The sequence below is a fragment of the Aythya ferina genome (assembly GCF_964211825.1).
Source record: "Aythya ferina genome assembly, chromosome: 1".
In the NCBI taxonomy this organism is placed as follows: domain Eukaryota; kingdom Metazoa; phylum Chordata; class Aves; order Anseriformes; family Anatidae; genus Aythya; species Aythya ferina.
In genome coordinates, this window is record NC_140296.1 from 126,248,601 (window position 1) to 126,305,093 (window position 56,493).

General features: G+C 41.4%; 3 protein-coding genes and 1 long non-coding RNA gene across 9 annotated transcripts; 1 reads left to right on the forward strand and 3 right to left on the reverse strand.

Moving 5' to 3' along the window:
- Positions 1-586: 586 nt before the first annotated feature.
- On the reverse strand, positions 587-36,616 carry TULP3 (TUB like protein 3). Of its 3 annotated transcripts, none has more exons than XM_084502713.1 (11): positions 36,536-36,616; positions 20,954-21,005; positions 14,643-14,805; positions 11,653-11,829; positions 10,423-10,556; positions 8,679-8,876; positions 8,087-8,199; positions 7,557-7,671; positions 5,046-5,144; positions 2,710-2,881; positions 587-2,216 (listed from the first exon to the last, which is right to left on the reverse strand). In XM_084502713.1, exons 1-11 carry the CDS (start codon positions 36,592-36,594, stop codon positions 2,083-2,085), a joined length of 1,416 nt encoding a protein of 471 aa, XP_084358839.1. In that variant the 5' UTR covers positions 36,595-36,616; the 3' UTR covers positions 587-2,082. The 3 variants fall into 3 exon arrangements, with proteins under 3 accessions (XP_084358839.1, XP_084358840.1, XP_084358841.1); XM_084502714.1 differs by lacking the exon at positions 36,536-36,616 and adding an exon at positions 21,180-21,326; XM_084502715.1 differs by lacking the exon at positions 36,536-36,616 and adding an exon at positions 21,274-21,293.
- Positions 30,175-36,487, reverse strand: LOC311426459. Its single transcript, XR_014686777.1, has 3 exons — positions 35,815-36,487; positions 30,833-30,906; positions 30,175-30,404 (listed from the first exon to the last, which is right to left on the reverse strand). It is a non-coding gene; the product is annotated as an uncharacterized lncRNA (long non-coding RNA).
- Positions 36,613-40,864, reverse strand: RHNO1 (RAD9-HUS1-RAD1 interacting nuclear orphan 1). Of its 3 annotated transcripts, none has more exons than XM_084502831.1 (3): positions 40,731-40,864; positions 39,982-40,201; positions 36,613-37,396 (listed from the first exon to the last, which is right to left on the reverse strand). In XM_084502831.1, the coding sequence occupies exons 2-3, from the start codon at positions 40,147-40,149 to the stop codon at positions 36,776-36,778; spliced, it is 789 nt and encodes a 262-aa protein (XP_084358957.1). In that variant the 5' UTR covers positions 40,150-40,201; positions 40,731-40,864; the 3' UTR covers positions 36,613-36,775. The 3 variants fall into 3 exon arrangements, with proteins under 3 accessions (XP_084358957.1, XP_084358958.1, XP_084358956.1); XM_084502832.1 differs by having other exon boundaries at positions 40,673-40,835; XM_084502830.1 differs by having other exon boundaries at positions 40,661-40,835.
- Positions 40,865-40,978: 114 nt separating this feature from the next.
- Positions 40,979-50,333, forward strand: FOXM1 (forkhead box M1). 2 transcript variants are annotated; one of them, XM_084507300.1, is made up of 9 exons: positions 40,979-41,085; positions 42,060-42,653; positions 43,761-43,909; positions 44,113-44,334; positions 44,758-44,886; positions 45,471-45,515; positions 46,457-46,532; positions 46,984-47,165; positions 48,233-50,333. In XM_084507300.1, the coding sequence occupies exons 2-9, from the start codon at positions 42,107-42,109 to the stop codon at positions 49,283-49,285; spliced, it is 2,403 nt and encodes an 800-aa protein (XP_084363426.1). In that variant the 5' UTR covers positions 40,979-41,085; positions 42,060-42,106; the 3' UTR covers positions 49,286-50,333. The 2 variants fall into 2 exon arrangements, with proteins under 2 accessions (XP_084363426.1, XP_084363427.1); XM_084507301.1 differs by having other exon boundaries at positions 46,460-46,532.
- The last annotated feature ends 6,160 nt before the right edge of the window (positions 50,334-56,493 follow it).

Sequence of the window (56,493 nt, forward strand, 5' to 3'; positions counted from 1 at the left end):
AGCTTGAAAAGAGAACCAAACAGGAACCATGAACTGTAACGGAAGTCTTACTGGAAGTTCCTGATGGAAAAAAAAGGCATTAGAGAGACTAAGCTTACATTCACTCCCAGCCTTCTTAGTGTGTAAGGAAAACAACACAAAGGAATAGAACTGAGAATTACAAAGGAAAAGAGGACAGGGAGAGGAGGGATGAGATATGAAAAGACAGGAAGAAATTGAGGTAGCATCTAGTACAGGAGGAACAAAGAACACCCGTAAATGACAATAAAATCCTAGAAAAAAAAAGGTTAGAATTAAGGAGTTTTTCAATATATAAATTAGTTTATTTTCATTTAGATATAAAAGTTATAAATACAATTAATGTAAAACAGTATTTGATAAAAGAGCTCTGAAGCGGTTCATATATCTACATAAATGTGACCAAGACACGGAGGCTCTGACCCAGTGAAGATGATTTGTCATCAACAGATAGCTTGAAGAGCCACTGCTGTCCAGCTTAGCTGAAACGGTGAGTAAAGCAATGCTACTGTGGCCTTCTGAGAACAGAGAAAAATCAACTTAAATTGGAAATTATCATAGTAGCTTCAGGACACCCCAAGTTAACATAGTTTCTTTACACAGTCCTAGACAGAAAAATAATAATAATCAGATTATGAACTAAGGGGTTTTTTTTTAGTATTTCTGGATGGGTGGAGGGAATGCAGAGCCTTCAGCCAAGAACTCAGTGGAGAACAACTGGAAAACTCTGTCTTAACTCCAGCATAATGAGCAGGAAGTACATGAAGGCACAAAATAGATCCATGATTCAAGTTCTCTTCACTGACTGCTGTGCTGATGAGATCACTCTCAAGACAATGGCTCTCAAGCTAATACAGAATGGGCATCTGGGACTCGGCTTCCAGCATTTTCTAGAGCTGGTGCCCTCAGCAACAGTTCAAAATTTACAATTAAAAACAAAGTTTACACATGATTACCATCATTTTTTTTCCTGGCCATGAAACTCTGTGAAGATATTTTCTGATATTATTTTGAAAGAGCAAGTGATATTTACCACTGCAAAGACTCTGGAGAACAAAAGCAGTAAGTCTGTTTTTCAGGAGCATGAAACAGAACTTGTCTGCTGACAGTATGCAAAACTGCTAAACGCTGATTCTTGTCTTATTGGAAGGATACAGTTTTCCAGTTTCATCATGGATATGCACAATGGCCGTGAAACTGGCAAGATAATAGCTGTTCTCTACTTCAGCACACACCAGATGTGTGCACTATGAGGCTTACGTGTCAGTGTGCAGCAATTGACTCTGATGAATCAAGGCCATATGAATCAAGAAGTGTCCCATGCTGTGACCTACTGTCTCCATACTGTAGAACCCAGCATTGAAAATTAGAATAATGAAAAGGAGCTGGACTATCCGACTTAGCAGAGAATCATTCCACAGAGAAGGAGGTGTTTTTACTACAGACAATGTCTCATTCCAGCTTGTACTTGTTGAACACTATCTACAGTTGCACAGAGGCTTAACCTCAACCCTTCTCTCTTTCAGTGTTTTTACAGACAGCAAAATGCTACACAGGGCAAGGAGAGAACACATACTATAATCACCCTTCTATTTTTTTTTTCTGAATTAATCTGATCAGGAACTCAAATGAATATCGGTAGCATCATCTTCAGGGGCACTGCTTAAGATCCAAGGTATATGGACACTAAACTATTATTTTTCTAGTCCAAGCTGCAATGTGTTTCAATTAGTGGGTTAACTTCCTTAGCCTGTTTAGGCAGCAGCATGTGTTACAAGGATTCTGAAAGCAGAATCAATTCTGACAATAAAAACCATCACCAATATTCCTTGTTCTTCCACAATGAGTACAGAGACTGCTCAGTCTTGGGACAGTCTCCTAAGAAGATCTACTGTAAACCACCATAATGCTCTCCGGCCTGCTATTCGCTTTCAAATAAGCCTGCAGAAGTTTGTCCTCCAGTTCCTTTCCATCCCTGATGTGCTTTTCATTGCTCCACCTAAACTCTTGTAACAACAAGATGCAGGGATGGGAGTCAGTTCCACGTCTCAAGTCTGTAGTCTCTCATTCACAGGCCAATTTGCTATCAAAGCTGGAGAGTCCAATAGCAAAGGCCTGAAGAGCACAGAGAGGATAATTATAGTCCAGAGTGAACACATCTTCTGCTACACGACCGAACTGCATCACAATGTAGTCAGCTGGGGAGGAAAAAAAAGATTCAGAGACCAGCAATTTCACAGGGAAGCAAAGAAAACAAACAAATGAACAAAAGTTCAGAAGTATCTGGCAGTCCCGAATATAAGTGGTCACCGTATCCATCCTTTGTCACCAAATTGGACTTAAAATCTTTTCTCTGGGGTGACTGTGGTATTCCAGAGATTACCAAGAACCAAGGCCCACACCACTCTTTTGCTGGGTTGAAGGTGTCACATTAACTTTTCTTCCCCTGCAGGAGGCTTGCATTTGTTCCCTCTTTTGCTGGAGAACAGCCTCTGCACCCATCCCAGAAAAAGTTAGGTCTTTTATAATTTTCTTGACAGCTGAGACGTCCTCAGTCATCTTGAGCTGTCTTCTTTCATCCAGTCTCCCTTCTCCAGGAAGAGTGTCCTACTCCTCCAAAACCTCTTGAAATATATTGTGCTTTCCCTGTTTGAATGACACCCCACCCCCAATTCTCCACCAGACTCTTACGGTCATTGTCATGGACAATCTGGAAGTTCTTCACTGAAGCCTGAGTGACCCTTCCATGGAAGTTCAAAACGTAGGACTGAGTATCATCATTCCAGACTGGAGCCTTGTTGTGCAACTCAATGAGGTTCTCTAAATTTTTGTTTTGCCATTTTGACAGAAGACTCTCATTTTCCTGTTTAGAATAAAAAAATATATTTATCAGATTCAGAATGGCTCTGTTTTTGAGTACTGCCTCTCTCCCATGTGCACACTGTGATTCAGTGTCATTCCCCGTTAAATAACACACAATGACAGCATTTAAACTCAGTCCTACTGAAAATATCCTGCAGGTATCAGGAAAATACTTTAATGGTTTCCTAATCCAACCATTCCTTTCCACTCAAGAAGCTATTGCCATATCTCCACCCAAACACGAAAAAAAAGAGTGAGAGAAAAAGTGTGTGCATGCACAGGAAAGACAGCAATTTACAGATGACCATCAAAGTGCTGTTAGAAATCTCCTTTGTGAGACTTACAAGCTTTCTCTGATCCTGTTGGATCCAACTTCCATTTCCAAAATTCTAAACTTTGAAATGAACAAAAAACATCTACAATTAACTACATAGTGTAAACTGCATATGCCCTGGGGTATTTCAGTATAAAGTCAAAAGGCTGCAGCAGGTGGCAAGTATGCCATAAGTAGATTAAATGTCATCCTAACGGATCAAATAAGAGGTGCACAATATGACAAATACACAGACAAATAAAAGAAATATACAAAAAGGAGAAGCAAAACAGCACATTAAATTTGAGAAAGAATTAATTACAAGGAACTGGAAATAGTGCGTGGAACACATGGCATACAATTTAATTTTAAAAGTTATGTGATAAATAAAACCCCAAATTACATAATATAAGCTAAAGCTTACAAGAAAGAGAGTCCCATATTTAATGGGAGTTCAGTTAGAATGGAAGCAAACAGAAAACCACTTTTTGTGGAGGTCTGGCTAATACGACTAAGTATTTTAGTATTGTATATGGATAGAAAAATAGGTTATTCTCAAAAATTCTCTGTTTTCCTTACACTAAAATTTGTTGTTTGGTTTAAGTTGTATCTTGACTTGTACCTTTATAAAAGTAAATAAAGATAAAAATATACTTTAAAAAATGGCACTAACAAGCTGCATTTTGATGCAATTTTTGTTCCTGTAAAGTGGGGGCAGTATTGCTTAATCAGAGGCATCACACTACAGAGAGGAAGATAAAAGCAGAGTCAATAGCCCGAGGGATTTGACAACTTTTTTGAATTGCTTTGTCTTTCAGACTTGGCTGTCATTATGCTTGCCTGCTAGCAAAAGGGTATGGAAAATGTTAGAAAAATGCAAGAAGAACCATTAAACAGTTACTGAAGAATATGGGAACACTGAAACATGAAGAATCAATGACCAACTCCAGATATAATTTTCCTGCCCGCATAATTAAATGTTTTTCAGGTTCTCATGAGTCTAAATTTCCACTCTTGAAGGTCACTCTTCTCTGTCATCAAAAATATTCTCTTGTTCAACTTATATCCACACACAACATAGCTGCAGATGCCATTTTCTAGCTTATAACACTGATCGGGTGAATTAGTTGGCATCTGTCCTTTCTGCCACTGGTTTCCTATCACACCAAGCATAACACCCACATTTAGGGATGCCAGAAGGCATCTTCATCATACTCCTCACTATATCCTCACTTCATATACACATCTGCAAGTTGCTTGCCAGGAACAAATGCATCTGAGAAATCCTCATATGAGAAATCCTCATTAAATACTCACAACTACATCCTTCTCATCCCACTTTCTCCCTAAAGAATCCTCACTTTCCTGGGATTCCTATAAAGATGCTGTCACCATTCTGATAAAAATGTGCTTTCTCTCTTGCTACTACACCAAAACACTGCCTTATCCATTTATTATCCATCTGTTGTAATTCCCCTACTCACTTAAAATGATGGCTTATGGGAGAGGAGAGTTTGTTCTGTGTTCATGTAACTCTCAGTGTAACAGAGTCCTATCAATGAGGAGTTATAGGTGTAACAAGATACAGTAGTCACTGCAACAGTAAATAGCATTTAGGCTAACTACAAGACAAGTAAGAATACAAACAGTATTCAAAAGGCTACAAATGAGGTGAAAGTCAAGAATAAATTAGTTAACACCATTAGACTACACTGTTACTATCTAAGAGACTCATTAACAGCCATGGACAACCCTGCTCTAATGACCACTATTGTCACCAACACCCACACCTCTAAGAGAAAGTTTTAACCTCTTCCTCCAATCTGAACCATGACCCAACTTCGTAACTCACATTTTGTGGCTGGATTGGAATTCGCTTATGATTCATGTTCATTCCTGGAATGATCACAGACATTTTTCTGGGACCCTTGAATCCTAATACATTGGTTTCCTGAAATACAAGTAAAAGACATTATTTTCAGGAATGGATATACTCTGTCTCACAGAAAGACAGACAGAAAAGCTGAACTTGAATCCACATTTGTGTTGGTTTTTGGAGATTTGCTAGCTGTAACTGTGCTAGCAGTCATCTAACTCCAAATGTGTTTAATCACTGAAATAGCTCTCTTCTTCCATTTAGAGAACTGTCTCAAGACATACAGAGCACTACCTAATTTGTAGTATATCTGCATTGTCTTAATGAAACATCAACATTGAAATTAGACAAGTGCAATTTCCAGGCATAAATTTCTACATCCAAGCCAAAAGCACACTAAAATCTTGCTAGTGAGCAAGAGTTAAATATAATAAAGTATACAGATCTTTGATCTGAGACAATGATATATAGATATCACCATTTAGGCTAGATTGTTCCTAAAGAATGAATGGCATTTTTCTTGTGTTTAAGAGCATACCTACTATTTGCTGTCAAATTGTACTCTTTTATAAATGATTAAGAACAGACCCAGAAGGCAAAGTAGTCAGCATCACAGAATATTAAGGAATGGAAGGGACCTTGAAAGGTCATCTAGTCCAATCCCCCTGCCAGAGCAGGAACACCTAAATCACATCACACAGGAATGCGTCCTGGCGGGTTTTGAAAGTCTCCAGAGAAGGAGACTCCACAACTTCCCTGGTCAGCCTGTTTCAGTGTTCTGTCACTCTCACCATAAAAAAGTTTTGTCTCATATTTAAGCGGAACCTCCAATGTTCCAGCTTGCACCCATTGCCCCTTGTCCTAAAGGGGCAGTTCATCCAAGCTTCAGTCTTTAGACAAGCAGACTTTTCCAGAGTACTGCAAGAGACTGCTCCAAGTAGATTGAGTATAAAAAGCAAAGGAAAAAGGTCTTTCCTGGTATTCTCAAACCATTCATTTAGTAGTGTCAACCAAAATCCAATGCTCAATTTAAAGTGTTTTATTTAAAGTGTTTTGTAACAATGTCAATGATACCTTTAAAGCTTCCAAATGCCAATTAAAAAGCCAGAATCTTTTAGAATCACTGAGCTAACAGAAGTGATACAACTTCTAATGTGCTAGAGCATTTTCACAGACACAGAATGAAGGTCTTCAGAGCTGCAATCTCTATTATTTCATTTCAGAAAACCTGTGAGCACATATGAGAACAACAGTACTGATTTTATTCATGTATAAATCTCACTAATTTCACCTATATGAAACAGTACAAAATCTGAGAAATTGACTTTATATCTTCTGCTGTACTCATTTTAACACCCTGCTCTGTTGAGTTAAATAGGGTAACAGTTTGGAGAGAAACTTTTTACAAGGGCAGGTGACAATGACAAGGGGGAACAGTTTTAAACTAAAAGAGGAGAGATTTAGGTTAGATGTTAGAAGAGAATTCTTTACTCAGAAGCTGGTAAGGCACTGGAACATGTTGTCCAGAGAAGGTGTTTGCCCCATCTCTGGAGGTGTTCAAGGTCAGGTTGGATGGGCAATCTGATCTAGTGGGTGGCATCCCTGCCTATGGTCCCTTTAAGGTCCAGCCCAACCCAAGATGTTCTATGAAATGAATAATACTGTATACAAAGATCCACTGATGATTCTGTAAGCAGGCTAGTACTGGAATTATCAAGTCATTTTTTTTCCCCTATGTGGCATTAAGATTAACAGGGAGAAAAAAATCAAGTTCCAGTAGGCTTATGCACTGTTAAATTTCTACTACTCTACCTGTGATAAAAGAAGAATTTCTCCACTTGACTGGCTTTTATTTTGTAAAGTATCTTCAATTTTCCTCAAACCTCAAGACTGGAATATGAAACAACATGTTTTGAAAAATTTCACAGAATTCTACAGTGATGTAGCTACAAGTACATTGTTTCTATGCCTTAGACTGAGATGACCCACAAGACCAAGATCCTCTGTCTCTAAGAGGAGAGACAGTGACACAGCTTCCCCTGGAAATGTGCCCTTACTAACAACATGCTACTACTGAAATAATACCAGCTCACTTCTATTTACCAAAATGCTTTTAGTTCTGCTAAAAATAGCTCTACTTCACGAGACATTTCCAGTTCCTTTGTAGTGTCTACTGGCTGGGCAGTTCATAATATGGCTGGCTCTGAATCAAGGATATGCTGACTGGGAACATGCCTAATGTTGGGTCAGGTGACAAGTTCATCAGAACATTAGCTTGGATCTCTCTCCTCTGACTTCTTTCCCATTAAACTTGTAAAAACCTATATTTGAGGCCCCTACCCTTTATCATATCTGGCTGAAATTGGTTAGTTAGTTCAAAAGTTAAATGAGGGAAGATGTAGGCAGCATGATTTTGTGAGTCCCATTTCCTTAGTAATCAAGCTACAAAAAAGAAGAAGGGCATAAAAGGGAAGAGGCACTACTTACATAATAGATAGCTGCAAGCTCCTGTCGAGTACGGGCCTTTTCCAATACGCCTTGTGCCTTGATGGGGCTAATTCCATGGTCATAGACCGTAAATTTAGTTCCCATGAGGTTTGACCTAATATTAGGTTATGGACAGACAGAAAAAGAAAGAGGCATCAGTGGATTTTTTTTTTTTTTAATCATCTGAACACATGTGTGCAGCACAGAGAAAATACATGCCTCTGGTCATCGGCTTTGTCCACAGTCAACTCAGTAAGGAATTTCAGTTCCATTGTAAATCAAGCATGTAACCTGTACTGGAAAAGCCCTGAGCCAGAATTTCTCCAAATTCTAAATTATCATTGTGAATGGTAACTCTAAAGGAGCCTTGCCAACCCAGGTGAGTACACATCACATTAAGCAGGAACAGGTGAATACATTCTCTGAATTGATATCAAATTGATGTTTTTAACTCCAAATAAACATGTAAATTCTACCTCTCCTATTGCAGAAGATGTACATTTGTCCATAGTTTTTTCTGTGGTTCTCACCTGAGTTTTCCAATGAAACTTTCCCCTTCCCGGGATAAATCAGTTGGGTCAACTGATATGAGGTAATTGGACGTTTTGCTCTTTTTTCGTTTTCTCCCTGCAAGAAGGAATGTCTAGAAATACAAAATTTTGATCAAGACTGGTGTTTTGAAAGAATGCAGAAGCACTGCTATCCAAACTGTTACGCCTCTGTTTTTTGTTCTATACTGTTATTACTGTCTCCATAATTACCTGTTTCACAAGTACACAGCCTGAAATCCTTTTCTTCCAATCATCTCACTCAACAGTCTGGATATAATGCAACTGCCTTTTCTAGTTTTTCCTCTGTTTCTTCTCAACAGCCCAATCTCTTTGCTTTTCTTTATCCCTGACATTTTTATACTTTATTTCATCTTTCATTGTATTATGGCTTCTAAACTTGCCAACATCCTCCTTAGTGTCTTGGCCAAATATAAACTGTCCTCATCTACATGCTGTCTCTCCTTGGTTTCTGGTGTCTTACTGATTTATGCACTGCTCTCTGTTACACCAAAAATATTATGTGGTAGGAGTACAATAGCCAAGCCAAGATACTGTGTGCTGCTTCCAATACCTTTCTGTTGTCATCCCTTTCCAGATGCATGTAATAAGTAGGGAAGAGGCCTCGGTCCATTCCCTTCTTATCTCTAGTGATTCGACATTTGATTGTAATACCACGGGGTGCAGGGCGTAATGCAAAATCCTCCAAGTTCTCTACTTCTCCCAGATGTGCAACTGCCTGAGGGGATGGACTACAGGAAGCACCTGTTTCCTGTGGAAAGAACCATCATATTAGCAAACCAGTATCAGATCAGAGGCTCTGGTATTCCCCAGGAAAAGAAAGGCCTGTTGAAACAGAAGATCTCATGCCTCTAGAATATATTTGGGAAAGGAAAGCTGAATGAAAAAACACTTGTGTTTCTCTGAAGAAAGTGACTAAAGACTATTTACGCTGAGTAGTCTAACCCTCCAAGGGGAGGAGAGAAAAAGTAGTCATGAACTAGAGAAAAAGTGAATTACTAGGAATAGGGAAATAGGTTGATATACCATAAACATTCTAATCAAACAGCCTCTCTGCTTTTAGACCTTCAAACACTCTGTGGGAAATAAAGCAGCATGATGAACTGGACTGATGGATGCTGCAATAAGACAAAGTACTTTCTGCAACTGAATTGAGCACTAAGCTTATGTTGGTTCGGAAAACCAGCAAAAACAGAGCAAGATGACAGTGGAACCTTCCCAACTAAATGCTGGAGGAGCCTTGGAGCAATGCATATAGTCAGGATACAAGCTATGGTCACCAAAGGAACCAGAATTCTAATGGAAATCTGGTATCACTTATTAAAGTCATTTTTCTTAGAGGTAGCTGAATCCTGTAGCTTATAGAACCCAGGGCATTCTTTGTCTGACTGGGCCTAGGAGATGAGGTTGATGGTTTACTCCTTTCACCAGGTCCAGACAGCAGAAAGTCTGTGTGAGTACACACATACAGGCACACACTTGAAATTCGCTAGTGGTTCTCACCCACCCCTTGTGGCACCCCCACAAGTCATCTCCAGCAATTGGCACCCATACCCCAGTCACTCAAGTTACCAGAAACCAGACCTCTTGTATTACTCACTGGCAGTGCAGCACATTATACACCCAGTCACCTCACAAGCATACTCACGTTGGTCTCTTGAATAGTAGCGCAGACTTAAGTACAGACCTGTGCGGTGCCAGGAGTTGGACTTGATGATCCTTATGGGTCCCTTCCAACTCAGGATATTCTATGATTCTATGACTCTACATCCAGGATTGCTGCAGACTTTTATCCCCTCCCTTTACTTCCTGTTTTCCCATGCATGTTGCTCCTTGATCCACCTTGCTTCCCCCCCCCTTGTGTCCCTTCCTCTAATCACCCTATAAATTTTGTATAATCCCAGAATTTTTTGTGTTCCATTGCAAAATTCTATTCACCGTTGCATCCCACATTAAAATTTATAATCCTTCAAGCAGACTAGTGGATTTTGAGCTGGAGACAATCTTTCTCCTTTGAGCATCATAGGGGTAGCTGATTCATTGTGTTCTGTTCTTCACTGATTAGGTTACTTGGGTTGGGTTCCTCCGCCCATCATTGTTCCTTTGATCATTACTAGGTCTTTGTGTTTAACTCAGGGAGCCTTCTGTTAGATAATCTGATAATCTTGTCCTTCCCCTGACTTCAGGGATTAATGACAGCTCCAAATACTGTATTTTCACCCAGTACTAAAATGGTTAGTAAGTCAAAATCAAGCACATACCCTGCCCTTATCAGAAACTGATTTCAAAACACCTACTGCAAAGGATTTCTCACTGGTTGCAGAACTAGGCCTCTCAGATTCAGGATGTGGTGAATGAGATGCTGGTCTCTTACTAGCTTCTTCCTCTTCTTCCGTGTCCTCCTCATCAAAATTCAAACTGCCTGAAATTCCTGTCAGAACATAGGATCAAGCAAGTAACCTTTGAAAGAAGGTGTCATAAGATCAGGATATCACAAATTCACATAAGACCCTTACATAACTATCCTGTTCTGTCTCTTCAATTAATTTCTGTTTTTCCAATGCTGATTTTCTTCATGCTATAATGTTTCCTGAGCTTTGAAATTCAAACCAGTGGTGACATTTTACAGCTGACAGTGCGCAGCTGATTAAGCTTTTATTAATGCATATTTTACATGATATAGCACGTTTAGCATATGCTACCATTGAATTAAATTTTGCCTATTTTTATGCAGAAAAGCTCTCCGTGCTTTAAGAACAAAAAAGACAATCCAGCTCAATAGGGTGAAACCTACCCTGCAGCTTGGACTCTACAGAGTTTACATCCTTTACTATTTCCCCTTAGTATTACAGACACTGAAATGGAGTATGGTACTTCTTCAACTAGATGCTTTCCTGTTCTTACATCAGTAGCAGAAACTCAGGTTTGTTAAATACTACTAATGATTTGATTTTCAGAATGGAAATAGAATTGTTCCAGTATTTATTTATTTAATCTTAAACCAAGCACAGTTATGTAGGGATGACTGGGTATATAACAAAAGTAACTCTGAATAAAGACTACATCAGAACACATCGCTATTTGGTGTTTCCTTTTACTTGGTGTTATATCATTGTTATATATCATTGTTAGTCTCCTCAACAGTTAAATTACAATATTACTGTTTTTAGAAGGTTCTGCTGTTGTAAAAATATTCAAGCATTTTGTATATCGTATCCAGATATATCTGGACTAAAATAACCCCGAACTTTAGCAAGATGTGAAGTATAATGTTTTGTCACCAAAAGAAATCTTAGATTTTTTTTTTTAGAAAGGCCAGAAAATTATAAAGCATATTGTCATATTCAAATTAACAACAGAAAAAGAAACTGCAGATCTGCATTTCTACATGCTGTAGAATCTACTAGCTCTGCTTGTAAGAGGAAGATCCTACAGACATTTGTTTAATGATTTCTTAAATGCTACTGAAAAAAAAATTACAAGTAGAAGAGTCCTGAAAAAGACCTCTGCCCATTATCAACTCTTACCTCGTTTCTCTAAGATTTCTTGCAGATCTGGCTTGACGGATGTTTCTGTTAGAGACTGTCCATCCTTTTCCTCATCTGCATTGTCTTCTGTTATGGAAGATCCAACAGAGAGAGTTTGGAGCTTGGTTCCTACATCTTGCACTTCTGATTTCAGGAAAGCAGCTGGTCCATCAATGCCTTCAGGCCAAAATGAAAGAGAATGCAAAAGCTTCATTTTTACAGGTAAATACATTTCCCAGGATGGATGGTTTCTATTTCACCTCCCCTAGCTCAAGCATCCCTTTAAAGTACTAAAGTATTCTTATTTACTTCAACTTTTGTCAGACCTGGGAGGAGCCAGGCCTGACTGTGGTACAGATCCCCTGTCACTTTAAACATGTCAGGCATGAGCTTCTCCATTTGTAAGTCATTGCATATACTTTTTTTCAAGGACTCAAGCAATTAAGATGAGCAGTATTTGTCATGCACATTGGTACCTTTCAATTTATTTATGGATAACTACTCTTTCCAACTCCTTGTTTGTAAGAAGTTGTATTGAGTGAGTGCTCTACAGTGAGCATCACAGATCAATCTGATAAAAAGCATCCACAGCTACAAGCTTAACAAACTGACCTTCCTCTTCTCCATACTAAATAACACCAGTTCCCTTGGCCATTCCTCATAGAACTTGTGTTCCAGGCCCTTCACCAGCTTCATAGCCCTTCTCTGGACACGCTCCAGGGCCTCGATGTCCTTCTTGTAGTGAGGAGCCCAAAACTGAACAAAGTACTTCAGGTGTGACCTCACCAGAGCAGAGTACAGGGGGACGATCACCTCCCTGCTCCTGCTGGCTGCACTATTCTGATGCAAGTCAGGATGCCGTTGGACTTCTTGGCCACCTGGGCACACTGCTGGTTCATGTTTAGCTGAGCATCAACCAGCACCCCCAGGTCCTTTTCCTCTGCACAGCTTTCCAGCCACTCTGCCCCAACCCTGTAGCATTGCATAGAGTTGTTGTGACCGAAGTTCAGGACCTGGCACTTAGCCATGCTGAACTTCATCCTGTTAGCCTATGGCCATCTATCCAACCTGTCCAGGTCCCTCTGCAGGGCTTTCCTATCCTCTGGCAGATCGACACTTCCCCCAACTTGGTGTCATCTGCAAACTCACTGAGGGTGCACTCAATTCTCTCATCCAAATCATCAATGAAGATATTAAAGAGAATGGACCCCAACAATGACCCCTGGAGAACACCACTGGTGACCGGTCGCCATCTGGATTTCACCCCATTCACCACCACTCTCTTGGCCCGGCCATCCAGCCAGTTTTTAACCCAGCGAAGAGTGTACCTGTCCAAGACCCCAATTTAATATCCACATTAGCAAGTCTCCAGTGATCAGGGACCTCTCTGCTGATAGGCTATTGATAGATGATGGAAAGCAGCTTGGCCATCACATCTGCCAGCTCCCTCAGCACCCTCAGGTGGAACCCATCTGGCCCCATGGACTTGTGACAGTCCAGGCGGAGCAGCAGGTCTCTAACTGTTTCCACCTGAACTGTGGGGGGTTTATTCTGCTTCCTGTCCCAGACTTCCAGGTTGGGAGGCTGAGGAACCCAAGGATAACTGGTCTGACTATTAATAAACAGATGTAAAGAAGGCACTGAGAATCTTTGTGCTTTCCTTATCCTCAGTAGTCCTGTTCCCCACCGTGCCCAGTAAAAGATGGAGATTCTCCTTGGTCCTCCTCTTATTGTTAATATATTTGTAAGAACATTTTTTGTTATCTTACCATAGTGGTCAGGTTGAGCTCATGTTGGGCTTTAGCCTTTCTGATTTTTTCCCCTGCATGTGCTGACAACCTCCTTGTACTCTCCCTGAGTTGCCTGTTCCTTCTTCCACTGGACATAAACTCTCTTTTTCTCCTGGATGTTCAACAGAAGTTCCCTTTTCAGCCACACCATTCTTCTTCCCCACTGGCTCATCTTATGGCACACAGGGACAGCCTGTCTCCTGTGCCTTTAAGACTTCCTTTTTGAGGAGTATCCAGCCTTCCTGGACCCCTCTCCCCGTTGGGTCTGACTCCCAAGAGTCATTTGTTTGCGCTGAAGAAACTTCAGAACTAGGTACGCTAGTGAGGGAGTAGTAAATTTCATTTTGTCTTGTAGTTTCAGTACTACTGAAGTTTCCTAACTTTGAATGTTTATCAGTCTTTCACTTCCTCTCTTCCTCTCTCCCCATTTAAAGCTGTCCTTCTTCAGATTTCCCCAACCTGATTTTAAACATGTAAATGCTACATCACCACTCTCCTCCTCATCCCATGATTGTGAAAGATCTTGAAACCAAGGAAAACATTTAAAAGACAGGATCTCACGGGATATCATATGTGATCTTCAAATTAGGTAACATTGGTTTAAATTCTACTCTGCAAATTAATTCCCTATTAATCTAACAGTGGTATTATAACATCCTGCATTAGTATGCATCTCAAAACCTATTTGCTGTTACTTTCTTGATAGCCTGACAGGATCTTGGCTCTCATAAACTACTTCCTGACATTTCTACTGCAATGTAGGGCTTCCACATCCAGTCATATCCAATCTTGAGATGGAGCATACATTGATTCTATGAAAGACAGTAAAGGCAGCCACCACTGGACTATTCTCTTTTCTTTATCCTACTGCTTCAGAAAACTCTCTTACTCTGTATTTGTAGCTCCCTGCCAATACAGAAGTTCCTAGCCCATTTCTACACTTCTTTTTAGCTAAACACAAGTGAGAGCGTACTGAAAGGCAGCTGTCACAAAATTCAAGGTAAGTTTTTTACTTGTTTATACAGTTCAATATTTCTCTACTATATTAATAATACAGTTGTACTTGTGTACATAAAAAAGGTGTGACCAATCTTATTTATTGCTTGACCACTGTCACACCAAAGTAGGTCACCACATGTGACATAAAATGTATGTGCTGGCATTTTGAGGAACATCATTGCAATTTGGTTGATTACTTACCATGTAACATAACATCACTGTGGAACGGGGTAGGAGTTTCTACTAAAGGAGTCTGCTCCTCGCATCCTTTGGGCTTTGGCCTGCGCGGCTTTGCCTCAGGATTTGGCTGTACCATCAAGGGATCAAGACGTTTCTTCCTCTGCTTCTTCTCTAGAAGAGCTCTCTGAAATAAAGAAAAACATGAAATAGGAATGAGTAACCACATCCAGAGAGGAAGTGCCTCAGCCACTGGTAATGACATGCTAGTGGATCTACAATCAACCTAAAATGCACTTGCAAACTTTTACAAAAATCCTAGATAAACGTACCACAGTGTCTTGGAGCGAGATACTCCAAAGCCTTTGGTTCTCCATCAGTGACTGATGGGTGATGAGGACACCTGCTTATTTTCTATCCTGAGACCATCAATACATAATTATAATTCCTTTTCACAGATAATTTTAACTCCATTAATTCCATTCCTCCTAACTCCTGCAGTAAAAACTGCAGCAACCCTTTAAATCAGACAAATGCAGTAGTCACTTAGACACTTCATATAGTAATGTTGCAACATACAGCATATTCTGTCAATTTTATTACTCCATGCTTAAGCTAACAGAACAGACCAAACAGCACACAAGGACTCTCCATTTGCTGCACTATAGTTACAATTGGACTAGATGTTCTGTCTTTTAGGACAACTTCCCTCATATACAGGAAATATATAGTTTATCCTCACTGGTTTTTACAATTAAACTAACATTGACAACCAAGATTATCAGCAAGATTAACACCAAGATTATCAGAGTAAAAATAAGAGCCCATGACCTATTAATTATATGGTAATTAAGCCTTCCATTATATTAGCATACAATTTCTAAACATCCTTAACAAGGGCTTATTCTGCCACTGCAGTTATAAATGCTGTCACAATGCAGTAAAAGCAGGTCAGTACTTGCAAAGGAAATGGCTTTTGTGAAAAGGCTATCATCTAACAGGGAGAACTCAGACAGCTCCCAGAAACAGATGTTTCGAGATAAAACAGAGGAGGAAATAAACAAACAAACAAAAAAACACCCAGTCATTAAAATAAGACTGATTTAGTAATAGGAAAAGATCTACCTTGTAAAATATTTCTGTGTAATTCAGGATTGAAAGGAAATAACTTTATATCCATAAGTGGATGTTAAAAATAAAACTTTTTTCTAAAAATAATTTCTTCACCAAGTGCTTCTCAGTTAAGGATCCAAGTATCCAACAGATAAATAGTAACAACAACTCAACTCACTTGAGACTAATGTTTTTGGAATCCTTTCCTGCTACACTTTTTCTCTCTCTTGTTGGAACTTTTCTCTCCTGTTAGGCTTTTTATCTCAAGTGAGGACAGTTTCTGAGGCAACCTCTCCCTGAAAGGTTCCAACACAACTTGGTCCTTTATTCTTTCTTTCTGCTTTTCAAGTTATTTTCTCCAAAATATGTACTTTTTTAAATTCATGATTTCACTTTGAAGACTAGATAGTAATACAGGTATCACTCATTACTGCAAAAGTATTTGCACAGATTGTCCTGCACAGCAAAAAATACATAGAATTACAAAGAGATTATCAGACTGGTCTAGAGAAAAGGAAGAAAAACAAGCAGTAAAGTAGAATTCTTAGAAAATGCTCAGTCATCACAGGTCAGAATATTTTCTCTACAAGCATAGTCAAATTGTCCAGAAGAATTCAAATATTTTTTAAATTATTATTTTAAATTAATGCTAAGTGAAAATTAAAAATACATCTGTAATATTTTCTAAATCTGTAATAGTTGACATAAAAGGAGTCGGGAAAAACTGGAATAAAAAAAATAAAATAAAAATTTGAAAAAACTGTTGCCGAGGCTTTTCTACATGGCAAATACACAATTAGAAAAAACAAACAAACAAAAAAAAAAAAACACATTCTAAAGGCAGTAAGAAAGTACATAGCTTGAAACTATTATTGGGATCAGTATGGGATATAATAATTTTTAGAGTTACTAAACTGATTATTCTATTAGATCATTTAAAAAATAATAATAATTTATAATAATAATTTACTACTTACCTGTCTATAAATTTATTTTCTCATTATAGTAAATTCTGCTTCATTAATGACTTTCTGGGGACTCACCAATCTAACAGGGTAATAGGGTCATACTGAAACATATACTTTATTGCTGGTATATGTGACCAACCTTCTTTTCACAAGAACTTCAAGATAACCAAAGTGATGAAACTTGATAGTAATTTCGTTTGTTTTTAAAAGGTTTCTTTCTACTGCTTTGCTTATTGAGATGAAAATCTACAAGCTCATTGAAGGGATGGTTAGTAACAGTTCCTTCTCCATGCACAAGGTGGCAAAGCAGCATTACCTTCAGCACTGTTTGCTCTTAGACTTGTTCCACTAAGATGAAATCTAAAAAAACAAGCTGTATTTTGTTTCCTTTTGTCTACTAAGTGGCCTTTTCCTCCAACTCTGAGTCACAGTAAAAACGCATATAGCATTACAACAACAACAAAAAAATAAAATCAGATAGTTCATGAACAGAACACAGGAACATTTAACCCATTAAATAAATAACAGACGCCAAGTATTGTGATTCATTCAGGATTTTGTGAACTCCACATATTAAGTATTTTCAGAAGCATTTTCTTTGCACCATAGAAAAGCACAACATCAGGACAGAGGATGACTGAACCATCACAAACCATCAACTCTGGTTCTAATGAGTTTCCAACGTGCTGCCTAAGAAGTCAGATGCATTACCAGACGCGGTAATGCATCTGACTTCTTGCAGTCAGACGCGGTCACCAGTGGGGTCCCTCAAGGCTCCATTTTAGGGCCGGTACTTTTCAATATTTTTATAAATGATCTGGATGTAGGAATAGAGGGTATTATGAGCAAGTTTGCTGATGACACCAAACTTGGAGGAGTTGTGGACTCGAATGAGGGCGTAAAGGCCTTGCAGAGGGATCTGGACAGGTTGGAGAGCTGGGCGATCACCAACCGCATGAAGTTCAATAAGAGCAAGTGCCGGGTCCTGCACCTGGGACGGGGAAACCCTGGCTGCATGTACAGACTGGGCGATGAGACGCTGGAGAGCAGCCTAGAAGAGAGGGATCTGGGGGTCGTGGTAGACAGCAAGTTGAATATGAGCCAGCAGTGTGCCCTGGCAGCCAGGAGGGCCAATCGTATCCTGGGGTGCATCAAGAACGGCATCGCTAGTAGGTCAAGGGAGGTGATTGTCCCGCTCTACTCTGCGCTGGTGCGGCCTCACCTCGAGTACTGTGTGCAGTTCTGGGCACCACAGTATAAAAAGGACATGAAACTGTTGGAAAGTGTCCAGAGGAGGGCTACGAAGATGGTGAAAGGCCTGGAGGGGAAGACGTACGAGGAACGGCTGAGGTCACTGGGCCTGTTCAGCCTGGAGAAGAGGAGGCTGAGGGGAGACCTCATCGCAGTCTACAACTTCCTCGTAAGGGGTTGTCAAGAGGCAGGAGACCTTTTCTCCATTAACACTAGTGACAGGACCCACGGGAACGGGGTTAAGCTGAGGCAGGGGAAATTTAGGCTGGACGTCAGGAGGGGGTTCTTCACAGAGAGGGTGGTTGCACACTGGAACAGGCTCCCCAGGGAAGTGGTCACTGCACCGAGCCTGTCTGAATTTAAGAAGAGATTGGACTGTGAACTTAGGCACATGGTCTGAACTTTTGGGTAGACCTGTGCGGTGTCGAGAGTTGGACTTGATGATCCTTAAGGGTCCCTTCCAACTCAGGATATTCTATGATTCTATGATTCTATGATTAGATGAATACATCATATCAGACTAATAAGAGAAGCAGTTTGGTACTCTTCCTATCAGTACAATGAACAGAAAGATTGTACGCAAGAAGGCTTCAATCACTTCACTCTTGAAGATGCAATATCATACTATTTATTATTTGGCATGGTCCCACCTTAGCAGGCCACATGGGATGGATCCTAGCACTGCGACATCCTCTCCTCTCTTCCAGCTCCTCCTCAGTTCATACTGAGACACCAGGGACAATGCTAGTGATGATGGCATTAATTAAAAACTTGGTGTCAATAATACCAAACTAAGCACATTCAGAAATATGCCTTCAGCTTCACCCTATGCATCCACGGAGAGGTGGCAGCACCACAGTTTTGAGCTTCAGGTGCCTGAAAAGAAACATGTTCTACTGCTGGGGAAGTAAACGCTGTCTGAGAAGTCACCCACTCTCTCCTCATGGAAAAGGCAGTAGTCTAGACAAAAGCATCCTGTTAGACAGACCTGGCCCACAGATGGATCTTGATGTCAAGCATTGTTATAAATAACACTTCATTGCAATTACAGGGTTTCCAAATCCCTCTTAAAGATGGATGAGAAACACAAATCTTTGCTGTGACAAATGCTTATTCCAGAGTCTTTGTGTGGTCAAAGATGATAAACATGATTCTACTGTATTTTGCAAAAACAACCTGTAATTTTTATCTCAGTTCCTACAAACATTTGAAATTGATCAAGTGTGCTATCAGCTACAACCAGCAATGACCATCGTCTCTGATACTGATTTGCCATTGACCTCTATTTCTTCAGAAAGCATGGTACTTACTACTCATGTAAAAGATAGAAGTAGACTTTCAAAGTTAACATTGAAACCTAAAAATACAATCCTAAATGAGAGACTGTTAGCATTTCTCAGCAAATCTCAATTGCAAGCTGCAGTGGAGCTCAGGTGTTAAAATACATTTTACTAAAACTTTCTAGCTATCATTTTTTGAAGATTGCAATCAATAAAATCAAAAAAGCCTGAAATAAAATTGCAGAAGTGTATGAATTCTATAAAATCACTTCTTCATTGTTTAACTGACAGCTGCTCCAAGGAAATCCCGCCCATCCCAGCAGCTTTGTTTTGGTGGAACAGTGCTGTATCTCCACGGCAATGTCTGAAACTGGCATACATTGACCACAGTATTGAACACGAAGAGCCAATAGCCACTGCCAGCTCATGACCCAAGACAACAATTCTGAAATGGACATCAAGGTTCATCACCAAGCAGTAAGACCATCTTTAGTCTGGGAACTTCTTACTGAATGGCACTGGGCATTATGTGTCTTTTTTTTTTTTTTTTTCTCCCAGTAAGTATTACTGAAAAGCTTACAGGTAAAAGGGTCATTGTAGCTTCTACAGTTACGACCAAAGATCATTTTTACTCCCTAATCTGTGGTGTTTTAGGTAACAGCCTACATATGTACTGAGATAAAGTTGGTAATAAATCTAACGTCTGAAATCAAAGCTAAATAGATTAGAACTAACAAACAAGTTTTGGTAAAGTGGGCTACTAATCAATACATCAGTTCCCCAAAGAGTGTTATGTCTGGATTTAAAGATCCTCAGCTAAGAGACAGCATTTCTAAAAAACATACTTTAAAGTTCTACCTAGATTAATTTAATGTAATATGGTGATTTCTGTTTCATGTGGAATAGGCAGCTAGATAAGTATAATAATTTCAAAACTTCTAACCTATAGAGAAGCATTTGAAATTTCAGAGGATGCACACTTTATTGCTTTCATGAGTAGCTAATCAAGGCATCCAGCAAATAACACTCACATGCTTTAAAAATTAAGACATAAATCCTAATATCTGATAAATGCTTGGCTGCATTTGATTTTATTTAGTTACTTATTTTTAGGAAATGAAAAAAGAAATAGAGATATGCTGGAAATCTCTTTCAACAACAGTATTAAGCAGATCATTCTATAGCTTAGGGAACACATCTCTTTCACTTTGAGGTCATTCCCTACAGTCTTCCAACCTTTTTATTCATTCCTCCCTTTTGGTGACTCAATCCCAATGAAATGAGAAGGACATGTGGAAAAGTAAATGTATCAAAGAAATCAAACCTACAAGCCATAGCAATGTTGACTAACAAAAACCAGGCGAATCTTTAAAGAAAAATGTTAGAAATCAGTTCTGTTTATATTCTTCAGACTAAACATTTTTAATCACTTCAATCCCAGTTCTCAAGTCTCTGTGACACTGTGAATTCACATAAAACCTTGCATATAGAAACTCAAGTTAAAGAATGTGGACAGGGTTCACTGTTGCTGTACACCTTATGTAGTTCTGAGCAAAAAATTACACAGTAAATGACAACAGGCTGGGAAATCAAGAGGAAAAATGAGGGAGAGGAAGGAAGAGAAAAAGGAAACAAGCACTTTAACCTCCTCCCTTCCTACAACGAGATAGCTAATGTTGGTTTTCCTGTACTTATTTTTGCCAGCTTGTGCACAATCATTTACCTGATTCTCTAGTTTCAGTTGTCGTAGTTTCATGCCTTCATCCTCAAAAATGCTGCGAAAGTGAAAGAAACAAACAATTGTTACTAGAAAACAGTTTGCATTATAAGAACATGACATTCATAGACCGCAACATAACTGTCAAGATTTTTTTTTTTTTAAAAAAAGAAAAGCATAATTTCTATCCCACAGAAAAGCCAAGCCACCAGGCATTATAAAAGAAACATACTTCATGTTCTGTCACAAACAAGACCAGCCTGTGATTTAGTCACTTTAGTAAACTGTTCTGAAAACATTTTGTAAGCCAAAAGAAACTTCATTACTCATAGACAGATAACGAGCCACTGCTGAGGTGGGCTTTGAGACAAGACAATTCAGTATAGTTCTTTATCCTTCATAAAATACCCAATTCCAAACTAAATCAAAAAGTTGAGGCTTTGTCTTGGGTCAACCCTGAATTATTTACTTCTCCTACCAGACTTCCTAGAACTACTGTTAACACCTGTAAATGTATGCAACACCTGAAATTAATTCCCACAGACAAAAGAAAAAGTAATTTCCCTACTTATTTTATAACCAATTTTCATAAGAACTTTGGGTTTTGTTTCTAAGTTGTGTTTCATATAGAAACTTTTCCTTTTGTAAGATAATGAATTATTACATAAACTGCAATTTAGAGCAGTTAACCCTACAAAGAAAAAAAGTTAATTGACAAGCACATATTCTGCCTACCACAGTTGTGTGCTTTCCTCCTACACAGCTTTGACGAAGACGTCTCTTGAAGTGAGACAACTTTAATACTGCAGTAAAAAGTCACTTACTACAAGAAACAGATAGGCATTATGTATTTATTATGGTATGCAGAAAAGCAGGACTAGCCAACATTAAAATTTAAACAGGAAATTTTGTCTGGTCTAGGTACACAGAAATGACCAGTGATGTGAAGTCACAAGCTGGCAGACAGTGCTGAATGTAACTTCAAAAAGGAAAAATCAGAGAAAGAAATGGCATGTGTGTGTTTGCAAAAGTATGCAAAAAATGCATGTGTGTTTGTAAAAGTAGGAAAAAAAAAAAAAAAAAAAGCATGCAAACATGAAGTATGGATGTACATAGTGCTAACAAGTAGAAAAGCCTCAGTCTAATTAACCCATAGAGAATCCACACTTGACTCAACTTCCAGGCAAGTGAGGAAGTTAAGTCAAATGAGGCCGAAGTCCTTACAGACAGACAACCCTGACCAACATTGGTCCTGTTCTGGAAGGCAGAAACATGCAGAGAAAGAAGTTTTGTATGAGCACACCATAAACAACAGCTTATGTACCCTAAAGCTGATGCTTACTGCCCAACTAAAGGTATTTTAGAAGAAGTTACCAATCCCATTGTTTTTTACTTTGCAGTTTTCCTGATTTCTAGATTTTTTTTTTTCCTTGATGTATTTTACATACCATCACATAATGGCTCTAGGACCCTGGAAACACCTTGATTATAAAAACTGACCTTACTCCTTATTCAAGCCAGTAATAGCTAGCACCTTGGATTCAAAGGCAATGTGGAGGGGCTGGAAAAATTGATGTCTTTCTTGAAGAGTGATGGAGAGCTACTGAGTGTCCCCACAGCAATATTTACAGTAATACACTCATCTCCATCTCAAAACAGCCACAATTTGAAAAGAAACAGAGACATATCTATTGAATGCAGAGAGATATATTAGTTGCCACATGAAACTACAACAAAAAATATGAAATGTTTTTTATTTAAAGCATAGGTGATGGAAAAGGCCACTTTTGGCATAACCAGAAAAGGTACTTGAAGGAAAAAAAAAAAAAGAAAAAGAAAAAGCAGTGAAAATTAAAAATCTTTCTTTTTATATGCCAAATGTCTTAAAATATGGATGACATAAGTTAAATTCTGTAAAGAGTTTGTCATAAAGCAATCAATATAGCTCTCATCAATTTTTACTAATATGTGGACATATTCTTATATAAAATTAGAAACAAATACGAAGTTGTACTGCGTTGATACAAATGACTGTCTGTATTTTTATTGCTTTTCCTAACAGAAAATAAGCCCATAGCAATTTGAGTCTCTTCTTCAGAAAAACAAGCAGCACTACTTATAAAAACAAGGTTCTAAGTTTTCATTTTTACCTGTATGACAATAAAACACTGGAATACTAGGTCATGCACATGAGACTTGTGGATATCCTCAATTAATATTATTTACTTTGTATTTTTAATTTATTTTCTACCCACATTGGAATAAAGTTATGTAACTTCAAAGACAGGTCTGAAGACTATTGGAAGAGGAAGGACCATGATGCAGACTACGTAACCCCTCACCTTTGGCCACTTAGTTGAGACTTTAAAGGGGTTTAAACACATAAAGGTTTTAACAGGTCACAAAACTTTAGAAAACAAAAGACAAGAGAGTGTTCTTTTTTACTCTTTACTATTAAACACAGACTTAAATCACCTTATAGCAGGCAACAAAATGAGCAGCCTTCAATCTTCTCCATTAAAAAATGTAAGGATTTACATAAGGATCAAAATAAAATAAAATAAAATAAAATAATAAAAACAAAACAAAACAAAAACAAGAGCACTGGGATACTATAAATAGTAGCTAAAAATGTTACACAATTCTTATTTACTCCTGCAACATTCCCTCCAGCACTTAGTCATCAGAAATGTATAACACAGTAACCACGCAAAAGAACTTTCTTTCCCCACCTCCATTCCAACTTTTTTTTCTAACCACCACAGTGAAATTGGTGTTGTTACAAACCTTGCCAGAAAAGGCTGTGCAAGAGTTCACTCCACAGCTCATCACTAAGGAATGCAAGCAGTGTGCTAACACAGCTGCAGGCTTCAAACGGGAAGCCTTCCGATGGACATGCCCACACAAAACCACTGTGCTTTTCGCTACGCTCTGTTCTGTTTGATGGATTTACATGCAGTGAGTGGAATTCAATATCCAGTAGGAACAGGAAAAATAACCAGCATTTCCATAGCTGCAACAACATAGTTCAAAATAAATAAATAAATAAATAAATAAATAAATAAATAAATAACCCATTTACCTTTGATAAATAAGAACTGAAAATATTGAAGTAGCCTGTCATAATCCTCCTCTTTCCAACTATTGGGGTAGAGTAGACTGTACAACACCCTGCCCACTGATCCCTTTGCTAAATTCTGGGCTCCTCACAACATCCCCAAAAAGGATATTGAGTTGCTTGAGTACGTGCAGAGAAGAGCAACAAAGCTGGTGAAGGAACTAGAAAACAAGAGTTATGAGGAGCTGATGAAGGAACTGGAGTTGGTTAGCCTGAAGAAGAGGAGGCTGAGGGGAGAGGTCACTGCTCTCTGCAAATACCTGAAAGGAGGCTGCAGCAGGGAGGATGTTGGTCTGTTTTTTTCAGGTGACAGTGGTTTCAGTGGTAGGACACGAAGAAGCAGTCTCAAGCTGTGCCAGGGGAAGTTTAGACTGGATATCAGGAGAATTTCTTCATGGAGAGGGTGGGCAAGCATTGGCACAGGCTGCCTAAGGAAGTGGTGGAATCCCCATCCTTGGAGGTACGGAGATATGTGGGTGCATCACTGAGACGCGCGGTTTAGTGTTGGGACTTGGAAGGTCAAGTTGATGGCTGGACTTGATTATCTTGAAGGCCTTTTCCAACTTAAATGGTTCTACGGTTTGAATTTAGCAGAATCCTCTAGCTCTCCTACTAAAGCCTCACGATGGATAATCCTGTAAGTGCAACACTAAAGCTAAACAAATTCAGGCTCCAAATGAAACATATTTAACATTGTGACTAATTCACCATTGTCCTCATAGAAGCGTGGATTTCAGGAGAAAACAACAGCCTTTAATCGAGCCTGAATATTATTATGTTAAAAACTGTTCTCATGAAGTAAGGGTACAGTCTACCTCAGATTTCAAGCATGGCTATCCCAGATGGGAGACCTAAGCCTTCTTCGTTCAAGTTATAGCAATGGACCAATTAAGATTCCTTTATGTAATAACTCTTGAAGCTTTTAGAGGCAAATGGAAGGCTGTCTTTATTATGGACTGGTTTTCAGGGGACTGACTTGTTTCACCTGCAAGCAAGAGGCAGCAAGCAGGGGAAGTGAGAAGACCTATAGCAAATACAGACTGTAGAAAGAATTCTCTACGTGATACAGAATTCACAGGAAAGACATGTTTGAAATACATCGGGCAAAGGAAAAATCTCAAGATAGTTTTTCCTGTACGCAAAAAAGTAGGGTCATTCCTCATATCAGAAGTCCACTGAACAAATACCCTACACAGCTTCTTCTCCTAAATAAGCAACATCGTAAGGTCTGAGAAGTTTTCCAGACAGATCAGCCCATCCTGTAATTCAAGTACTTACAGGTTTGATAAATAATTAAAAGAGGAGGGTTCTCTAACCTCTTTAAACATGTCAGACTAGCTGACAGAAACAGACCCCACCAAAGCCTTAAAAGAAACTCTGACATGAGAGAAAGATAGATGGTTTGCTGTGCTTTCGGACTGTTTCCAATGCTTTATTTCATTTACAGGAACTCCAAGGCATAATAAAATTGCACCATTTTCCTCCACAAAGCTCCCAAACGTAACAATATTTTACGTTCCATTTCTCACTCTAGAGAGCTCCTTATATCAGGGCTCTAACAAGGCTAACATAACTCCTTTTTTCTTTGCAGGACAGTTTATTAATGTGGTAGCAGGGATCACATCTCTGAACAATAGTCCTAGAATTAAGAATTGGAGAATGTGTACAATATGGCTTGTGGCTCATATCTTCGTCTGCTGTATTTTATCTTTAGCTGTAGAAACGCAAGTAAAATGAAATTTAGTTAAGAAATACGGAGTCCGCTGGTATGAAAGGGTTTTCATGCTTTAACTCTCCAAAGAGCTTTCTTAAGTATTGTTCTCATGTTCCCCTCACTACAGCTATAAAGAAAAACAAATGGTGCAGAAAATAACAAATTTGAAGCAGGATTCTAATACTTAAAAAAAAAAAAAAAAGTTCCATATAGAAGTTTCAGTGCTGTCTCTGGAAAGTGGCTGAGGAACAGAATTAATCTGTAATGCAGCTTCCAATCCACAAAAGTGAGGAATCCAATTTGCTTTCCTTGCAACTGACACAATTTTATATTGTTCACCTCTGGGAAAATGTGTAACAGCACCCACTGGAGTGAGGACTATCAAGCTGTTCTGCCTTCCCGAAGGTAGAGGAGTTTTCTTTGGTAGACACAGGATATTCTTTGCTTCATAATTAAGTGAACTACCAGAGAGACTCCTGAGGCAAAACAGGATCTGCTGTGAATCAGCCATGAAATGCCACTCCCATTTCTAAATGGCACAGATCACATTACATCAACACCTCAATTATAAGTTATTTTCAAGCAGTTGGTATTTCAATAAAAGGGAAAGTTTTACCTTCTGTTTTTGTGTTGGTTTTAAAATAAGAATCCTTTCTTCAGGAAAACAGTTTTATCTGTGATTCTTCCCCAAAGAAACAAGCATAGATTTCGAATGCCAGTAGCATGCTGTTTAAAGAAACATTTCACAAAATTTGTTTGGATAGTTTTTCACCTACTGAACTATACATGGGAAGAATGCTACGGGACCAGTTAGCCCATAATTTTGGAAGCAATCCTGAATGAACAGATATATTACAGTGAATAAGGATTCTCTTAGAAAAGCACTAGCAGTAAGTATCTTAACTTAAAACTACTGAAGAACATTCTAAAGAAACTCTATGGCAAATTATTCCTTTACAACTTCTACTCTATCTACATCTGAATTAAAAAATGGAACTACAGTGTGGAATTATTAGGTGCTTTGAAGTGACATGTACCAGGAATGTACCAAAACAAAACAACCAACAACACAAATCACTAAGGCTGGCACTCTGAAAAAAAAATAATAAAAAAAAATAATATATATATATATGTTCTTCATACACACACAGACGTTTTGCTATTACTGTGGCAAAACAGATGCCCCAACAACTCGGTGCAATAGAAATACCAAGCTGAAGAAAAGAATTACAGAAAAAATAATCCAAGATACATGTGCTACAGAAAAAAAACTTTTGTTACAAAACATGAACAGATTAACTTCTGTTGTCAAAAGCCAAGAGAACATTCAATTTGATACAAACCTATTCTTGCAACACCATGTTCTTCATACTTAAATAATACAGGCAATGATACCATTAAATACAAAATGACTTAATAAGTGAAGTGTAGCTGAAAGTAAGAGGCTGTTAAGGTTAAAACAGCTGAAAAGGAATACATTAGACTTGTCCTAAAGGAGTTCTTTTGGAAATTCATCCGTTTTGATATGACTGCTCACATGCCAGATGTAACTGCTGCAGTCTACTACTGACTGACTGCAGCTAGTTAATGCAAAAAAAAAAAAAAAAAAAAAAAGTATTTATCAGTATAGTGAAGACAAAGTTCTGTTTCTTAATTAAATCATAGAACGACTTGGGTGGGAAGAGACCTTAAAGATCATCTAAATCCACCGCCCCCATAGGCAGGGATGCTGCCCACTAGATCAGGTTGGCCAAGGCCCCATCAAGCCTTGCCTTGAACACCTCCAGGGATGGGGCATCTACAGCTTCTCTGGACAACCTGTTCCAGTGCCTCACCACCCTCTAAGCGAAGAATTTCCTCCTAACTTCTAATCTAAATCTCCCCTCTTTTAGTTTAAGACCATTGTTCTATCATTATCTGCCTGTGCAAAGAGTACTTCTCTATCTTTTTTGTAAGATCCCTTTAAATACTGAAAAGCTGCAATGAGGTCACCCCAGAGCCTTCTCTTTTCCAGGCTGAACAGCCCCAGCTCTCTCAGCCTTTCTTCACAGGAGAGGTGCTCCAGCCCTCTGACCAACTTCGTGGCTTTCCTCTTGACCTGCTCTAACAGGTCCACATCCTTCTTGTGCTGGGGGCCCCACACCTGGTACTCCAGGGAGGGCCTCACAAAGGCAGAGCAGAGGGGGACAATCACCTCCCTTGACCTGCTGGTCACACCTCTGTTGATGCAGCCCAGGATGCAGTTGGCCTGCTATGCTGCAAGCACACACTGCTGGCTCATGTTGGGCTTTCCATCCACGAGAACCCCCAAGACCTTCTCTGCAGGGCTGCTCTCAATGAGTTCTTCTCCCAGTCTGTCCTCATGCCTAGGATTGCCCTGACCCAGGTGCAGCACCTTGCACTTGGACTTGTTGAACCTCATTAGGTTCACATGAGCCCACTTCTCAAGCTTGTCCAGGTAGTAGAACACATTCCAGCAATTTTATAAGGTAAAATGAAATGACATAGGCAAGGTGAAATAGTCATTCAGAAGCATAGCCCCTATCTTCAGTCTCAAAAGGGTATCTGTGGAAGCACAAAGCTTGAGAATAAAATTATGATCTTATAAATGCCACGGAATATTCTCTGCACTATTTCATACCCACACAAACACATCTTGTAATATGAAAAACTAATGTGGCAGGAGATGGTAGTATGAACTAAACAGGAATGTGATAATAAAACAAAATCAAAAAAATGAGGGGTCTGTAGAAGAAAAACTGAATTATGGTGAAATAAAGAATAAGCATGTTATCTCATCCCTTTATCAGAAATAGTTTGATACCGTCTTGCTTGGTATCAAGTTGATCATGAGCCAGCAATGCAATGTACCCTCACCACTAAGGTGGCTAACACTACTGAGGGCTGCATTTGCAGCTAGCAGCAAGTTGGGCAGGAGCGTTGATCTGCTTGACGGCAGGAAGGCTCTGCAGAGAGATCTGAATAGGCTACATCAATATGCCACATCCAATTGTATGGGCACTCAACAAGGCTAAACGCTGAGAGCTGCACTCGTGTCCACAACGTGAGAATTAAAGCTGCGTTTCTGCAGTAGAAAATTCCACTAACTTTGCATATTCAAAAGTAATTGCACAGGCACAACAGTGTGTGTGGGGGTACGTTAAGCAGATAAGGGAGAAACAAGCATCAGGCAGTAAGGGATATAAGGCTATTATACACTTCTGTTGTGTGTTCCTGCTTGCAGGATGTCCACCACTGCAATCATGAATAAACATGTTACTTGTCTGAGATCCTCGCCTGAGCCTGTGTTATTGGCTGCAGATTGCTTCTCACAGTGACTATCGTATGCTGCAGTATATGCTTGGGGAAGAGTGGCTGGAAATCCGCCCAGCAAAAAGGACCTGGGGGTGTTTGTCGACTGCTGGCTGAACATAAGCCAGCAGTGTGCTCAGGTGGCCAAGAAGCCCAATTTCTGATAGACTGGCCTCTATCAGAAATAGTGTGGCCAGCAGAGCTAGGGAATGGATTGTCCCTCTGTACATGGCACTGGTGAGAGCATGTGTTGAGTATTGTGTTCATTTTTGGGCCCCTCACTACAAGATAGGTATTGACTGGCTGGAACACATTCAAAGAGCAATGAAGCTGGTGAAAGGACTGGAAGACATATGAGAAGCGACGGAGGGAATCGGGTTTGTTTAGTCTGGAGAAAAGGAGGCTGAGGGGAGACCTCATGGCTCTCTACAACTATCTGAAAGGAGGATGCAGCGAGGTGGGCGTCAGTTGCTCTTCTCACATGGCAAGTGATAAGATGTAAGGCAATGGCCTCAAGTTGTACCAGGGGAGGTTGAGGTTGAGGTTATCAGGAAGAATTTATTCATGGGAAAGGTGGTTAGGCATTGTAACAGGCTGCCCATTGAGGCAGTGGAGCTGCCATCCCTGGAGGTATGTAAGAGAGATGTGGACGTGGTGCTTAGGGACATGGTTTATTGGTGGACTTGTAGCACCTGGTGGATGGTTGGACTTGATGATCTCATGATTTTTTTCCAACCTAAATAATTCAATGATTAGGAAGAGCACTGCCAGCATGTCAAGGGAGGTGGCCCTTCCTCTCTGCTCTGTACTGGTAAAGCCATAATATTAAGCACTATGTACAGTTCTGGGCTCCATGGGAAAAGAAAGACATGGACACGCTGGAGCAAGTCCAACAAAGGGCCACCAAGGTTATTAAAGGGCCAGAACATCTCTCATATGAGGTGAGTCTGAGAGAGCCAGGACGGTTCAGCGAGGACCTTCTCAAGGTATGTAAGTACTTGATGGGAGGGCATAAAGGAGATGGAGCAAGAAGTGCCTACTGATAGGACAGGAGGCAACAGTCATGATTTAAAACACATGAAATTCCATCTGAACACAAAACATTTCTTTTTACTGTGAGGCTAGTCAAACACTGGAAGAGGTTGCTCAGCAAAGTTGTGGAGTTTCCTTCTGTGGAGATACTCAAAACCTGACTTGACACCATCCCGTGCAACCTGTTCTAGTTCACCGTATTTGAGCAGTGGGGTTGGATGAGATGATCTCCTGAGGCTCCTTCTAACTTCCATGATTCCCTGATTCTGTCTGTTTGGATTCTGGAGATCACAAGATACACGGAAATTGTTTAGAGTCTAGGTCTTAGAGAATGAGTTAGGTGGCAATAAATAATTCAGGCTGTTACAGGAAAATGCAAGAGAAACACTAGCACCACAAAATGGTTAAACTATGAGCTTAGAACTATTTTGACTAACGTACTGTTTTGTATTTCATACGTCATTCAAAATTGGCTCATCAGGTACCAAGGATTAGCTCCTGCTACTTGGAACAAGGGGAATGGAACAAAGAAAAAGCAGCACTCTCTGAACAGATGCTAGAAAGTCTTCTAACTGGGTTAAAAAGAAGAGTGCAAACAAAAGCCAGTGTTGTTCTCTGTTAGACTACGGTGGGAAAACAGAAGATGGATTCATGTTTCCTTAGCAAATCTTACATAACTGATTATAGCATACCTGAATTGAAATCGTACCTATCCTTTTTCTGGAAGGAAGACCAAGAGAAGATGGAAATCCACATAGGCCACTATTGCAACCATTGGGGATGCTGGGAGGGAGGTACAGAAGAAGACAACAATAAGAATGTGCACATTCACTTATGTTCAGGTGCATAGCCAAATGGGGTTTAAAACAGGGCTTTTATTAAAATATTTGTAAGAGGAGGGGGACAATGAACCTCCAGCCAGGCATATTCCTTCAAGAGTTCATAGCTGGTGACTCACAGGGATCCTGGCATTGACTTGGAAGATACAAATTTGTAACGTGAGTAAGGACCTTTCAGCTCTTAACCACTGATTCAATTGCAGCATGCTATACTTCCAAAAATCATGTGTATTCAGGTTAATTTAATGAAACTGAACTTTCTTCTATGAAGCAGAAACTGCCATAAGCAGAACACCAGCTTGTATTTAATGTACTTTCAACTACATACTCCAAATCCCCAGGGATATTTCACGTATACACATTGGCAAGATCCACAGTGCCTTAGATTCCTATAGTCTTCAATTTGTGAATTATTAAACCTTGCCTGTCACTTCTGTTGGCATTGTACTCCATTACAACACAAACCCATTTACATGCAAAGCAATTGCTACTCTCCCCTAGCAACAAAGTCTGCAGTTAAACAGCACACAGGGTGCATAACCCAGACTAGAGAGCAAAACACAAAGTTCCCTGAAAATAAATTTACTGCATGTCATGCCAAAAAATGTTTTATTGTCTGACAAACCAAAAAATAAGGGGAAAAAAATAAATTTTCTAAATTAATAGTACAGAATGGTATGTGGAGTTTTAGTTCCAGTCCAGTTCTTTTAAGTTTTAATGAGGAAGCTATTAAGAAGATTGAAACAGTAAAATTTAATTTCCATCCCAAACTAGATGACTCAGCAATATACTACATTTAGATTCTTGGGTTTTGTGTGTTTGTTTTTTGTTTGTTTTGGTTGGTTGGTTGGTTTGGCCTGTAATTTCACATAAGAATTTTAGATTGGAAAGGAGTGCAGAAGTAATCACAGACTTCTCTAACATCAAGAGGCTGTTAGAGTTTTACTATCACACAGGAGATGTTTTAAATAACACTAGGACTAAGGGTAAACGTTCTTGTACTAGTCTAAAACACTAGCTTTAGGCCTATCAGCAAATTCACTTACAAGAGCAGTCATTCCATAACCCAATTATAATACATTTAACAGCTTTATTGTGGAGATTACCCAGCTGTATCCCACTGATAAAACAAGACTGAAACTATCCTAGTGCAAGGCAATTTGCAGAAACAGTTTTCACACAACATGAAGGCACAATTATCTTGAAATCTGGGCACTTCCCCCTCCTACAAATGCCATATTGACAGTGGTTAAAAAAAAAAAAAAAAAAAAAAAGGCAGGAGAAAATAAAAATAACCTTTGCCTCTATAAAAATGGGCCATCAGTAACCTAAAGCATAAGGAATGGGAGAAGAACTTAGCTGAAGAGACAATTCAAATAAACAGCATCTTTAAGATTTTTATTGTTCTAACAACTGCAGTTACCAAGTGCGAACATTTCAAGTTGTGTCTGGAAATTTTAGTGATGAGAACAGTTTTGCTACTTTTTCTCTCTTGCCACTGCTGCCTGCATCACAGGAAGTGAACTGATTCCCTCTTTATTCACATTGACAAGAGCCGCAACAACCTGTAGCCACAAAGGTATTCTCTTCTTTCTAAAATGCGTTCCTAGGAGTACATCTCAACTGCATTTAAAAAATATTTATGAATTTATACCATTTTAGACAGATTTCTTGGTAATGCTCCACATTTAAAGGGATTGGGCAAACAAGATATTAAGCCAATTTTCCTTTATCTAAGGATAAGATTTGTGAAATTGTAATCCCTGGGATTTACAAAACAGTTCTTGTTAATTCCAAGGAGGTCACCAGCACCCAAATAAAAATACCCAAGGGCTAACAGAGATGTTAATAGGATTTTAAAAGGAAACCTGGACTTTTCTGTCCTGTCTGGATTACAAGTATAGCTAAAATCATTCGCAAGTAACTTTGATCTTTTTTTCTCCCCAAACTTACAATTCAGGGGCATCTATGCAAAATAATCAAGCCCAGCAGTCTTCCAAGACTACCAAAAACCTTAACTATGCTACAGTCTTTCAAATATGGAAAGGCCTTTTGGCCGGAAATCACTTCTGAATATTTTTCAGTCCACGGGCTCATAATCTTTGGAAATTTAGCTTATTGACAATAGGCCCTTTTTCTTCATTAACTTTTGAAGACACTCTGGAGTAACCTGGGATTTCGAAACTGAAAGCCACTAACTCATGTGTATCTAGTCACCAGGAAAGCATCCAAAGTATGGGAGGTGGTGTGGTTTTACCCGGCTGGACAGCTGATTTCCACCATAACCATTCTCACTTCCCCTCCTCAGAAGAAGAGGGGGAGTAGGAGGAAGAAGAGAGAAGAAGATGGAGAAAGGATGAGAAAAATACAACTCAAGGGGTCAAGGGTTGAAATAAGGACAGGGAGATCACTCAACAATTGTTGTCATGGGGGAAAAAAAAAAAAACTGGCATAGGGAGATTAATATAATCTATTACCTATTACCAACAGAATAGAGCAATGAGAAACTAAAAGCAAACTAAAAACACCTTTCCCCCATCCACTCTCTTCTATGTCCCCCTCTCCTCCCCCAAGTGGCACAGGGGAATGGGACAATGGGGGCCACAGTCAGTCCCTAACACTTTGCCTCTGCCACTCCTTCTCAGTCACTCTCCATCCCTGCTCCCCGTGGGGTCCCTCCCACAGGATGCCATCCTTCCTGAACTGAGCCTGTGGGGGCTGCCCACAGGCAGCAGCTCTTCAAGCACTGCTCCCACATGGCTCCGTCCCACGGGGTCCATCCCCAGGAGCAAACTGCTCCAGCACGGGTCCCCCACGGCTGGGCGGCAGCTCCCCCCAGACCCCCTGCTCCTGCAGGGGCTCCTCTCCATGGGCTGCAGCTCCGGCCCGGGGCCTGCTCCTGTGGGGGCTCTCCATGGGCCGCAGCCTCCTCCAGGCCACATCCACCTGCTCCACCGGGGGCTCCTCCATCCATGGGGGGGCTGCAGCGTGGAGATCTGCTCCATGTGGGACCCATGGGCTGCAGGGGGACAGCCTGCTCCACCAGGGGCCTCTCCACAGGCTGCAGGGGAACTGCTGCTGCCTGCCTGGAGCACCTCCTGCCCTCCTGCACTGGCTTTGGGGTCTGCAGGGCTGCTTCTCACTCCTCTCTCCCAGCTGCTGTTGTATAGCAGTTTTTTTCCCTTCCTTAAATTTGGTCTCACAGAGGTGCAACCAGTGTGTTCCTTTGGCTCGCTCTGGCCAGCAGCAGGTCCCTTTGGAGCCAGCTGAAACCAGCATTTACATGGACCAACTTCTGGACTTTTCCACAGAAACTCCGCCTGCAGCCCCTCACTACCAAAACCTTACCACGTAAACCCAATACAGGAGGGACCATTGTAGTTGACATCCATTTTTGTAATCTCTGAAAAGTCAGTCAAGATTTCAATGTCCTGAAAACAATGTTCTTCATGTGTGACATCTCCAAGTCAGAAGCTGAATCCCATTTGGAAGGAAGCGTGTGGGAAGCTTAAAACATTGCTGTTTACTATATAATTATTGTGTGAAATGGTAAAGTTCATTAGTCTCCGAGACTGTCAAGCACATACTACCAAAAGACTCAAATTGCCTTCTCAATATTTTAAACGCAGTGATTTTAGTTAATTTATCTGAACGTGTTAACCTTACCCAGCATTTTTAATTTCAGACTTTCCCAAATGAAAAGGAATGTTGTAGCACTAATCAAAACAATGAAATAGCTCCATCAATATTATCATATTATAAAGCATTAAGATAGCTTTGTCATGCCTAGCTGAAAGTCAAAGGTTAAATTGTTGGTTATTAGCAATAATGTACCACATTCATTTTTCTTTACAAAAAGACTGGACAAGTAACAAATTCATCAAATCATAGAATATCTTGAGTTGGAAGGGACCCACAAGGATCACAGAGTCCCAATCCTGGTTCCACACAGGACCACCCTAAAATGAAACCATGTCTGAATGTGTTGTCCAAACACTTCTTGAACTCCATCAGGCTTGGTGCCATGACCACTTCCCTGGGAAGCCTGTTCCAGTGCCCGACAACCAGTTGGTGAAGAACCTTCTCCCAGTAACCACCCTGAACCTCATCTGTGACAGGTTCATGCCATTTGCTTGGTCCCAGAATGGAGCCCTGTGGAACCCCACTAGTGAGTGGCCACCAGCCTGATGTAACCCCATTTACTCTAACTCTTTGAGACCAACCCATCAACCAGTTGTTCACCACTCGTATTATGTATTTACCTAGCTGTAAGATAGACATTTTGCCCAGAACGATACTGGGGGAAACTTTACTGAAATCCAAAAACATAAACTGGCTTCTGTTGGTCAACTAGGTGGGTGACCTTATCATAAAAGGAAATTAAGTTCATTAAGCAGAACCTTCCCCTCATGACCCCATGTTGGCTGTGACCAATGACTGTATTGTCTTTCAGGTGTTTTGCAGTAACTCTCGGAAAAAACTTCACTATAATTTTATGAGGGACTGAAATGAGATTGACAGATCTGTAGTTACCAGGGTCTTCTTTCTGTTCCAGTTTTCAAAAAGGGCAAATGTTTGTTAGCTTCCAGTCACGTGGGACCTCTCCAGTTTGCTTTGCCAAACAAGAGCTGTAATTACTAAATTAGTCATTTACAGATACCTTTACCATTTTCTTCTTAGGAAAAGACCCTTCCTAAGAATACAGTTGTGGGGGTTTTGTTTGTTTGTCTTCCTGCAATTTATTATAGTGTTCCTGAACATTCCAAGTCAAAACCCTAAAAATAATAAGCCTTAAATATCTATTTAAAGACTACATACATTTATTTAGGTTCATGTATTCTAGTATTCTTACCTTAATCAATGGAGACCGATAAAGAAAATAGATTATTTCTTTAATAAACTGGGGCTGAGAGGGATGAACTTGCACTAATGTAAGGCTGCTTCTGTGAGGCACCCCTATAGGCATGCAAAATAAGTTTCTTAGTAGAAAGAAGTTGTGCTACTGCAACTTATCAAAAGAGCAGTGTTGTTCTCTGTGGCTTCAATTCTGTAAAAATTTAAAAGTCTAATATCTATGCAAGAAAATTTATTGGTATAAAATTAAAAGAATTAAAAGAAAAAAAAGTTCTAGAATCGGTATACAAACCTCAATCTTAGAAGATTTCTTCCTTCTGCTGACTTTAATGTTTCACAGCACATTTGGTGGACCCACGAGATTAGCGGACCCCTTCTCGCTCTGTTGCCTCATTCCACCCTCCTCAACTAAAATGACAACGCTTACCCCAAATAAACACCTCCTCTCTCCTTCATCAGCTGCCCGTATCCCCACGTTCAACCTCAAGTGGGTTTTTTTTGCCATTCAGACGCCACAGGCATAATCCCCATGCAAAGCCCCATCCCCGAGCCCCTTCCAGCCGCCCCTCGCCCTGGCACGGGCACAGCCACGGCCCCGCAGCGCCCGGCCGGGCCACAGCAGGGAGGAGGCGGCGCGGGGCAGGGCTGCTGCTGCCGCCCGCGCCCCGTCCCCTCGGGCTCGTCGCCCCGCCGTCCCGCTCCCTCCCTCCCTCACTCACCCCGCGCCGGCCGTGCCGCGGCCCCCGGCGCTCTCCATGCCCGGCCCCGCCGTTGCCATGGCCCCGCCTCGGGGCGCAGCGTGGCGGCGGAACCCGCTGCCGCCACCCCGCCCCGCTCGGAGCGATGGAGCCGCGCACGCGCGACACCGGGGCCGCCTGAGGGCGGAGCGCGGCCCCTCGGGTCCCTCCTCCTCCTCCTCCTCCTCCTCCTCCTCGGGAGGAAGGCTGGCTGCGGCCGAGCTACCGCGCCTGTCCCCAGCAGAGCCCCGGGTCCCTCCGCACCATGATGTCGGCGCTGCTCAGCCTGCCCCGCTGCCGCAGGTACTGCAGGACGCGAGGCCGCTGCCGCCAGGTGACGCGGACCCCGTACTGCTCCTGCGGGGTGTCCGCCACCAGCACCGCCGCCGCCTCCCCGGGCCCGCAGAGCTCAGCGCCGGGCGGTGACGGGGCGCTGCTGCACCTCCCGCCCCGCACAGGAGGCTCTGGAGTGCCGATGTCCGGTGGGCTGAAGGCTGCTGGCCCCACAGGCTGGGGAGCGGGCACTGGTGGTGTTTCCTCTCCGCTCTGGGAGCTGTCCACCCAAGCGCTGTTGTGTGGTGCCCTGCTGTTCTCGCACCGGCCCTGAGGGTGCTGTGCCTTCCTCCCTGCGAGATTCAGTGCATCTGGGGAGCAGGCTGCGCGTCCTTCCGAACTTTCAAAAGTTAAAGGAGGGAATTTGCAGGCTGCAGGTCTTTGACAAGCTCCCCTCGCGCAAGGCAGCCCGTGGTTGGCATCCTGCTTCTGCGCTTTGCAAGCACCACGATGCTTCTTCTGAAATGCTTTCAAGACCAACGACTTGGTTGTTTCGAATTGTGCGCAGACCTGAAGGTCAAGACATAAGAAAATAAAAAGAGTTTTCTCCAAAGGAACAACAACCTCATTATACTTCCCCACCCATCCCATCTGTCATCAGTGTCATTAAATGCATAGGATGGTCTGCAGCAAAGCTCAAACAGTCTTTAACCTTGCTGGTAAGCATGAGACGCCTCTGAACTTCAAAGTTATGTTCTGACACTTCCCTCTCTAAAGAAAGTGGGTAGCAAGTGAGCTTACTCTGGTAACTTACAAAAGAACACAAGATTTCCGATTTAAAGAAAAATCTAAATCACCTAACTGGCATCTACACCTTTAACACCTGCAGATTTAAAATAGTTCAGGCCTGGATCCTGTGTCCTTCTGTGTCATAAATTCAATGAACCACATCCTCAGTGTTCCTGAACAGGCAGAGGTTCGATACAAAGTGATTTAAACAATACCCACTTTATTTCATCACCTTAGATTACACTAATTAAGCCTTCACAGTATTTCCCCAAAACACCTTTGCCCCAAACACATAGTTAACCTCTATATTCTAGAAGATCAGATCACTGCAACTGCCAATCCTAAAATCAGCTGTCCATAGAAGATGGTCAAAGTTAACAATCTGTATTTCCTTGGAAGACTCGGACTCTTACTCACAACCTGAAAATCTTTCTGTTACCGTAGTCTTTATCTTCCTGGGTCTCAAAAAAAAGGTTGAGTTTCTCACAATTTATTTTTCCTTAGAGCATGCCAAACTGGCTTCTAGTTATGACAACCACAGACCCCTTTTAGCACTCTCACGTTACTACACAGTCCCTCAAAAACTAAGTTCAAGTTAACTACAGGTAGTGATTGTCTGTTGTACATCTGAACTGCTGGAATGCAAAGCCACTGTGCAGGAAAACACAGTAATGATTCCCTAATAACTGCATCCCAGCACACACTTAAAAGAATGAACCACGCTGACTTTGAGGGTATGACTTCCTTGCTTCAGAAAACACGTCAGGTAGACTTTACCTGGTATTAAAGACTTAACACCAAGATGAGCAGAAACTCAGCTGCCACTGAAACAACTGACATCCATCTGCAGAAGAATCTGCAGGAAGTAACAAACGTACCAGGATTTTTGAAATGGACTACTGTTTAGAAACAAAGAATAACGTGGACATTTTCATCTCTTCCAAACAGAAAACATAGTTCTTCACAGTAGTTATTGCACACAGCATTGCAGAAGCCATAGAGCTAACACACCGATATAAAAAGTAAAAAAATTGAACAAGTTCTATTTCAAGGCTAAAGCATAACAAAAATAACTCTGTGTCTCCAGGGCTAAAGGAATGTTTCTTGTACAGTTGAAACAACACTTTTTGAGCCTGCTTTGTAAAGAATGCAGAATATCCTGAGTTGGAAGGGACCCACAAGGATCATCAAGTCCAACTCCTGGGTCCCCAAAGGATCACCCAAAAAAATCAGGCTGTATGTCTGACAGCGCTACCTAAATGCTTCTTGAACACCATCAGACTTGGTGCCATGACCATTTCCCTGGGGAGCCTATTCCAGTGCCTGATGACCCTCTTTGTGAAGAACCTTTTGCTGATAGGCAGCCTGAACTGCCTCATCACAGCTTTATGCCATTTCCTTGGGTCCTATTGCTGGTCACCAGAGAGAAGAGATCAGTGCCTGCCCTCTGCTCCCCCTTGTGAGGAAGCTGTAGACCATAATGAGGTCTCCCCTCAATCTTCTCCAGACTGAAGAAAACAAGTGACTTTCGCTGCTCCATATACATCTTGTCCTCTAGACCCTTCACCATCTTTGTAGCTCTCAAAGCACAGAGACTCAAGCAGAAATAACACTTAAACAAAGCTCCCCTAGGAGATAACTATTGTTGGAACAGCGTGTGTATAGACACATATACCTAGGAACACACATATATAGGAACAGCCTGTCTTTGCAGCAGCCATTTACTTTAAAAAAAAAAAAAAAAAAAATCTTTGCATTACATAATATACAGACTATCTCAGGACACTGCAACAGTCCCTGGAATATTCTTTCAGACTAGAAAGAAGCCCATCAGAAGAACAATACGGAGAGAAACTATTCAAAACACACAGAATGGAAAATAAGGCAGGTTAAAACAAGTTATTTTGAAGCGAAGACCTCTGGTCCCTAAAATGAGTAGTGTCAGATTTAAACAAGACACCTAGTATTTTAACATGTAACATTTAGATTTCAGCAATTTCAAGCAGAAAGGCAATAAATAAAAATCCCCCAAAGAATATTTCTTATGTATAGGGTTTTCAGTTGCTATAGAAAGCATTTTCTTCATGAGAAATAGTTTTTCAGAAGACAAACAGGAATAGTAATCAGTATACACCGTGCAGTGTTATGCCTTCAAATACCCAAAATCTTGTAGTTTGTTTGTAATTAGAATGTGAAGCAACTCACGTGCTTATTTAGGCTTAAGGCATTTATAATCAATTCAGGTCCATGCTACTAATTTTGCATATCCAGGACAGACAGCTTTTTTTTCCTGAGTCGTGTGACTTGTGGGAGAAACTCTAGGATTGTTGCTGTGGGACACAGGGGAAAGGATAACTTATACCAACCCAGGCAGCAGAGGTATTCTTGTCTATAGGTTTTGTAGGAACATGTCTTGGATTCTCAGCCAAAGGTTGTGGAGTTTCACAGCAATGGATGGGTCCCTCCCATGGTTCCTCAAGGAATACCAGTTCTGTTTTCCTGGCATTGCGGGTACGCTTCTTCTTCGGAGGCATCAAAAGATATGGTAAAGCCACTTAGAAACCTCATGACGCTTGCTAGAACCAACTGGAGAAAGACAAAAGCACTCTGAGAAGATGCTAAAGCGCTCTCAGATCTGTAGAAGACAAATAAACGCATTTGAAGACAAGCTTGTTTGTAAACCTCAGATATAAGTTTTAAGAGAAATAAAACGCACAGCAGTATTGTGTATATATCACCAATAGCTTTTAAGCTTTCTGCCAAATTCCAGGCAAATTTAGCAAGTGCACCGCAGAACAGATAATTAAAATGTTCCGAAGCTTCACAAAAGCAGATAGGCAAATAGGTTGGGGCAGACAGTCAGACAAACAAAACAAAAACGTTGTTAACTGCAGAAAGAGTTCTGAAGCAGCACTTTGAGCAAGACGTGACGTTATAGGAGAGACCAGTTTCTTGCAAAAACACGTATTTTAAATACGCAAACCAGACAAACTTGCATAGGCACGCTCATAGAGGTATTTTAGAAGCAATCTGAAAGGCACCCACACGCGGCAAGACCTGACTGAAATACTGAAATAGGGAACCCCCTAGGTTCAGAAGCGGCTTGGTCACTGACAATTTCCAGTTTCTGGCCGCCCGTCAGCGCCCTCCCGCCACACGGCGCTGCCGTTGCCTAACGGCCCCCGTGCGCCCCGGCCGCCCCCCCGGGCCCGGCGCCGCTCCCCTGAGGGGAGCGAACGGCGCCGGCCGCGGCCGCGCTCCGGATCCGGATCCCAGCCGGGCCCCGCCTCCCGCCGCCAGCCCGGGCGCGGCCCCTCATTGGCCCGGGCGGGCACGTGACGGCCGCGAGCCGCCGGGCGCCAAATTCAAACGGGGGACCCGGAGCTGAGCCGAGCCGAGCCGAGCCGAGCGGTGCCGCGGGGCTGGCAGCGCCGCCGGGGCTCCCTCCGCCACTCCGGCCCTGCCCCGCGGTGAGTGCTGCCCGCCCGGCCACGGAGGGAGAGGGGGGTGCCCGGGGCGGGGGTGAGGCCTCCCCGGGAGGAGCGGGGCCCTGGGTGCCGCAGCTCGGCCGCCGGGCAGCCCCGGCGCCCCGCCACGCTGGGCGCCGCCTCGGCTTTTTGTCCCCGGGGCTCTATTTTATTTATTTATTATTTATTTTTAACTCACGCAGGTGGCTTACTGGCAGTTTTCTTGCTTACTGGCAGGCCCTGTCAAATCCACCGATGCCAAATATCTTCGTTAAGAATTCTTATCTAAAATCTTACCTAAATCGTTTCTTATCTCAAGGTTTTGGGATTTGAGTCGTATGCTGCCCTGTGACAAGGTTGCCCGATGCTACAGAATTCTACAGCAGGAATAGCTGGAGCGTTTACTCCACACTTATTTCAAAGCATCTAGCCTCTGCTGCTTTTATTATGTGCTCTTATGGTGTCCAGGGCAATCTGCTGCCCAAATCTTACACCATCTGCTAAATCCCCTTTTCTCTCATGTTGCATGATCTGCTTACAGCAATAAGATGTAAGGATCAGGGCTGCTATTTCTGTGTTACAGCTTCTCATCCCTCCAGCTTGCTGGCTGATGCTGATCAAACCACTTTACAGCTAAGTCTTAGCATCCCTTTCTGCAAAGCAGATACACGTACTTTCCTTCCCTGTTAGGTACTCTATGACTCTGAACTTCTGATGTAAATTATCTGCTTTGCAAATATCTCTCCTGTCCTGCTTACACAAGATGTGAATAAGAGAATTACGAGAATTACAGTACTATTTTCCCATAGCCTGGTCAATCTTGTTAAAAGTTTTCAATTCCTTTTTTTTTTTTTTTTTCCTAGCAGTGTAATTACTGGTGATTACACATGCGCTGTGGAAGGCCTGTGGCAATTTGCTGCATCTTTCTTTTCTATTCCTGCCATCTTCACTCTTACGTTATATCTTTTGTTTTGCAGGACTTATTCTTCCCGTTTTCAATGGAGAGTGACTGTACGGATCAATAATGAGGACCAGCCCTCGCAGGCCCTTAATTCTCAAAAGACGGAAGCTGGCCCTTCCACAGAAGGATGCACCCAGTACTTCAGCAAGAGATGAGCAGGATGGTCAGGGACAAAAGACATCTAAGCAGGAGCACAGCCAAGAGGACCAACGTGACAGCCAAGGCAGAGACAAAATGGACTCTGGCCTGCAGAAATTCCCCACAGGAATAAAAATAATCAACCATCCTACCATGCCCAACACACAAGTAGTGGCCATCCCTGCAAATGCTGATATTCAGAGCATCATAGAAGCCCTTACAGCAAAAGGAAAAGAATGTGGAAATAATGGGCCCAACAAGTTCATTCTCATTAGCAGTGGGGGCACCTCTTGTTCATCAGGTTCAGGACTGTCGCAGCATCTCCCCTCAGAGAAACCTGGTGCAGCGATCAAGGCTGCTGATGGTCAAGTAAGAGAGAAGAATGTCATGCAGACACCTGGGCTTGCAGGAGGGACAACGACCTGGCACTCAGGAGTTGATTCTGTGGTTGCACAGGAACAGGAGAGCACCAGTATGTAACTCTTACCCTTTCCTTCATCATGATAGATGGGCAAAGTTGTGCAAAGTGGGACAATGAGTGGGACAATGGATCTCAGTATGCAGTAAATTGTTAAATTATTTACAAAATAGCTGTATATATGTAGCGAAATCTGAAGGGTCCCTGTGGATATGTTTTTGGTGGAAGAGACAGGTCTGGCATATGAAGGTGTGTACCAAGGCAAAATTTTAGTGCTAAGGGAAAAAGAAGTGGGGTTGGTTTAAGGGAATCTAGTCTATTAGAACAAAATACTAAGCAAAGAAGTGATGGATGGAATCAAGACAAGCATGAAGTACTCTAGTCAGTGACAAAACATAGGAGCCTGGAGCTCTGAAAGAGAAATGTTTCCCATCCTTTCATAACTAAGTGGCAAGTCCATTTTTTCTTGACTGTCACATGAAGTTGATGGGCAAACGTTAGAAATAGGATAGTTTTTACTTTGACTCACTGCTTAAATCATATTTGTAACTTAAAATAGCTATGTAGCTTTTGTCTATGGCAAACTTTATCCTGCCGCCTGACAGGAACCCACATACTGTTCTAGTTAGTAGATATATTGTTACAAACAGACTCACTAGAAACAATAAAACTGCAGTAGTTTTCCATTGTTGCTATTGAAAAACCCTGAAAACATGGAGCTTCTGACTTGGGTCTTGTGCTTAGTCTTTCTTTCTTTCTATGGTGGCATAAAGTGGTTTATGCCACCACTTTCCTTGGCCTTTGCTTAATGGGTTCATCTTTTAGCTGAAAATGCTTGAATTCTTGAAGTACTGGAGTTAACACTGTCCTGTTTTGATTGAAAGCAATAGTCTGGTTTGATTGTTTTGTTTTGTCTTTTTTTTTTTTTTTTTTTTTTTTTTTTAAGGCTTCAGCTTTTTTCAGGAATTGGGCAGATTCTCATGCAATCAGGAATTTAAGGTATATGCACAAGAAGCTTTAGCTTTGCAGTATCATCTTGTCCTTATCGTGACACAGGGATACCTTTTTGAGCAGTGTGATTAGCGCCTTCCATTTGGCATTAAGGTGAAGGAAGAGGATTACTTGTGAGTAAGCAGAGTTATGGGCTTGTTATCCCGACAGGCAGTGGCGAGACAATGAGCTCTGTGCTGGATAATAGTCTCACTAACATCCAGTGGCTGGGGAAGATGAGAACTGATGGACTAAGTCCCTGTTCTGTGAAGCAAGATATGGAGAAAGAAAACCAGATACCTCTGCAGGAAAAAATCAAGGTAAGCAGGCAAAGGCAACATAGTGTGCACTGAAACTCTTGATAGGGATGCAATTCATGTGGATTAGAAGACTTGCAAGAACTAGATGTGACCAACTCTAAGTAACCTGATATTGCCTCTTACTGATTTTGAATAGCAGGACAGAGTATCCAGCTCTTTTTGTCAGCTCTTTGAGCACTCATGTATTGTTTTTTCTGTCTCAGACTGAAGAAGATTCTGCTGCTGTTGCCATTCCTACCTCTTCTTCTTCCTCCTCCTCCTCATGGCAGGATTCGATATCAGAACGACCTCCTTACTCATACATGGCCATGATCCAGTTTGCCATCAATAGCACTGAGAGGAAGCGTATGACTCTAAAGGACATCTATACCTGGATTGAGGATCATTTCCCATATTTTAAACACGTGGCTAAGCCAGGTTGGAAGGTAACAAGTAGGCCCTCAAGTTGCTGTGGGCCTCAGGGTGGTACAGTCATAAGCTTTCTGGGTGAAAATGAAAAGTTGTTCCCCAGCCTGCAGAGCAAGAAGGAAAGTAATTTAAACATCCCACCCCAAATACTCTCTCATTCCAGGTGTTCCCCCTTCAACTTCTTGTATCCTTTTTCTTGTGCTACATAGGCAGGATGGTGGGATGTTTGATCGTTGCAGTAAGAATAGGGCTCTCGAGTAAAGAGAGTAAGAGACTTATGGTAAGGTTGGCTGGGTATGCAGTGAATATGAAGGTCCACATTGTCTGGACTTTGAAATGGAGTCTCCTCTGCCAGAGCGGTCACATCTGAAGTAAGCCCTACAGTGCTGATAACAAAACTTCTGCTATTCAATTTCCCTCCCTTGTTCCTTTTTCTTCAGAACTCCATACGGCACAACCTGTCCCTTCATGATATGTTTGTCCGTGAGACATCTGCTAATGGTAAAATCTCATTTTGGACTATTCACCCTGATGCCAACCGTTGCCTAACGTTGGACCAAGTGTTTAAGGTGAGTGCCTCATGCAGAGAAAATGGAGCAGCCTATCCAGTCCATACTAGACAGGCACCTTAATTTAAAAGGAAATTTAAGCTACTTTGACATCAGCTTCTCTGTAAAAGCTGGACTCAGTCCTGACAAACAGATGAACACTGTATTTGAAAGAAAAAGTGCCGTGGCTTTTGCTGCTGGAGCTTTTCTGGGATGCATTTAATTCTTCGGGTGGTGTACCAAAAGTAAAAGTGAGTTAGTTCAACCTGTTTCCATGGGCCTGCAACAAACTTCTAGTGAGAAGCTTTCCACTGAAGTGGGCTAGCAGTTCTTGTGTTGACAGACAGCCACAGGATGGAATTGTACTGTCCGCTGTCCCAGCCAGGTATTCTAGGAAGTACCATTTCTATAGAAGAAACAGCTTGCAGGTCTGGTACAGGTGTGTTTAGTCTTTTGTGTTTTCTGCAGTGGGTGGGCAGATTTACTCTGGTTTGCTTGAATTATACGAGGATTAAACTGTCCCATTTCCCTCCCCCCCTCTCGTTGATAACTTCCTCTTATTTTCTTATTTTTTTTTCTCCCTCTCAATGCCTTGTTGCTACCAGCCGCTGGACTTGGGGTCACCAACATCGCCTGAGCACTCTGAATCAGTAAGACTTTCCCCCTGGCTCGGGGCTTGGGCTTCCATTCTCCTCTTGCCCGTCACTGAAGGAAAAGACAAGGGATCTGGGGAGGGGGGACTGGGTCACTGCTGCACCTGGTCATACACTCTGTGCACACCCTTTCTGGGGAAAGGTGTTGAGCCAAAGGTTGATTGCCTTCAGGTGATATGGTCTCTATACAGCTTGGCTAGAGCTGTACAACTTTGAGCAACTAAAAATCTACTGCTGAAATAGGATGCAGTGGGCACCAGCAGGCTTCAGAGAAAGCTAAGACAGGGTTTGGGTACAATCCTAATCTGTGGCAGCAGTCCCACTCTGTTCTGGGTCTCACAACCAGAGAGAATGGGATCCCTCTGTGCTCCTTGTTTCATTTGGAACCCAGCTGCACTGTGACTCTTAGAAGGATAAACCCATTTACTGTCCATGCATTCAGCAATTTTAACAATGATGGATTTACAATGAGCCAGTAAGACACTTTTCTGTTACCACTACAGTCCTGGCCCTCATTCTGTCTGCTTTGACCTCTGATTCCTGTGTTGCCTCTGATATTCCACTTGAACTTCAGGTCTACGGTTTGTATGGAAATCAAATACACAATAAAAGTATGCTGTTCAACTTTCCTCAGGCACTGAGGGCACTGGAACAAGGTCAGTTCTACAGCAGAGTACACAGCTGGATCAGCTATTTCATGCCATTTCCTTCTTTTTTGACTGGTAGCTAGCTTTGAGATGGCATGACCACAAAACAGCAAGAGTTGCAGAGAGAGAGACAGCGTGATTGCTGGGTGCTAACAGCTGCTTTTCCTGTAATTAGCTCAGCACAGGCTTCTGGATTTGCAGTTCTGAATGAGACAACGGAATAAATATGAATTCTTCTCTTTAAATCTTTTCCTCCTTCCTCTCATCTTCCTTATTTTACAATGTCTACAGCAGCAAAAGCGACATGTTCCAGATCTTCAGAAGAACGTGGGAAGCAGCAGCAGCAAAACTGAACCCCAGAATGCACGTAAGTGTCTACATCAGCTGAGGCCAAAGAGAACCATTCTCATAAATCTTAGGCACTCTCCCAGGTTCTCGTAGGAATAAAGTAGAGATTGTTATCCAGCTTTGCCTGCTTACAGACTTCCTACAGCTGCTCCCATCTGTCAGGTTTAGAGCTGAAGGTAGAGCTACAGTCTCTAAGAGGATGGGAGGGAACCGGGTGTTCAAACTGAGTGAGAGTAGAATTTCCCCAACTTGAGGACTAGAATCTGTATGAGAGGCTGTATTTTCCTCTTCATCAGGCCTTCTGGCTGGGGATTTGTATCCTCAAAACTAACAGAAAAGGCAGGTGAACCTGTCTCTGATAAAATGGTTATTTGGGGGTATTTAGAAGTACTTTCTGTTAGGTATCTGATTTTTCCAGAGGTGGTAGAAGAAGGGCAGGAGGCTAACAAATCCATTCTTTTCCCTTCCAGGCCGAAAGATGAAGCCTTTGCTTCCTCGCATCAACTCCTACCTGGTTCCAATCCAGTTTCCTGTGAGTCAGCCTCTTGTGTTGCAGCCTTCTATGAAGGTTCCTCTATCCATGGCACAGGGAGCATCCCTCAACAGCTCAGAGACCTTCCAGTGCAATAAACGCGTGCGCATTGCACCAAAGGTTGTTTTTAATTCTTGCTTTTGGGGGGCTGGGATGGAATGGGGTGTGTTGTATTTTGTTTTCTCCATAGCTGCTGTTTTCCACGGACTGTGTTCTTTACATGGTTCCTTTGTGTATCTTTACTGGGTCCTCCAAGTTTATGGCTAGGAACCAACCAGTGGTGATCCTTGCTGTCCTTTTCTGTCTGTAGGGTCAGTGTTAACTGCTAGTTGACTTGCTGTTAAGGACGTTACTTTAATTCAGTGGAGGAGTGGGCACTCTGGACTGCGTGGTCCAGACTGTCTTTTTCCTACTGCTCAGATGTGAGTAAGTAGGAATGGGAAAAATAGCTTTGTTCTGCCCCTAAAGCACTCCGAATTTCATAGCTCTGAAGAGTCAGCCTAAATATAGGGCACTGCTTTTGAAAGAGCATTTACTTGCACGTAGACTCTTCCCAGAGATTTTCAGTATCTGCTATTTGCCAATTGTGGAGTTCTCAGTTATTCTGGGCTGAAGAAAAAACAGCTATTAAACAGGGCTTACTCTTCACATCTTACTGACTCACTGTCTTGGATGCTTAGGCATTGTCAAGCTTTTCCATCCTTTCTAACCTTAATCTTGTTTTCCTTCTTGTTCCTGTTGCTTTATATTCTCTCCTGCTGTGATTTGTCTCTTCCTTGTGTTTTTTTCTTCTAATAACCTCAACATTTCTTTCTTTTTTCCTTGGTTTCTGGGAAAACTGTCCCCATTCATTTTGTCATTGCATATGCACGTAATGTAAGGAGGAATCAAAACCATAAATATGTGGCACTTCTCCTGCCTGTCCTTCTAGAAATTGCTCATTGCAGAAGTACTCTGAAGGGCATGACTTCCAGTCACTTAGCTAAAACCCTTCCCATTGTGATCTGTAGGCTCCTCTGTATCAATTTCACAGGAAGATCATTGTTATTGCTATTTCTTTCTCCTTTTACCTGTTCTGCTGTCCTTTACTACTAGTCTTTCTTTTTTTTTTTCTTCCACTGCCACTTGTATTTTAAATGGGTTAGATTCTTGCTAACTGACTGCATATCACTTTTGTCTCTTTGTAGATGTCACTCTCTATGGATGAGTCATCCTCTTTGCCTGTGGCTATTGTCAAGGAAGAGAGTCAATGTGATGAAGGCCTATTTTCTCAAACCCATTCTCTAAAGGAGAGCAGCTCCCAACCCGGTGAGGAATTGGCTTCTTTCCCTGAGACTCGCTGTATAAAAGAAGAGGAGGTCTCACAGCTGGATGAATGGTTGTCCCCCTTTGCCTCAACCCTAACTGTAAAGGAAGAGCCAGCCTTGTTCCTCCCAGTCTCAGCTGCAACTGAGAAGAAACATTTCACCGCACTGAAGTCACCATCTAAGAGTTTTTCTGACACGTTAGTTATAAAGAGACGTGAGAGGCGGGAAATGAGCAGATCCAGAAGGAAACAGCAGCTAGCACTGCCTTGCTCTGAAGAGCCTGTCCTCATTTTGCCAGAGAGCAATGACTTTGACCCTTTCCGGTTAGGGGCAGACTTACCCTTCCTGCAGGAAAGCCAGGCTCCAGAGAATGTGTCGCAGCTCAGCTGCCTGCAGGGGGAAGAGGGGCCTTTCAAAACACCAGTCAAAGAGATGTTCAACAAATTGCCAGTTTCTTCCACTCCCAGCAAAGTCCCAGAAAATGCTACTCCCCCACTAGGAGGCCTTGATCCCTGGAAGTCTGCATCGTTGGCCAAGGAAAGTAATGAGCTGGATTTCAGTCCAGTGAGAACCCTTCAGTTGCCATTTGCGCCCCTCCAGGAGAACCAGGACTTGCTGGGTTTTAACAGCACACCCCTTAAAAATCCTCTCTTTGAGTCCCCTCGGGAACTGCTCAATGCAGACTCAAGTGACATGGTGCATGGCCCCCTCACAAGCTCTCCAGCTTTTACTAATGAATCTACCAAGCAGTTGTCTGTTGAACTGCCAGCTTCTGGCTTTACTGAAAACCGGTCACTCATGGAGGGCCTGATCTTGGACACTATGAATGACAGTTTGAGCAAAATCCTTCTAGATATCAGCTTTCCTGGTCTTGAGGATGAAAATCTAGGAACGGACATTAGTTGGTCTCAGCTCATACCTGAACTGAAGTAAACTGGCCAGAGGGCTGAATTTGGCTTATTTTGATATTATAGAAAGCACTCTCCTCTTCTGAGATCTATTCACATAGTCTAAAAAGACTGTCTGCTTTTGACTAATTCCCTTGTTTATGGGAATAATGGGCACTATTGACTCCTGCTAAGCTGGGAGACAGGCCCATTGGCTGCTATGAACTCCCTTTTTGAGATGCAATAGACTATTTATGTGGGATAAGATAGCCTCTCTCCAAGGACTCTCATCTTTAGTACCAGGTTAGAGAGGTTCTTTCGGGAAAACATCTAGATAGACCCTGAATGGAATTGGCTACTCAAGGGATCAGAGAGAGATACCCCTCAGTTATGTCCGATAGAAAAGGCCCTGAGAACTTTCTCTTAGCTCTGTCCTTATTTCCCTTTGCTTTGTTCTCCTCTTATTTAGCATCTTTTGTGTAGTTCTAATGGCTGTAAATATTGTACATTCCTTACACTAGCTCTTAATTATAATAGTAATTTTATTCTTGTAGGATTATCATGGGAATATTTGGGCTGGTAAAGGGTTTGACTTAGTCTTGTCCGTGTGTCCCACTTGTCCTGTACTCTTCTACTCTAGATGAGAGCCCAAAATACTATTTTCTTCTTTGACCTAAGAAACCCATTGGCCTAGGCTGTTTTGAATGTTGCTGGCGCACAGATCTGAAAAATCATCTACACGTGACTGAGTGACTACCCAAGTTAAACAGAACCTAGGGGACTAGGTAGAGTCACTGTTGCAGTAAGATGGGCTTTTATTGAATGGTTAAACTAGTCCTCATTATATCATCAATTGAAAAATGTTTTTAAAAAATAATAAAATACCAATATTGGCAAGTGAATGCCAACATTTTCACTGAAAAGTGATCTCTGGAAGCACAAGCTATGTTTCTAAGTGCAATAGGGTGACTCATCCCAGTTCTCTAGAACTCGTTTCAAAAGAGGAAATTGGTATGGAAAAGACCTAATCCTTCTGCTTACAGTCAAATAATGGCTCACGCATCTACATATGCAATAAAGTTTCTCTGGGAGCACAGTTGAGTGTTGTCTTTACTGCTGCCACTTTTAGTAGCATGTTTAGGCTGGATGATGGTATGAACAGTTAATTTTATTTATTTATTTATTTTATTTATTTATTTTGCTTGCCTGACATATGCCCTGGATCTTAGTTCTGGAAATAAGGCTAGATTGCTATGGGAGAGGAGAGGATCAATGAGAAGAGGATGTGTTTAGTATTGCTTTGTATTTAAAAGAAACTTTTCATGTACAGGTGATGCTTTGATAGCAAGGGTTGTTTATAAAATAGTTTCAGTAGCAGGCAAGGCAACCACAGCCATCACCTGGGCAAACTGTTCAATTTATGTATTGGTCTATGTTTACAAGAGGTTAGGAGCACATTGCCTCAAATGATTCCACAAAATTAAGTGAGCTTCCTTGGTACTGTGCCAATGATAGTCCATGGAAATATCTCACTGCCTAACATCAGGAAGTTATGAAATTTTCTTTCACCCCTAGGCAACGTGGTTTCTTGAAATCTTTGTTCTATCTGAAGCACTGAGGGTGGGGGCAGAAATATTTTGAGTAGTCATAGAGCACAAAAAGGTGGAAAAAGAAAAAGGAAGAGAGAGAGGCCAAGCACGTACTAAATGCATTTTACTCACTGCTGTATCACAAGAAAGCAGCTCCACTAGAGAAGCTGAGGGAAAGTGCACTAGTTTATATCCCCTGTTTTGGAATGCTTAATATTTGTCTGATCTCTGGTCTGTCTTGTTCAATGAAGTGGTACAAAATGTGGGTTTTTGTTTTTTGTTAAAAAAAAAAAAAAAAAAAAAAAAACATGCAGCAAATCTGTTTTTGGTGGGCTAGAGAACTAGATCTGTGGGGATCAGTGTGTTGAGGTTTTTTGTTTGGTTTTGATTTAATTTCTTCTGTTAGACAACAGTTAGCTTATGCCTGCAGTGCAGGATCTCATTTTTGTTTTCCCTCTTTGAAAGAGTTGTGGTTTTTTTTGTTTGTTTGTTTGTTTGTTTGTTTTTAATCTAAATGTTATACAAATACAGCTAATCATTGTATGAATTCTTTTAAGCTTTTGTTTTCAACCACAGGCAACACAAGTGCTGTCTAGATTAGTGAGAATCTACTGGACAATTTTCTGTTGTCATTGTTTTCTGTTTGTCTTCAGTTCTTATAAATTTACATTTCTTAAGACTTTTAGCACATCCTTATTTCAAAAAACACAGCTATAGGTTTACAGTCCACCTCTGTTCTTTTCCTTGTATTTTCTTCAACATAGTTACTTTTTTCTATCATCTACGTGTTTAATAGGCAGACTTGTAGTAGTAAACCGCTGCTGCTGTCACTGCCTACATCCTCAAAGGACTTAAGAACTGAGTATAATCCTATGCTATTACTACTCTTAATTCCTACAGCAATGATTGAAATATATTTTTTTCTAAATGGGTAAATCATGGGAAGGAAATTAGAAAAGGGGCCAAATATTCCTATTGCCCATATTCTCAGCTGTGCTATCCTGTTCCTAGCAGCACTATGTTTTTTCTGTCCTCATTGGGTAAGTAATCAGGACGTTTCCAGTATTATTCAGGCCATCTTGACATTACCAAATCACAGTTGGTTACTTGACTCCTCCTTTTATATCATATACTTTTTACTGGTGTGGATGGGTAAATCCCTATGCTGTGGGTCAGAAATACAGAAACTTAATCTGAAACATCAGAACAGCACCAGCAGACTAGTTTCTGTATTTTCTAAATGCAGAACAATTTCCACTCAACATTTCTGTTTCTTCTGTCATCCGTAAACATAAGAGCAGAAACTTAGACGTGCATGTTTTTAAAAATTGCAGTTCTCTTACATGCATTTGTTACAGATTATTTGCTCTCAGCAGATATTTCCAGCTCTTACTGGTTATTATTTCAGCTTCTCTTGAGAGGAATATTGTATTTCCTGATCTACATTTCTGTCTGCTTAGCACAAGCGATTGCTCATTTTGAGGCCAACAGTAAAAATATTTTACTAGCCTGCCACGTAGATCTCAGACCAGAGAAGTTTTGTCATTGATTCAGATATTGAAGCTGTATCACTTCTGATTGAATCTCAGATGTTTGCTCGCCTCTGGGTAGGAAATAAGAAACAAAGCTGAAGGCTATGATTGTTGGCTGTCAGAGGCCTATGTGTGTTTTGTTTATGATTGATTTGCTGACACTGCCTATGAGGGCAGGTCTTAATTCCTTCTTACCTATAAATTTCCTCTAGTGAGGAGCTCATGTCCTCCAGCCCTGACTGAAATCATTCTCCTCTGAGAAGGAAATTGTAACAGACTGCTGTGAAAACTCATCAAAGCCACACAACACATCTGTCTTCAGGGAGGGGAGCCCAATCTGAGGAGAAAGCCATAAACCTATATCTAGACCTGGTGAGAAGGAGAGATGCAGATGGAAGAAGGCAAGATCATAGTCATGAGACTGCAGGAGAGGCACACTTTGTGGCATGCTTTCTGCCAGTGCACATTACACAGCTGTCAACGCTTAAAGCTTGTCAAGCCATCCTGTTTGACTTTTACCTCATTTCTTGCTACTGAGAGGATGCACATGTGTAACTAATACCAGAGCCACCTAACAAAAAATTACATTCCTAGCTGATTATTAAATGCTCTTGTCCTTGAAATAGCATCAGTTCCAGGTGGGTGATCCTTTGCTCTCCTGGTAAGCAGAGGTTCCCTGAAGGCCACTTGACGTGGCTGAGCAAACGGGAAGAAATGACCTTTTTGCCCTGGCACTCTTTGAACTGGTAGGAGACATCAGCATTGCAACCAGTTCTCTTTTCCACTGACAAATGGTGCCACCTTTCTCCAGGTGACAATGGGACAGGGAAACTGCTTTGTTGCTGGGGTACAACTTGGAAGCCTCCCTGTACAAGCATTGTGAGCTTGTACAGCCTCCACATTCATCATTTTATGTTCTGTTGCCAAAGAAAGGGGAGAAAGATTTGCAACAGGGTTTTTAGCTGAAATCTAGTGCTCATGCTGTGTATGTGACTACCTGCAAAGGCAAATAGAAGGGTAATGTATGTAGTTAGTGTAATATTTATTGGCTGACTTTTATGACATTCAGATATCCACAAAGGGAACTGCAGGTCTACTGCTAAATATCATGTCAGTCAGACAATGGAGATAAAGGTAAAAAAGGGAGAAATAAAGATAGAGTCAGTGACAGTTCAGTGCAGTACTAAGGTATGCCTGCCATGAAGGATGCATTCCAGTATCCTCAGTGCTTAGAAAACAGATGGAAGACTATCCTGTAGAAGAGATGTTTCCAACCCCAGGAGACTGTTGACTACTTGTGTTGAGTTACTGCTTTCCTGAGGAGATTCTGAGCTGTTAATAAGCAGGCTGAGGTGCTGGTGTTGTGTGTCAACTCTGGAGGATCACCTATTACATTCACAGGTAAGGTGAAACCAAACTACTGTGATAATGGAATTATCTCTGAGAAAATGGGAAGAAAATGCCTGATCATAAACAACAACAACAACAACAAAATAACTCTGTTAAAGTTAATTTTTTTAATATAAAGTTACTCCAAAATCAGTACATCCTTATGGGTGAGAAGTCAAGCAAAGTGGGAAGAGGTCTGCATGGGCAAATGAGCAGACTGGTAAAACTCAGAAGAAAGAATAGTGCAGAAGGTGGAAAAAGGGACAGGCCACATGGGAGGAATATAGGAACACAAGCATGCAGGGATACAACAAGGAAGGCTGTTGCATAAATGGAATTAAATCTAGGAAGGGATATCAAGGACAACATGAAGGGCTTCTTCAAACTCATCAGTAGCAAAAGGAAGATGAGGAAAAATGTGGGTCCACTGCTGAATGGGGTAGGTGCCCTTGTGACAAAGGGCTGCAAAGACCAGCCCTCAGGAATCCCAGATCCTAGAGAAAAGAGAGAAAACCTGGAGAACGGAAGACTTTCCCTTGGTCAAGGAGGATCAGGTTAGAGATCATTTAGGCAAATCTGAAACCCACAAATCCATGGGCCCAGATGGGATGCACCATGAGTGCTAAGAGAGCTGGAGATTGTTATTGCTAGGCCACTCTTCATAATCTTTGAAAGGTCATGGAGATCAGGAGGAAGGGGCCTGAGGACTGGAAGAAAGACATTGTCATTCCAGTCTTCAAAAAGGTAAAGAAGGAGGACCTAGGAAACTGCAGGCCAGTCAACATTACCTCCATCCCTGGAAAGGCGATGGAACAACTCATCCTGAAGTCATCTATAAGCATGTGTCTAAGAAGACTGTACCACATCGGACAAACAAAGATAGTGAACTGGTAACAACAGATGTGAAGAAGGCAGAGGTACTTAAAAACTTCTTTGCCTCAGTCTTCAGTGGTGGTGGTCAAATTTCCCACATCTCTTGAGTCTCTGAACCTTTAGGTGGGGTCTGGGAGAGTGGAGTCCCTTCCAACTGTAAGTAAAGAGCAAGTTTGGGACCTCCTGACGCAACTTAATAACTGCAAAGCTATGGGGCCTGATGACAGGCATCCCAGGGTCCTGAAGGAATTGGCTGATGTAGTCACCAAGTCACTCTCCATCATATTTGAAAAATCGTGGCAGTCATGTGAAGTCCCCAGTGACTGGAAAAAGGGAAACATCGCTCCCATTTTTAAAAAGGGTAGAGAGGAGGATGTGGGGAACTACAGAGCAGTGAGCCTCAACTCTGTGCCTGGCAAGATCGTGGAACGAATCCTCCTGGAGGCAATGTTAAGGCACATGCCTTAACAGGGTGTGATCCAGGACAGCCAGCATGGCTTCACCAAAGGCAAATCATGCCTGACCAATCCGGTGGCCTTCTATGATGGAGTGATTGCATCAGTCAACAAGGGAAGACCAACTGATGTCATCTATGTGGACTTCTGTAAGGCTTTTGACGTGGTCCCACATGACATCCTAATCTCTAAATTGAAAAGGTACGGATTTAAAGGGTGGACCATCCGGTGGATAAGGAATTAGCTTGATGGCCACACAGAGAGAATAGTGGTCAATGGTTCTATGTCCAGGTGGAGATCAATGATGAGTGGTGTCTCTCAGGAGTCTGTCTTGGGACTGGTGCTTTTCAATATCTTCATCAATGACATAGACAATGGGACAATGACATAGACAGTGGTCTGCCTCCTAGCTCCACACAGAACTATCTAAGTTGTGGTTTAATGTGACAGGCAGCTAAGCACCACACAACCAAAAAAAAAAAAAAAAAAAAAGAAAACTCATTGGTTGAGATAAAGACAGTTTAATAGGACAGAAAAGGAAGGGATAATAATAATCATCATCATCATCGAATATACAAAACAAGTGTATTCTGACTGATGCCCAGACAGTCCCTGAGCAATGGCAGCTCCCCTGGCCAAATACCACAAGTTTACTTGTTCAGCATGACCTTATATGTTATGGAATTGGACAGTTTGGGACAACTGTCTAGGTTGTTTCCCTTCACATTTTCTTGTGCACCCCCACCCTCCATTGCTGATAGGGTAGTAAACTGAAAAGTCCTTGTTTTAATGTAAATACTGCTCAACAAATAAAACATCATACTGTTATCAGTATTATTTTTCTCCTAAATCCAAAACATGGCACCATACCAGCCACTGTGGTAATTGCTGCGGTTCAGATGACACATTGGTTCTTGATTTTCAATTACAACTTTTATTGGAAAAATGTGTATGACAGATAGCTTGATACACAGTTTACCAATACAAAATAACAAGCAAAAGATTATGCAAAGCAGATTCAGTTCCATGCCTCAAAGTTTGTGAGAAGTCATTAAATAGAGCACAATGATTAATTGCATTTTTTTAAAAACTTGGAATTCCAGGATTCTGACATCACATGCTTGTCTATGCACAATATTATTTTGGATCATAGAACAGTATGAAATTCCAATTGCAATTGCAATTTCTATTTTGGATAATGGCTGTATATTGTTAATCTCTGAAACACTTGATTTAGGTGTAATTATATGACCTCTGCAGTATAATCTGTCCAGAATTACCAACATGTGTTTTCTACTTTAAGCTTCTGTTTTGAAAAGATTTTCTTCAGGGCAGTTAAAGTTTTGTCTGCCTAGCTTCTCATACACATACAGATAACGAGAGAAGGAATTGTGTCTGGCATTGTCAAGACAGCAG

What these genes read in the sequence shown, in the direction of transcription:
- TULP3 (XM_084502713.1), bottom strand. Translation starts at nt 36,594, where the DNA reads ATGGCAACGGCGGGGCCGGGCATGGAGAGCGCCGGGGGCCGCGGCACG. An exon ending in AGTTTCATTGGAAAACTCAG is followed by an intron (nt 7,672 to 8,086) that starts GTGAGAACCACA and finishes ACCTAATATTAG; the next exon opens with GTCAAACCTCATGGGAACTA. An exon ending in AGCTTGCAGCTATCTATTAT is followed by an intron (nt 5,145 to 7,556) that starts GTAAGTAGTGCC and finishes CTTGTATTTCAG; the next exon opens with GAAACCAATGTATTAGGATT.
- RHNO1 (XM_084502831.1), bottom strand. Translation starts at nt 40,149, where the DNA reads ATGCCTCCGAAGAAGAAGCGTACCCGCAATGCCAGGAAAACAGAACTG. An exon ending in AGAATACCTCTGCTGCCTGG is followed by an intron (nt 37,397 to 39,981) that starts GTTGGTATAAGT and finishes CTTGACCTTCAG; the next exon opens with GTCTGCGCACAATTCGAAAC.
- FOXM1 (XM_084507300.1), top strand. Translation starts at nt 42,107, where the DNA reads ATGAGGACCAGCCCTCGCAGGCCCTTAATTCTCAAAAGACGGAAGCTG. An exon ending in CTCTGCAGGAAAAAATCAAG is followed by an intron (nt 43,910 to 44,112) that starts GTAAGCAGGCAA and finishes TTTCTGTCTCAG; the next exon opens with ACTGAAGAAGATTCTGCTGC. An exon ending in CGCCTGAGCACTCTGAATCA is followed by an intron (nt 45,516 to 46,456) that starts GTAAGACTTTCC and finishes CAATGTCTACAG; the next exon opens with CAGCAAAAGCGACATGTTCC.